A 72,089-nucleotide genomic window follows, 5' to 3' on the forward strand; every position below is an offset into this window, starting at 1 on the left:
TGCCCAATTCAATCAGCTTAATAATCAATGGCTGAATAAGTAGTAGTGCTCCTACATTTTTAAAAAATTAATTTAAAAAAATTGACCTGAAGTAGGGATAAACAATCTAACTAAAAAAGTCCCATTTTAGGTACACAAGCAAATCTATTATATTTATTTCTTAAGGTAACAATATTTTATTTGTATATATGTCTATAAATATTATATATTATATGATTACTATAGTGCTACTATATGGTATATACATATATTGGCTATTATATGTTTATATAAATCTCACTGATACTGGCATTATTTGGAAATGCAGTGTTTATAGTCTTAATAATTTTGCTTATAAATATTAAGGCATGCACATCATCATCCGAAAGAAAAAAAACTGAAAAAAACTAATAAAAACTAGACATGGATGAGAATACAATGACTCAAAAGAAAAGCAACTCTCAAAAACTCAAAACTTTGCAGGTAAGTTGAATATATAGAAAAAAAAACACTTTTTTGTGTGTTTGTTCTCAGAGACTCTCAATGGTGCGCAGAGCTTATTCCTGGCTTAATCAGGGATCACTCCTGGTGGGGTTCATGGGAATATATGTGGTACTAGGTATCAAACCCAGGTCAGCTATGTGCAAGGCAAGCATTCGAACTGCTGTGCTATCTCTCTGCCCCAGAAAAAAAACACATATTAAATAGTAGAAGACTAATATCCATGGTCAGGGCAAACAAGGCTTAGGAAGACTGGTCAATGGTTGGAACTAGCCAAAGTGTGTGTGGGGCTGAGGGTAGGTAAGAGAAAGAAGAGACCACTATGACAATAATATCTGGGAATGATCATCCTGGACAAGATCTGAGGTTTAACCTTAATAGTAATATTAGTAGTACTAATACCCCTCAGAAGGTAAGGCATATTCTTGATAACCTTTCAATGTTGCAAACCACAATGCCAAAAAGGAGAGAGGGAGGGAGAGAGAGAGGGAAAGAAAGAGAGAAGAGAGAGAGAGAAGGAGAGAGAGAGAGAGGGGGGAAAAGTACCTACCATAGAGGCAGGCAGGGTTTGGGGGGTGTGGCCCGGACAGAGGGACACTGGTGCTGGGAAATGTACACTGGTGGAGGGATCGGTGTTGGAATACTACATGACTGAAATCCAATCCTGAACAGCTTTGTAATGCTCTTTCTCACAGTGATTCAATTAATTATTTTTTAAAAAAACAACACATTTTAAAATTTAAATTTTACTCAGTCAAGGAACTAACATAAATATGTGTTAAAAATATCTGAAGATAGTCATGTATTAAATTGATTAAACAGAATGTATATGTTTAGTAGAGTTACAAATAATGGTAAATAGAAAAGGAATGAAGAGAATATCTTTAGAAGCCAGTAATTCATAAAATAAATGTTGTATGGACTTTTTACAATGTTAAATGGTAGAAATTTAAAGTGAAAAGAAAATGAATATTCATTATATGCAGCTCTTATAACAGTTAGAAGAAATGTTAAGATTGTAAAGAAATAATAATCCAAAAATATTTTGTGAGTTTCACAGATAGAAACAATAATTTTTATTTACAAGACTGAGGTAGAGCAGTCATAGAGTATATTATAAAAGAAATGTCTATATAGAAAATTATAGGGATGGAGAAATAGTACAGAAGGAAGGGTGTTTGCCTAAATAATTAAATCAGTAAAATGAAGGACAAAAGACCATTTGATAATAAGAATAGAGCCAGAGAAGCATTTGACAAGACTCAGTACCAATTTGTTTAAATTTTTTAGTTTTAATTTTTTAATTTCATTTAAACACCGTGGTTGGCAAAATTGTGCTAATATTATACGACTGTCATGGACATTCAGTGTTCAACCGTCAATCCTACCAAAAGAGGGACCTTCGCACCACCATTGTTCTCATTTTCCCAACCACCCCAAGCCTGCACCTTAGCACAAAATAACTCTTATGTTGCTTGTTAAAGCCAAATGGCTAATTGTATTATCAAAAACCCTTATGGTAAAAGAAAATTTGTGAAAATTGTTATATCGAACCATGTCATTAAGCTCTTGTCTGAGGGTTTATTAAGCTGTAGTTGCAAACTGAGCCTTCTTGTTCCTGCCTGTCAGTTCATTGAGTTTTGCTGGGTCCTGTGCCGCTTCACCCTGGATGTGGCGTGCTTCTACTGGGATGTCAGGACCGTGAAGTTTGGAGGTGTCGGGCACATGCTCCAGAAACTCCAGGATCTGTAGAACTGGACCAATGAGTCTATGGTGGCAGCCGTGGGCGTGACTGCTGGAACTTCCGCTATGGGCAAGGAGGCAGCTTGCCTTCCCCCGCTCCAAGAGGACTCAGTGTTCACAGCTTGAAAACAGGTGCATCTGGAATTTCCCTCAGTTCGGTGCTGCAGAGATTAGCTGTGAAGCACTTAAGTTGGGACATTGGCATGGTGGCAGCTGTGGGGTGTAGATGTCACCTCTGGGGCTTGGCAAGGCAGGGACTACCCCTGCCGCACGATGCCCAAGACCCTTGGACGCATGAATTTTCGCTGCTTGCCTCGTGACTCTTCTGGATTAATACAAGCAGGCTGGAAGGTACCGTTCAAGTCTTGATTCAATCTCCGAAATGTGTCATCAGTTCAATTTCCAAAACTGATGAAGTAGAAAGCAATACATGTGGGAAAACTGCAGGATACATGTTAATCACGATCATTTTTTAAAAACCACCCATCACTTTGAATCATGTCATAAAAGCAACTCATTCTTAACATAGGTTGATAAAAACATGAAACCCATTATATTGCCTGAAACTAGTAAGTTAGAATTTGAGTCTCACCAACTATCTTTATTGAGGAGGAGAGTGGATAGAAATTAAACCAATATCTAGTGAATAATGAATTAATCCGTCATGCGTATAGACTGCAATCAACATAAAATTTCAAAAGATAGGGTTCAGGGAGCTTCTATGCTCCTTCCTAGTATGTTTCTATTTCCAAATTGTCACATTGTTACATGTTCACCAACAAATAAGCTATCTCAGTGCCATTACTTTTTTATTCTGGAGATTTCATTACATGCATATTACTGCTAACTTCATTTTACATTGTGTATTGATTCAATAACCATACCAAGTTCTCTCTACAGCCTTAATTGGTGGGTCTGAATGTTCAAACTCATCCAATGTTCATCTTAAATGCTTTCTGAAGTCTTCTCACTAAAACAACAACAGTGAAAGACATTTTTACCACTTTCAATGTTTAGGAAGTTCCAAGAGTGTTTGAAACCAGGAACTGTGAGGAAAGAGTATACATATATGAGCTTATAAATCACTATGTCATTCTCTAGAACTCATATTTCTCATATCTAAAATGAGACTTTAGATAAGTCCTTACCTATTGTGCATTTATTCAAATTTTATTGATGTCTATTGATAGAAAAATGATCACTCTGCACATGAATATACACATACATAGTCATATTACATCTATAACATGTATAATACCATATAACCAAAATAAATACTTTATAATATTTCAAATATATTTGCTCACATGAAGCTATGTCCTTTTAAAGTTCTAAGTTATTTCCTTATAAAATTAATTTTTTGTCCACACCATTGTGTTCTCAGAACTTATCCTTGGCTCAATGCTAAAGAATCACTCCTGGTGGTGTTTGGGGAACCATATAGCATTCCCGGGAATAAATTATATGTGCTGTGTGAGAGAAAAATATCTTAGCCACTGTACTATCTCTCTGGCCCTTATGAAAGTATGCTTTATGATCAATATAGTTTTCCTTTTCTTCTCATGAATTATTAGCCAGGATTTAACAATCTTAGTTGATGTTATCTGTATCTCTATGAATAGTTTCTTAGTATTATCTGCAATTCTACAATGTGGCTGGAGAGATAATAAAGTAAATAAGTGCGTACGTTGCATGTGACAAACACTAATTCAATCCCCAATTTCACATATGGGTCCCCTAGCCCTGCCAGGAATGATCACTGAGCACAGAGCGAGGAGTAAATCTTCAGCACTGCTGGGTAAGAACCTTCAATGTGCTAGTTATAGGACTGGAGAAAGAACTCAAAGTAACTAGTTTATATTTTGTATATAGGGATACCCCACGCCCCATAAGCATGGCCAGGAGTGACCCCTGACACAGAACTGAGGGGTAGCCCCTGAACACTGCCAGGCATGGCTCAAAACCCTCACCATCCCCCCGAAAGCATTTGTTTTTCTACTCCATATTTATAAACACTTAAGATAGTACGTATAATTTATGTATTTTCATTAAAAACAGGGGTTTTCTAAAGAATTAAAATAGCAGTAAATAAATTAGGCCTATTGCTGGAGATTGTAATACATCAAAGACATGTAGAAAGGAACTGCAAATATAAGAAAAATATGCCTGGATTGGGGAGAAAATGGGGTAAATAGAACTCCTATAAGCAAACACTGATGCACATTTTAAGGAGAGTAGAGATAATTAATTCATTGATGACACAATGAACTCATGAAGATACTCAAAAGTGCATTTAGACACAAAAGGTAAACAAAATATAATACAAATTGAATTTACAGTTAGTTTGCAAAACCATGAAACTTTAGAATAACTGAAATATAGCCTTTAGAGAAATGAAAATGGTCACACAAATATGGCACCAATAAGTGAAATCAAATCAGGGAAAACATAGAGAAAATTATCAACTGCTAAGAACACCAATGTAGAAATTCATAGCCATTTGAAAGTTTATTTTAAATATCCTATAACTTCTTTTTATTATCAAGTCTGTTCCTAAGTAGAGGGAAGAAAGAAATGTCTTACAAATACATTGGTACCAAAACCTATGATAATAGCAATAAAGGAAAATTAGTAGTCACTGCTCATTAAAAGTTTTATTTAAAAATAAAAATCTAAGATCAGCCAAAGTGCAAAGCAGTTAGGAACATTTTAATAGAGATACTTTTCAGGAACATGAAACTGACAAAAGGGAATTCCTAAACATAATATATGTGTCAACAGTGTAACCAAAAAATGTTTGAATCCTAAAGCACCACCCAGAGACAAGTTTCACATATAAGCATGTATCACATTGTTGTAGAGTCAGATTTTTAAAATAAATATTACAAAAAATAATAATTTGCACATTGTATGATTATGCTTTGCATTTCCTATCTGCCCCCCCAGGATTATGTCTCTCTTAAAGTCCCAATTGCAGAGACAGTCAGCTGTTTTTATTCAAGAAAACATATTATCATGTAAATGATAGAAAGATTTTCATCATGTCGATGTACCTGAATCTTCTCTAAGAAACTTGCTATTTTAAAAGTTTTACTGGAAACAAATTACTTATAGCGAAGAGAAATATCAAGAGTTGGAGCTATAGTACAAGGGGAAGAGTGCTTATCTTGCACAGGGCTGAGCTGGGTTGACTACCTGGCACCCCATATGGTCCCCTGAGTGCCAGTAATGGTCCCTGAGTGCAGAGCCAGGAATAAGCCCTGATTATTTCTGGCTACAATAATAATAATAATAATAATAATAATAAACTTTTTATAAAGAAAAATGTCAAAATGTTTTTCACAGCTTAGAGGTTAGAGTTACTTAATTTTTTCTTCTAAATTCAGCCAGATCTGTTATGTGGTTTGTTTTCTCATTTCCAAATATGTTGAAGACATAATATTCTGTTAGAGTTTTAGGTCAGTAGGTCAAGACAAAGTCTTCCTAGCACATATTCACCTTCCAAGTCTTCCTTAATTAACTTAATTAACTTCCTTAATCAAGCTTCATGTGGGGCATTTTCCTTGCTCCTCCTAGCATGAAGTTTGTTAGGTATTATAGATTCTTTTGTAACTTCTTTGCTTTGCAGGTAATCTTCATTTAACTGGAGTGAAATATCCTCCTTTTGTTGCTCTTGTGCTTAAAAGTAATTATTCAACTTAGTTGGAAATATCATTTCCCCAATGTACCGCAAATTTCTTTAATGATTTTAGCTTCCCTGCAATGTGCTTTATTCAGATTTCTGCAATAACACCTGTTATACTGTGCTTAAATTATTAAAACATAGCACAGCAAATTTAATTGCAATGTATCTGTTTCTTTTCTTGTGAAAGAAAATATCAACTTAACAATCTGAGTATGAATCAATTCAATTCTACAATTTAGTTCTTACCACATTTCCATGTTAGACATATGCCTAAAAACTTACTCAAGACATAACATAAACTAAACTTGATATTCCAGTATTTTCTATATTTTTCAATATTCTTGTCTACAATAACAATGAACTTGTGATGAGTGTCCAAGTCCCCCAAAATTGTTGACATCAGATTTGCTACTGGGGACCAGGGGTATAGGACTAATTGGCTCTGTGCCGAGGAGTGAGCTGTGGCTTAGCTCAGGAGATGATTTTTGGGGCCAACGATGGGACAAGATTGGAGCAAAGTTGCCCCATGCACAGTAAATGCCTTATCTCCCTATGATCTCTCTGGCCCCAATTTTACTACTTTTAAAATTAGATACAGCAGTTAAGAAAGAAAGCAAGTCTATTTAGTATGTACTAAATTTAAAAAACACTTGTCAAAATATGTTACTTTTAAATGACTTGTAATAGAAAATATCTTCAAAGATGACTAACTTAACAGAGGTTTTTCTCAAACCACTCAGATTTATATTCCTGTCAGATAGGCTTTTCATAGGATTAAAAGGTTTACTGAAAACACAGTTGTTCATTGCCCACCAGTCTTGAGCCTCAGGATTCACCACCTGGAATTTGTCCTATGTTATACAACTTGACACTAACCTCAAGATATATTCAAGTGACTGTCAGAGGCTTACCACTGTGAGTAAATGCACTATTAGGGTGCAAAGGTGACGACAGTGATTTATTGGTAGTGAACCACCATGGGAAATACTCCATTTCCTATTACCTAGTTCTCATACTTGAGTTTACGTAGTAGCACTAGCAACATATTTCTTTTAAACAAATAGAAGCAATATGCAATATTTTAAAATTATGCATCTTGACATAAATTCTAAATATTTTCCTATATTTATTCACAATGCAGAAAATTCATAATTAAGGCATTAGCTTACATTTATCCTATAATTCCCAACATCAGTAGATTATATATATATATGTATATATATATATACGTATATATAGAGAGAGGACACTGGTTTTCATGAGTTCTAACTTAATTTGAAATACTCATGAAATACTGAATAAATGTAATAGTGACTTATCTGATACTAGAGAATCAATAAACATATTGAAGTTAAATGTATAATCAGGTTACAAATTGAAACAGAAATCTGGGTATATGCTCTATTTGTTGTGTAAAAGTGATAGTACGGAGGTTAGGATGTTTTCCTTGCAGGTGGATAAACCTGGGTTGATTCTTTGCACCCCAGTTAGTTCCCTAAGCCGAAAAGGAGTGGTTTCTGAGTGCATAAGACAGGAGTAACTCCTGATCACCACTGGGTGTGGTCCAAAAAACCTCATCAAAAATGTGTATATATAATGTGTGTTTATATGTGAATATACATCTCAGGGCTGAGAGGAATAGAGACTTTACTGGTGCCCACTCGAGTAAATCGACAAACAATGGGATAACAGTGATACAGTGATGTGTATATGTGTATACACATACATATATGTACAGGTGAAAAATATAGTTATATACTGTATCTACATAAGAAACTATATCTACATAAGAAAATATGTATGGCAATTTATTTCCTCCTATAGTACTTATTACATTCATCTTACACTATTTTCTTATGCTATTTAATGTACCCTCAACTAGAATATAAACAATGATAAAGCATATTTTAATATTTATTAATACGTTCTCATCATTTAAAATGGTTGGATGACATGGCATGGCAGATGTGTGCTCAGAGTAGATAGAGGACCAAACATGATGGCCTCTCAGTATCTGTATTGCAAACCATAATATCCAAAAGTAGAGAGAGAGTAAGAAAGAACTTGTCTGCCATAGAGGAAGCAGGCTTGGAGGGTGAGGGTTGCAGGATGAATACTGAGGACATTGGTGGTGGAGAATGTGCACTGGTAGAGGGATTGGCATCCAATCAATGCATGACTGAAAATCAATCATGAAGACTTTGTAGCTGTATCGTATGATGATTCAATAAAAAATTTAAATGTTAAATTAATGAATGAAAAATTACCTACACTATTTTATTTTTAAAGGGAGTAGCTTTCTACATTTTCATTAGCCTGAAAGCAGCCAGGAGCAGAGGTCAGGGGAGGTATTTGGGAGGGAACCTGGGAACACTGGTTCCCAGTCTGACATCCCAATTGACATTGGTGATGAAGTCAGTGCTGCAACATTGTGTATCTAAGACTAAACCATGAATAACCTTGCAAATCACTCTGCTTTAATTAAAAAATTTAATAAAAGAATTGTTTTCTCCAGAAACACTCCAAACAGTTTCTATGAGGCACATAGCACCCTAATACTAAAAGCAGACAGAGACACCATAAAAGAAGAAAATTGTAGGCCAATATGTCTGATCAACATGGCTACAGTAATTCTCAACAAAATATTTATTGTATCGCCATATCACTGTCATCCTGTTGTTCATCAATTTACTCAAGCAGGCACCAGTAACATCTCTATTTCTCTGAGCCCTGAGATTTTAGCAGCTTCTCCTTATTCATCTTTTCCAACAATTATAGGCTTTTTCAGGATCAGAAGAATGAGACCTATCGTAATTGTTTTTGGTATATCGAATATGCCATGGGTAGCTTGCCAGGCTCTGTCCATGCGGGCGGGATACTCTTGGTAGCTTGCCGGGCTCTCCGAGAGTTATACACACAAAAACACAATTATTGTGATATATATATATATACATATATAGTAGAAGACTAATATCCATGGTCAGGGAAAAGAGAGGTTAGGAGGATTGATCAATGGTTGGAACTAACCACAAGTGTGTGGGGAGCTTAGGGTAGGTGAGAAAGAGGAGAACAGTGTATGAAAAAATAACTGAGAATGATCTCTTTGGACAAAGTCTGAGGGTTAAAAGTAGGTAAAGGGATATTCTTGATAACCTTTCAGTATTAATATTGCAAATCATAATGCCCAAAGGGGGGGGGGGAGAGAGAGAGAGAGAGAGAGAGAGAGAGAGAGAGAAGAAATGTGCCTGCCATGAAGGCAGGCAGGGGGTGGGTGGTGGGATGATGGGAGGGAACCTGGGGACACTGGTGCTGGGAAACATGCACTGGTAGAGCAATGGATGTTGGAATACAGTATGACTGAAAGCCAATTGTAAACAGCTTTGAATGGGTCTATCTCACAGTGATTTAATAAAAAAAAACTTTTAAAATAATTGTTTTCTAAAATGACATTAATAAGCATTGCTAAAGATATGCTAATATATATTAATAGAATAATGATTCGACTAATTACAAATGACCAAAGACCAATTAAAGCAGCCGTTTTACTAGAATTGATGATTCTGTTAGACTTTGGTGCTACATCATACTATGGAGAGAAAACAACTACAGATTAAATTACTTGTTATAACCTTACAAGCTCAGCATGTAAGCTGTTGGTTTCCTATGAATAAGTTGTGGCTTTCAACGAATGAAATTTGGACTGAGGTAATGATTCAATTCTCTAAATCCATGTTATTTAGAAAGTTTCATTGGCAACAGTTGATATAGATTTTCAAGTTTAGGTATCACATATACAAGCTAGGCTATTTGAGAAGAAAGGTTCCATTGGTCATTAGAGATTTTTGAAACCATTTAACTTTCAACCACAGAATAAATAATATATATCTATGTTGGGAAAACTAAGGAGAAAAATACAGCCTTAACACAATCTCATAAATCAGTTATATAACTGTGCTGTACTCAATACTGTATAACCTGAGGACATTGGTCTTACTCACATGATATTTTCCCTGACATTTTATCCTATGGGAAAAAATATAGTAGCTAGAAAGATAATAGTACAGAAATTGACGTTTTTGTGAACATCTTCAGTTTTATCCCCAACACCACATATGGTCTCCTGAGCACCTCCAGGAATCATTTCTTTGCACAGAGCCAAGAGTAAGCCTTGAGTTTTGCCAGATATGGATCCAAACCCAAGAATAAGAAAATAAATAAATAAACACAGGTTGCAGCATAACTCCAAGTATGAGTATCTTAAAACAGTAGATTCACTACAATAAATTTTTGAAACATATATGTGTGTTTCTTTTGTCCCTCTCAGAGATCCCGGAAAACTACTGATAGTATTCCGCCCACACGGCAAAGCCTGGCAAGCTACCCATGGTGTATTCGATATGCCAAAAACAGTAACAACAAAAGTTTCACAATGGAGATGTTACTGGTACCCGCTCGAGCAAAGCGATGAGCTACGGGATGACAGTGATACAGTGATATGTGTGTTTGATAAGATGTTAGAATGAAATATATTTATATTATAACTATATTGATATAGCATTATGTCTTAGAATTATGATATAAATATGAAAATAATAATTATTTTGTCATAACCTTTAGATTTATAATAACTATAATCACAGATAAAATAGTTAAAATTTTATTCTTGAATAATGGGAATTTAAATCACATGGTTTCATTTCTCATAAGTATTTAATATTTCAATTATGTTAATTATGTGAGTAAACTTGAAAGAAAGCAGTTTGTAAAAGTTTGTAAAAGGATAGATGTCATCATGTGTCTTGTAGTATTGATCTTGCTGTGTCTAGACTAGAAATTTTAAAGGAAGACTTATTACATGGAATAGACCTTACATATGCTCTAAATAAACTTTCAGTTCAACATCTAAGAGGATCTGAATATAGAGACCATATAAAAAGACATTCACTTCCTGTAGAGAGACTAATTTCATTTTAAAAATATCTGAGTAAAAACTACAATCATGTTATCTCCATAATTTAATATAGTCTGAATATCACCACAGCAGATATAAACTCAATTTTATTCTTTGACCAAGTAGCCCTACCAACTATGACTCTTACTAAATAAATAATGCATTTTTAAAATGAATTTAGTACCTAAAATAGGAAGTATATTATATTTTGTTCCTGTAATACCTAGAATATCTCTAGAGAAAAGAAATTGCCTTCTTAATGGTAGCTCTGATGGTCTCAGTTTTTAATGATGTATTAAATAAATAATTGTAGTAAAGAGTACTCATTCAACATTCCAAAATCAAATAATTAGTATTCAAAAGAAATAGCATAAATATAAGGATTTATGCAAGCATTTTGAAGGAAGTTTTCCATAAAAATAACTCCCAGTTATTATATTATTTAAATTTAGTATTTATAGTTAATTATCTAGATAATTTATAGACACTCTAACGTGATTGCATAGATTTATTATTAGAATAAGATTTTATTTGGGACAACTCAAAGCAATTCAAAATCTAACTGAAATATTCTGTCCATATTGTAATATCAATAAAATAAAACTTGATTGTGTCAGGGAAGTTTCAATAGGAAATACAGTCAGTCACATGTGAATATAAATTCACACCTGTTCAAAACTTCACTTCCAGAGAAACTATTCCTCAAAGTTAGACAACTGAGCATGATGTTTTTGAGAATGGTGGTACTCTGAATTTTGTGCAACAAATGATAATTTCCTAAACAGAAATCTTGCAATGTTGGATAGAGCAGAAAAGGAGAGAGGTGGGGGAGGGAGAGGGAGCTAGAGAGAAGGAAGCAGTGATGGAGGGGAGGAGGGAGAGAGAGAGATATATAGGGGGAGAGAGAGAGAGGGAGAGAGAGAGGAGAGAGAGAAGAAGAGTGCCTACAATAGAGGCAGGCTGTGAGGAGGGTGGCGGGAGGGAAATTGGGGTCAATGGTGGTGGGAAATGTACACTGGTAGAGGGATGGGTGATGAAACATTGTATGACTGAAACAGGACCATGAACAACAGCTTTCTAACTATGTATCTCACAGTGATTCTATATGTATATACACATATATATATATATATATGTGTGTGTGTGCGTGTGTGTATATTAGACATATATATGTTCTTAAAAAGAAGTATGAGCTAATTGCTAAAGCTGTTTTAATAACTGTAGATATACATTTTTTTTTTTTCTTTTTGGGTCACACCCGGCAATGCACAGGGGTCATTCCTGGCTCATGCACTCAGGAATTAGCCCTGGCAGTGCTCAGGGGACCATATGGGATGCTGGGATTTGAACCCGGGTCGGCCGCGTGCAAGGCAAACGCCCTACCCGCTGTACTATCACTCCAGCCCCTGTAGATATACATTTAAAGTGAGCAGTGCTTCTTATTAAGACATTTCACTAAACAGTAATTGCGTTATTAATTTTTTTCCTCCGTATGGCAGTACATCCTGAATATGGAAATAGTTTCACTGTGAGGAAATGAATCATTATTGGTAAGCAAGTCCTGTCAGAGGGAGAAAAAAATAAATCAATATATTTAAAGTAGAACCTAAATTGTTTAAATAATGAGATATACAAATGGGGATATTTTAAATAGATAGTATTATGAATAATTTCTGTGTACTATTTTCAAGTACTTTATAAGTAAATTTTTTCCAGAAAATTTTAACCATCAATGTTATTGTTTTGGTTCATAAAAAAAAACTGAAGTGAGTGCCTTTTCAGAAGGATGCATATTATTGACTTTTTGGGGCCCAAATTTTGCCAAATAATTTTTCCACATATTTCAATTAAATTGCATTACTTCTGAGACACTAGTTTACCTTGTTGGAGGTAATTGACCATAAAGTATACAAGGAATTTATCTGATTATTTTGCCCACTTTATTTTATCATTTTTAATTTTTTTATTTATTTTTTTAATAGTGAATCACCATGAGATACAAAAAAACAAAACTTTTGTGTTTGTGTTTCCGTCATACAATGAGTACCCAGCCCTCCACTAGTGCCCATTCTCCACCACCAATCATCCCAGTATCCATCCCACTCCCATCCCATCCCCTCCCCTCCCCCCTCCCTTTTGTTATCTCTCTCCTTTTGGGTGTTGTGGTTTGCAATAGAGACATTGAGTTGCCATTGTGTTGGATCTATAGTCTACATTTGGCACGCATCTCCCAACCCGAGTGGTCCTCCAAACACCCTTTACTTGGTGTTCCCTTCTCTATCTGAGCTGTCTTTTCCCCCAGCATGTGAGGCTGGCTTCCAAGTCATGGGACAAACTTCCTGGTCCTTATTTCTACTATTGTTGGGTGTTAGTCTCCTATTCTGTTACTTTCTATTCCACAGATGAGTGCAACCTTTCTATGTCTATAACTCTCTTTCGGACTCATTTCATTTAACAGATACTTTCTATGTTGATCCACTTATATTTCATCTTTTCTAACAGCTGCATAGTATTCCATTGTGGTACTGGAGTGCCTAAAAACAGATGACTGGTTAAAGAAACTTTGGTACTTCTACACAATTGCACGATTGCCCATTTTATTTTAGTTGATGAAAAAAAATATATAGTAGCATCCAGGTGTCCCAAGTCTTTTCATATCAGCTTCTTGTGAAGATTGATGAAGTTGGATGATTCCAAAACTTCATTCAGGACTTTCTAACTTGACTCTTCTCTACTTCTTACAGTCTCCTTATACCATAGAAATTACCAGGCAACAGCCGACTAGCAATAGCTACCAGCAGTGTTGTGTTGAGAAAGTATCTGAGTAGATGACACAGGACTTCATGTGCCTGGCACTCTCACTAATCATGGCTTCCCACTTTTGACATGCCATCCTGGTCCCACCTCCAATGTCCTCTGCACTTATCATCACCTAAAGTTATCTATGTGTGCGTCTGTATTTGCCTTTTTCTAACAGAATATAAAAGCCAAGAGGTATAGATTTTATTTCCTCATTGCTGCAATTATAGGATATAGGATGAATAGAGACGTTACTGGTGCCTGCTCGAGAAAATCATTGATCAATGGGATGACAGTGATACAGTGATTAAAATATTGATATACTGGAAGCACTCAATACATATTTGTATAACAAAATATACTATATTTTATACATCCCACAAATGTTTTTCAGCTCTTCCACGGCTCAGTTTTTTTGCTAACTGAATATATTTTAAAATTCAGTTAGTAGTTCAGTTTTTTAAAAAGTTTTTTAAACTATTTTATTATACAAAAATTTTAGGAATCACAGCTCAACTTTTTATCTGACTCATATAATTTAGTTAGGTTTTTGAAAAGCAGGGTCTATCTAAATACAACATATTAACTTTGATGATCTTTTCCATTATTTTTACTGATTCATGTACCATTTGTGAGAGTATGATTGCTACTCATGTAATGTAGAAAGGCAGTTTCCAGGAATATATTTTAGTCCTCTTCACTCATTTCTCCATAGCAATATAGTCTTAAGGTCCTACTGTGATATTTTAAGGAAAAGTCTACCATTAACATTGGTGCTTTCTATTGAATTACATGAAAAAGTTATCAAAGGTCAAATATCATCACTGTTTACTCAGAAGAAAACTCATATTTTAAAGTAACCAGCAAATTCAGTTTAGTAGTTGATTCTATTTTTTATTTATTTGAAATTATTTTGCATGTAATCATTATCCTTTATTCAATATTCCTTAAGTTAGAAATATTGGTTGCATTAAAGTTCTAGAGACATGGCAAAATAGAAAATATATCCTGAGTGCTCCTTTCAAGAAATTACAGCTAATCAATAAAAGGTACTTTCTATATTAGATCATCGAAAAGGAGAAACTTGGTTCTGGTTTTCCAATGATAAATATATATTGACTTGGTGCTGGAGTGATAGTACAGCAGGCAGGGCGTTTGCCTTGCACGCGGCCTACCAGGGTTCAATTCCCAGAATCCCATATTGTCCCCTAAGCACCGCCAGAAGTAATTCCTGAGTGCAAAGCCAGAAGTAACATTTCTGCATCGCTGGGTGCATCACATATGAGGTCATATATATGTATATGACTTTTGGCTTTTATTTTATTTTTAATGTAGGAAAAATACTGCTTTATAAACACAAAATTCTTTAAAAGGTAGGATAGCTGTGAAGGCAAAATTTGTTTAATAACATTGGCTTTCTTTATAAATAATGTTATAATTTATACTTTCACACAATACCTTAGTGTGTAAATTCTGATGATTGATGTTTCTCTTTCCACCATGGACCTTTCTTGAAACCACTATTCATGGTAACATGTTCTCAGTCATCCCAGAATGGAAAGGGGCCTAGTATCATCTTTTCCAAACATTTCTGACACTCCTCTAATGCTTACCTCAAAAATCCATTTCCATAAAATCAACAAGCTTTATTTGACACAACATAGACCTCTGAAACTAACTTTGTGCCTATGTTTGATTTATTTCTGCAAGTCAGTCAATTCTTTAAAAAATTCATAGCCATTACACTTGTTTAATATATATTTTTTCTTCATTCAAAACTCCTTTCTTGTGATAGAGGAAAGAATTTCATTTTAATATGTTTTTCCCCCTAATAAAACTCTAAAGATTTACTATTTTCACCTAATTGCCCATTAGGTTAATAGTGTGTTTCTTACCCATTTATAATATTCTGATATTTAAAGTCAGTACTGTGAATCGGGTTCAGAGAATGTCACAAAGATTGATTGGATACATTTTAATTGAATCCAATTTCTTCCCATCAAAATTTCACGGAAACCTCTTCCCATTTTTGTCAGGAAGGGAAGAAATAGACCACAAAATCATAAACTCATTTTAAAATAAACACCCCACATTCTTTGACCATAAAATCTCGCAGGGTTTTGTCTTTTCTGCTCCTATAACCTCCCCTCTTTTCTAGACACAGAGGAAATGTCCCTGATCATCATACCTCTTTTTTTGTTGTTGTTTATTTTGGACCATACCCAGGAGTGCTCAAGTGATCATATGGCACTGGAGGGATCAAACGGGGGGAGTGGGGGCACACTGTATGCAAAGCAAGCGTCTTATTGGGGTGCCATTGCTGCAGCCCCTGTTGATATTTTTTGGTTCATGCGAACTAAACTGTCTGTGTCCCTCACCTTCACCTTCATTTCTCCACAAAGATCATAGCCCTGTAGTTAGACTCTAGCTAAACAGCAATCACCTAGCACATATTATTTCTATAATTCTACAAAATTATTTAAGTTGTACTTAGGTCAAAATCTCCTTGTTTTATTACTATAAAATCAACATTATGCTTAAGCTCATCTCTCTGCTTCTCTTTAACATAAACTTTATGAATGAAATATTTGTTTCTCTGAATTTTTTTGTACCTTCTTTCTTTGCTCAAAATCTCCCCAATCAGATCCATTCAACAAACCATCATTTCACAAACTGCCCGTCAAGATTGATAAGTGATTAGTAAATAGATGAATACAAGGATAAATAACAGGTAGGAAATGGTAGTAAGTTTAGATATGCACACCATAGATAAGATAGAAATAGATAGAAAATTCTTTATATTTTTTCTAATTTCTTATTTTGCTTCTCAGTAGCATGTGACACTACTAATGCATTTTCTAGAAACCTTCTCTCTTGGCTTCTGGAAACTCTCACATTTTAGTTATCATTATTTTATTTTACTTCCTTAAATTTCATTTATTACCTGAACTTTAAGAAGTGAAGAGTTTTTGAATTATGCCCTGTAGTCATTTTGAAATGTTACCTCTACAAATAAACGATTCATATGTTTTTTAATCTAGAAATTCTCCATAATTCTAAGCTGAATCATACAGTCGTTAACTATATATTCCTCTCCTATTCATTTTGAAACATTTGTGAAGGTGAAATTTAATCACCTCCCACCCACCCCCAACAGGAAGCCTTTTCTGTCACACTGATGTCGTTACATATTCTAGTCAGTTAATCAAGTCAGCATTCTAGGTATCATTTTCATTCATTCTTTAGCTCACTTTTTTGTATCTATTATTATTATATTTTGAGATAGCAAGAAGAGCATGAAAGAGCTGCTGAAAGTAAGTTATAAGCAAAATTAACATCTTTCCAGAAGAATATATTTCCCAAAAGAACAGTGAAACTACTTGCTATTTTCTTAAACCTGAAGCCACATATGAGAATTAATCGTGCTCAAAATTTGTTGAATAAATGATTGCTGGGTACATCTTCCAAATAGTCTTGCTGGATAAATAAAAAGTATTTTTTTATATATTTCAGGAGATGGATAAACTATCTGTTTTTTTTTCTTTGTCAGCCTTCTTCTTGTCTTCTATCTTCTTTCCTCATTTTGTCTCATTCTATTTACATCACCATCTCCTTCTGTCTACCCTCTTTGTTTTCTTTTTCTCTCGTGGTTAGTGTTCGCACAGCTTTAATTAAGTTTTCACTCCATATACTGTTTCATAGAAGAAGCTTCATCTGTAATGTTCATCAGTGACAAGCATCCCAAGGAGAATAGTAAAGAATTCTGTTGAATGGTTTTTGAAAAACAGGACATTTCCTGGAGAATAAGCACATATGCTGGTGTTCTAGCTATTGTCTGCTTTAACAATAAATTGATTTGAATAACTATATAATACTAGTCATTCCTGTGACCAGTCATCAAAAATATAATAGTCAGACTTGAAACCTAGTTATTGAGGTATTTAGTACTATCTCTGTTTGAAATATTCAAATGTTTTATTCTCATAGTTAAAATTTCATATTTTTACAGGTCCATCACATCCTTTTTCTTTGTTTTTGGGTTACACCTGGTGGTGCTCAGTGGACAATATGGGATTCTGGCGATCAAATCCAGGTTGGCCAAATTCAAGGCAAGCATTCTACCTGCTATACTATTGCTGCATCCCCTGGGTTCTTATATGTTTTGATTTGTATGAACTAAATTTCCTTTTCTACATGTAATGCCATAATATAATATAATATATGTAAACTTCTTAATAGAATTTACTACATGTATGAGATAGAAAAAGTGACCTGTTAAGTCTTATTCATTTAATTCATTATGAACAAAATCATCAATAAATGACTTTTAGAGGTACTTTCCTTATTCTCCTTATAGAAACAGCAAACTCTGCTACTACTCTCTGTATTTATTCATTTAATTTACAAGTCTCTTCATTGAAAGTCTGTCACCACACATTTAATACACACATTGGCAAGTTAATGAAAATAGGTCCTCTAAATTTTTTAAACATATAAGAAATAATATTTTAATGTAAAATATAAGAAATTATATTTTTCATGTAAATTATCACCAGATCCTGATAAAGAAAAATATGTTACTATGAAACAAATAGAATTAGGCAGCCTTTAGAGCTGTAGATCCTTACATATGAATGAAAAAATTGGGTTCTGAAGATAAATTAATCCCTTCACTTTCTTACCCCCAAATTAAATTGTCATAAATGATATAGGACCCTATAAAGATATATATTGAAAAGTATCACTAGAATTATCTCTATTAAAATGCCTTAAAATAAAACTTTCCCTCGTTTGAAATTGAGTTTCATTTCATCTACAAAACTCACTTAGTCACATAATAACAGCAATATTTAGTTTATGTTTCTATTCATAATTAAGAAAAAAAATAATCATGATGATGATAACATAAAAAATCATACATTAACATATACTTATAGAAAAGTATGTTTCTATAGCAAAGTATGTTCATTAATGCTCACCTTTACAATTAACCTTCTTACATGCTTCTCCTTAAGACAAAGAATCTGAAAATGAAACTTAATTAAAGACAGTATACAGCAAATAATTTACTCTTGAAAGAGAATTCCCTAGTTAAAACAAATATGAAGTAACTGGAATTAATATTGGTGAGGAAAGATAAACACAATATATGAGTACAGGTAAAATATTAGTAAAAAGAAAGTATGGGATAGAAAAATAGTTCAGTGGGCTGGAACATTTGCTCTGCCAGCCTGAGCCCCTGGTTTGGTCTCTGACACTGCGGCTCTTAAATCATCTAGGACCCTCTTTTGAGCACCAAGCGGGAAGTGGTCTCTGGACACCCCTGGATGTCTCCCCTGCATATTTCCTCCCAAAGTATCTCTGAATACAGATGGAATAATAAATAAAAAGAGAGTTTCTAGAAAATAATTTTTATTATTAAAGTTCAAATAAAGCTTAAATATAGATTGTTTTCTTCATTTTTTGAAAATCTGTGCATTTTCCACCCTCTGACTTCAAACCAAGAGCATTTAATTTTTCACATTTTTTAATTTCCCTATGTCATTTCAAAGATTTGATTAGCACTGTGTGCTAGCAATTATAAAGTCTTTATGGGCCATAGAGTAAAAAATCATAAGAATATCCAGGGTAATCTGTGAATATTTTTCCACAAGCAAAACAAACACACGTGTCCAATATAAGTCACCTTTCCTCCATACAATTATTTGGACATATTCCAAATTTCCCATGATCCCTGCATATATCCAACACTTTGTATTCTCATTCTTTCTTCCAGAGGAAATTGTGTTCTTTTTGTTTAATTCCTAATTTTACTCAGTGTTTAAGTTAGAAGCATTGTTTTCTGGAAGACTTTTCCTAGCTAAGACAATGCGCTGATTCTTTTCCAGTGCTTTCAATCATAACACACATTATCTGAGATCAAACATATATATTTATTTAAATAGCATGTTGTATATATTTTAGACAGTGTAATACAGTGAACAGTCAATAAATAAATCTATGTATTCAACTATTTTGAACATTGGCATGTAACAGAAATTATTTATTTAATCTTGGTTGAAGTGCTTCATGAGAAATTTCTTATAAGGCCCTTTATTTGCTTTATTAATCATTTATTAAATGTTTATTAATTGATAACTTTATCAGTTTATTAATTCATTATTCATTTGACCAATGAGATGTCCAGGTAAATATGAACATAATCCGAGATAAAAGAAAGCTTGTAATTCTCTGCTGTACTGTCACTACACATGGGGGCTGGAGCAATAGCACAGCGGGTAGAGTGTTTGCCTTGCACATAGCCTACCTGGGTTCAATTCCCAGCATCCCATATGGTCCACCGAGCACCACCAGAAGTAATTCCTTAGTGCATGAGCCAGGAGTAACCCCTGTGCACCGCCGGGTGTGACCCAAAAAGAAAAAAAAAGGCGTATTGTCACTATACAATCTTCACTAGTCTTTTTTTCAAAGTGCTGGAGAAATGATTACTTTTTTCACAGTAACAATTCATTTCTTTGTTCAAATTTAAAGTTTCCAAAATATCCACAGTGAAGAATATAATACCTCATTTATACCAGGAACTGGGCAAAATATGCCCTGGAGGGTTGGTGGGTTCAGACCACCAGATGGATTAAGACCTTAATAAAATTAATCAGAATCAGGTGTTTAGGGGCTCGTGAGATATTACAGTGGGCCCAGTTGACCAGGGAACAATCCCTGGCAACCTATATAATTCCCAGAGCAATGCCAGGAGTAAGCCTGAGCCCTTCCAGGTGTGGCCCCCAAACTAAAATAAATAAATCAATCACTGTATCACTGTCATCCCATTGCCCTTTGATTTGCTGGAGCAGGCACCATTAACACGTATTTTGAGACTTGTTACTGTTTTTGGCATATTGAATATGCCACAAATAGCATGCCAGGCTTTGCCGTGCGGGCAAGATATTCTCGGTAGCTTGCTGGGCTCTCCGAGAGGGGCTAAGGAATCGAACCCGGGTCAGTCTTGTGCAAGGCAAACGTCCTACCACTGTGCTATCGCTCCAGCCCAAATAAATATCATTTTAAAAATTGCCGAATCACTGCAAATAGGGCTTGTATACAACAGGAGAACTAGTCTAATTATTTCCATGAACATTTTTATGAGCATGATTTATCTGATCCCCAAGTGTCTGCCATAACTGTCTTCCTCATTGTGTTAGCCTCTGTTTCCATTGCATGTGAAGCCGAGTTATGCCCACTGAGCTGTCTTTGTTTCTGCCTGTCTCGCTGTAGACCTGGATTACTTTCTGTCCCTTCTTCCACTCCTCCCTCTTCTGACTTCTCATTTTGACATGTTTTGATAGAATGAGAGCAAAGAGCTCTGTTCTCCATTATTGGTATCAAATCACATCTATGGAAATTAACAATTGTCCCTTTATTCTGAAACCTGAAGTTCCTCACTTTTTCAAGCTCCCTAATAAAGACTTTTGTTGTTGCTCGTATCATCTAGCCCAGCTATTTGTTTGCATCTAATCATTTATGTCTGTTCCTTAATTTTCAATTTCACTTGAATTACTCTTTAACTGCTGGGATAATTTGGCTACATTCAGGAAAGTGCTCCAGAAAAAAAATCTCTTTTGTTTTGTTTTGGTTTTGAGTCATACCCTCCTATGCTCAGGGCATTCTTCTGGGTCTGTGTTCTGGGATTACCCCTAACTCAGGGCTGTATGCAGTGCCAGAGACAAAACGTGGGTCTGCCACATACACGGCGAGTGCTTTATCTCTTCAGCCCCATAACTTTATTAATAAACTAAATAACAAATTCTCCACATTACTCATTGCAACACTAGATGCTAGTTCTTTCAGTATAGTAAAAATTAACCAAAACTAATCAGCATTTGGTTATTTTATTCCATGTATTCATGCTTCAACAACAAATTATCCATGGTTAATTTTTAAATGCTGAATGAATAATATATTATTACATGGCAGCTCATTTTCAGCTATGGTTTAATGCATGATATTTTACATCCAAGATGGCATAGTTCATGGGAGAGGTATTTCAGATAAGAAGTTCAAGATACTCCTTCGAGTATAGAATAAAATTATAGAGATGTTATACAACACCTAATTTACAAGTTTCTGTATATATTCTAGAAAGCCTAAATAGAAACACACATTTAAGTTTTGGGGTAATTCTTTTCCCATAGCACGTTCTGCTTTCAGTCCATAGTTTAACAAAGCCATCAGAAATAATTACGAAATGATAAAGATTGCCAACAGAGATTTTGAAATTTATGTGTAGTATTGTAGCACTTAAAACTACCTCCTCTTAGTGCAGTTACTATTGTGTTAGATACATATTCTTTAAGGGCATGGCCTCATTTCTTTTTTGTTTTTTTTTTTAATTTTTTATTGAGTCACCATGTGGAAAGTTACAAAGTTTTCAGGTTTAAATCTCAGTTATACAATGCTCGAATACCCATCCCTTCACCAGTGCTCATATTCCACCACCAAGAATCCCAGTATAGCTCCACCCCACCCCCTCACACCCCTAAGCCCCCCACGCCCCTAGCCCCCCCCACCCTAAGCCCCCCCCGCCTGTGTAACTAATAAATTTCACTTTATTTTCACTTTGATTGCATACAATATTTCAACAAAACTCACTATTATTGTTTGGAGAGTCTCTCCCCTAAAGTCAGACCTGCTGAAAAGGAAGCATTAGATAATTTGTTTTCCATTGCTGAGGATAAAGAGATATGAGGTCGAGTGACCACACTTAGCGGCCTCTCGGTTTTGGGTTTCTGTAATTTAGTATTTTAGTAACTAAGTCCAGAGAGATATCTGCCAGAAGTTGCATCGTTGCCAACTTGTACTTCTCAGTTACATTATATTCCACATATGAGTGCAATCTTTCTATGTCTGTCTCTTTCTTTCTGACTCATTTCACTCAACATGATACTTTCCATGTTGATCCATTTATATGCAAATTTCATGACTTCATGTTTTCTGATGGCTACATAGTATTCCATTGTGTAGATGTACCAGAGTTTCTTTAACCAGTCATCTGTTTTGGGGCACTCTGGTGTTTTCCAGATTCTGGCTATTGTAAACAGTGCTGCAATGAACATAGAAATACATATGCCATCTCTACTATACCTTTTTGCCTCTCCGGGATATATTCCCAGGAGTGGTATTGCTGGGTCAAATGGAAGCTCAATTTCTAATTTTTTGAGAATCGTCCATATCGTTTTCCAAAAGGGCTGAACCAGTCGGCATTCCCACCAGCAGTGAAGAAGAGTCCCTTTCTCCCTGCATCCACGCCAACACCGGTTCTTGGGAAAAAGAAAATGGGAGGAATCAACCTCCCCAACTTCCAACTCTACTACAAAGCGGTAGTCATTAAAACAGCTTGGTACTGGAACAAAGGCAGAGCCGCAGACCAATGGAACAGGGTTGAATACTCTGACACATCCCCCCAAATATATGACCATCTAGTCTTTGATAAGGGAGCAAAAAAGGCGAAGTGGAGCAAGGAAAGCATGTTTAACAAATTGTGCTAGCAAAACTGGACAGCTACATGCAAAAAGATGGGCTTAGACCTCCACTTATCACCATGTACAAAAGTCAGATCAAAATGGATTAAGGACCTCAACATCAAACCAGAATCCCTAAGGTACATTGAAGACAAGGTCGGCAAAACCCTCCACGACATTGAAGCCAAAGGTATCTTCAAAGCTGACACGCCACTGGCCAAGCAAGTGAAAACAGAGATAAATGAATGGGACTGTCTCAAACTAAGAAGCTTCTGCACCTCAAGAGAAACAGTGACCAAAGTACAAAGACAATCTACAGAATGGGAAAGGATATTTATGCAGTACCCATCCGATAAAGGGTTGATAACAAGGATATACAATGCACTGGTTGAACTCCACAAGAAGAAAACTGCCAACCCGATCAAAAAATGGGGTGATGAAATGAACAGAAGCTTTCCTAAAGAAGAAATCTGAATGGCTCAGAGGCACATGAGAAAATGTTCCACATCACTAATCATCAGGGAAATGCAGATCAAAACAACCATGGCCTCATTTCAACTTGAGTATTCTAGACATAAAATTGACTAGCTTTATGATTTAAGAAATCACTTTGGTAAGTAGCACAAACAATGTAATAACATATTTCTCCAAGGTTATTATTTTGTCTAGGAAAATATTTTATCTCCTCTTTATTTTGCTCATAAACCAAGTATTCAGAAAGCTCAAATATCTGAACCACAAGCTATAAGAATTTCAGCTCTTTCCATATATTCCCCAGAAATGTGTAGAGGAAGAAGCAGGCTACTGCGTCAAAGTCAGTCTTTGAAGACAGGAATAGTATAATCTGATAGAGTTCTGGACTCCACTTAAGCTTATCCAGGTTCAGCATCTGGCAGATGTGGTTTTATTGAAAGTTATGAGGTCAAACGGAATATTTTGTTATCATATCTAAAAATTCTGGGTACTACTGTATATAAGATTCCTATGAAGTTTAGAAAACTAATAAATAACTATGAGCTTACTTTATTTCCAAAAGAACATTTAATTTCTAAGAAAAATATTTAAGGGAGCTAGTTCTGACACCTATACAAATTAAAGATGGAAAATAAGCAATATATGGGGTAATTTAATTTATTACTTTATAAGCTACTGTTGATACATTTCAACGAAGGGAAATCTCTTAAGGTAGAAATGTAATGTCAGCTGGTTCATATCTGATTTGGGTAAAAAGCAGAGAGAAGCCATGTGGAAAATGTAGGGTAGAAATTTATCAGGATAAGGATTAGAACTGTAAATGAATTAAGTCAGTGTGTTGGGGACACTATTCTGGAACCCCACATCCCAGCCAGCAGTGACACTTAATTCCTCTTAACTTTATAGAATTCTGTCTCTCTGTGCTTCCTTCTCTCTTTCTTGCCCTCTCACTCTCACACACCTCCCTCTCCCTACTCTCTCTCACAGTTCCTAAACAAAGTTGTTTACTTCACTCAAAAGTAAATAAGGTAATAGACTGGATTTGAGATAGGTTCATTTGTCCTTAATTGTCAATGAATATTAATGAAAATAAGTCATGGTATTCTAAAGAATTAAAATTCTAGAAGTCAGTGACTTAGAATGTAGGACTTTTTTTTTAACTTAGCAGACACCATAAATTATTGCCTTAATCTTTATTAACTTCTGATTCAGTATGTATTTTTTTTTGCTTTTTGGGTCACACCTGGAGATGCACAGGGGTTACTACTGGCTCTGCACTCAGGAATCACCCCTGGTGGTGCTCAGGGGACCATATGGGATGCTGGGAATCGAACCCAGGTCCTCCTTGTGCACAGCAAACGCCCTACCCACTGTGCTATTGCTCAAGCCCCTCGGTATGTATTTTTTGTCTGTGTCTTTTTTTTTACCTTTTCGCTCGCTCTCTTTGTGTTTTTTGTTTTGTTTTGGGGTTACACCCCATTGGTGCTCATGGTTTGCTCCTGGGTCTGTGCTCAGGGATCACTCCTGGCCATCTAGATATGTGGTGCCCAAGGTGAAACTGAGGTTGACTGCATGTAAGCCCAGTACCTCTGGCCCTGGCTTCTACCTAAACTTTTGGCACCTCTCTGTGTTTTCAGTTGAAATTACTTGAATTTTATTGTTTCTGAGGAGAGCTCTTTTTTGTTTGCTTGTTTGTTTAGTTTCTTTTGAATTAACTATTTCCCTTTAAAAAATAATAAAGGGGTTTTAATAAATCCATTAAATCCATTTGAGATAAAACTATTTTATTTTCTTTTTTTTGCTTTTTGGGTCACACCTGGCGATGCACAGGGGTTACTCCTGGCTCTGCACTCAGGAATTACCCCTGGCCGTGCTCAGGGGACCATATGGGACGCTGGGATTTGAACCCGGGTCGGCCACGTGCAAGGCAAACACCCTACCCGCTGTGCTATCTCTCCAGCCCCAGAGATAAAACTATTTTAAATACAGAAGGTTTTCTTTATTGGTTTGAGTGACTGAACAATGCAGTGTGAGCTCATGAACTCTAAGGTCTGAAAAAACCTAATATCTTCATTAAATAATTATATTCATCTCTGTCTTCTTATTCTAAGAAAGTTTTGTATGTATCCATTAGGTTAATTTATCAAATTTGAGTTGGGCATATGTACCTAAAGTGCAGAGTGAAATATAATATTACATCCAAATACGTATAACTGTTTAGAATAAATTTCCTTGGAGACAGAATGCATGTGTTTTTTATATTCTGCACTGTAGCACTGTAGTCCCGTTGTTCATTAATTTGTTTGAGCGGTCACCAGTAACATCTCCATTGTGAGACTTGTTACCGCTTTTGGCATAGCGAATACGCCACGGGTAGCTTGACAGGCTCTGCCATGCGGGCAGGACACTCTCAGTAGCTTGTTGGGCTTTCTTAGAGGGATGGAGGAATTGATCCTGGGTTGGCTGCATTCAAGGCAAACACCCTACCTGCTGTACTATTGCTCAAATGTTTAATTTTTAGATCAATAATACAAGTAATACAGTTTCAGGAGTTGATGCCACTATGATTACTTAAGTTAGTGAATAAATAAAATTATGAAAAATCAGAACCACAGTATATGTAACTTGCCACACATATTCATAGTTGGCACATTTTTAGCCTAGCCTTGGGTTTGCTTTGATACTTCTAAAATTTCTTGTAATTAATTGTTAGCATTTACTGTTTTACAATGATAAAATCTGAGACTAAGTTACTAGAAGTGATATCTCTGTGGATCAACAACCAAGAAATGATAAAATAAAATGCAACATTAAAGTTGGGAGTAAAAGAAATTCCAGGAGCTGGAGTGACAGTACAGCAGGTAAGGCACACACTGACCACACCCCCATAAGGTCTGCAAAGTCTGCCAGGAGCAATCCTGAGCACTGAGCCATGAGTAAGCCATGAGTACACAGCCACATGGGTCCCATTCCCCCAATAAAATGCAATTAAGTTTATATTTTATCAAAATGCAATAAATTTCCTCACAATATAGACTTTCCAGAATTTCATACTACCGTGAAATACTATAAGCTCATGCTAAATTTCTATAAATACACATTTATCTTTTAGCTATCTAAGTATACATACCCACATAAACTTGCATAGATGTGGTAGGCAAAAATGCAATTTTATAGTTATCTAGCAGAGCAGGTAGGGTGTTTGCCTTGCATGCGGTCAACCCAGGTTGATTCCTCTGTCCCTCTCAGAGAGCCTGGCAAGCTACCCAGTGTATCTCACCTGCAGGGCAGAGCCTGGCAAGTTACCCGTGGCATAATCAATATGGCAAAAATAGTAAAAACAAGTCTCACAATGGAGACATTACTGGTGCCCCCTCAAGCAAATCAATGAATAATGGGACGACAGTTCTAAGTGCTACATACTTTTGTCATACTGTAGGTAAGAGTCAAATGTGCCAAGCATGTAAATGTCCCTGATTATAAATATTCTACAAAAAATATTATTATCATTACCTCTGAACTACAAACTTTATGTGTGTATACCTGTCCACCTGGAAATATATTTTACTCTTGAATAACTTGAACAACAAGTTGAACTGTCTTTTATGAAAACACCAGATTTCAAGTAATATCTGTTTTAAATAAAGTTTTTTGGAAAGTTGAAACTAGCTGTACTTGTTCCTAATCAAGTTTTTGTGTTTTCTTTGTTTTGTTTATGGGAGGTGGCTCGAAAGCATTGCTTCAGGTACCCAGAGACCATTCCCAGTCATCCATGCCTAATAGGACAGGGCAGATCTGTAAAGGGCCCAAGGATACAGAGCTTTCTGAAATGTAGATGTTGAGTGCCACCAATACCAATCAGGTGGTGTTTAAGAGCCATGGGGCTATATCACAGAGTGCCCAGGGGCCTCACAGAAACAAATGGCTGTGTAAGGGGAAAATTGGGATCCAAATCACTGCTCTTGTTCCAAGCCCACTTATTTCTAAAACAATTAATAATTTATTTTATTATTTACTACTTATCTATTTTATTAAAAAATTATTTACAGGGTCTTGTAAGATAGAAAATTCTTATAGATCTTTGCCTCAACCAGTTTATCTAGCTTGGCTTTACATATAATAAATGCTCATAATAGCTGTTCCTCAGAAGTTTTAAAACACTAAAAAATACAGTTATTGGTATTGTCTATTACAAGCAAAAAGTGCCTACTCGGTTGTACGCCTTCTTTCTCATTTTTCTTATGTTTGCAGCAAGGACTAAAGAAGCTGGAAATGCCAGAGAGCTCAGTGTTCATTAAAGTAGTGCTGTAAATCTGAAATACTATTGTGCATTTTTATGCCCAGTAAAAATCTCTATTCTTTAGGAAGTTCTCAAGTAGATATAGTATACACTTTAGACATATATTGGAGCTTTCTGCTGTTTCATAACTACTTCACAGATGTTTCCTGAGCACCTAATTGTAGCCACTGTTGAACCACATGGTGTCGCAGACAGCCAGAGTCATGGGTTCAGACCCAAAATTACAGGACATGAAACAACAATTCTGAAACCTGCTCCCTAAAAAACATGGCACCAGTAACTTGCTAAAACCTGGAACTTTTAATAATTATGGATACAGTATAAATTAGACAAATACTTTCCTAGAATATTCATTCTCTCTGTTCATTTTAGTAAGTCAAGTTATCTTTTTAAAGTTATGACTAATTCTTTATTTTACATAAAAATTGACCCAGACGTGTCTGCTTGCAAAATACCCTGTTTCATTATTAGCTCAAATAATATTAAAATCCTGAAAGATGCTATTATACAACTAAAGACAATAGAGTGTTGCTTTCTGGAAAGAAGTGGCAAGGGTGCTATGTCTTGTTTAATACTTCTATAGCCAATTTAAATTCTACTATGCCAAAGGAATGAGTTCTAGCCTGAAGAAAAACTATATCCCACAGATATTCAGTAGCTCTGTTTTAGTTACTATGGAAAATGCTTCATATAACTACACTGCAGATCTCTCAAATTAGAGATGCCACCGACCATTATATTAATGCCAACACACTTTAACTTAATGAAATGCATTCCATGCTGATATCTCAAAATGCATTTGAGAGGAGCAATATGGTATTAATACAAATTGTGCAGCAAGCACAAATGCCTGATTTATTGATTTAAAGAATAATAATGCTCATATATGAATAAACATGTGAATAAGTAACAAATTCAATTTAGCCCCGAAATCCATAAAGCTTTTATTCCTGTATTCTTTTTCCCTGCATTATCCTTTAAGTGTCTAATGTAATGACTTTGCAGATAAGTTCTATTCTGGATACAAATGAATTTTATTTGTGAAGCTTTGGGAAAGACATTAATTAATAGATTATTCAGAAAATCCAGATGATGAACAATAGGATCAGGACTAATGTAATATAATATAGCTCAAAATGATTAAGTAACTTGTGTTCCTAAACTAGTTTCACGTGTGTTTTTTTGTATTTATATGTATTAAGAATGCAATAGTGATAATTATACAATTTTTATATTTAAAAATTTTATCTCAAGTAATCTTGAAGTTGTCAGAATATTGGACAACTAGAACCAAGTACCATCAAGTACTATTAAATTAAGAAGATGTTCCATGCATATTGTATTTGTGGTTGCACCTGAAATCATTTAGGAATACATTACCAAGTGTATGGCAGCATCAATGTGTTTGAGAAGATGATGGTAAGTAGAATCTTTAAAAGCTGAGTTTTCATTTGTCATAACATCTAACAAAGCCTGAGTTCAATTGTGCTTGTGCTCCCAAATTATTAAATGCTGGCAAGAATATGAGATGACTTCCATTCTTTCCTTGGCTTACTATTTGGATATGAGAACATTGGCTGGATTCTTATAGAAAACTGAGAAAATTAGAATCGCTTCAAGGTGTTTTTCCCATGAAGGATGCTTCGGGATAATAAATTAAAACCTCTATTTCACTGAATGATCTGGAAGAGAGGTGATCTTTTAGTATTTGCTTATTGCTCTACCAGATTTTTCCACCTGAAAAATGTGGGGAACCTCTCAGTTTATCTAAATAAGAAGTCTTGAAAAGGATTTTTATAATGTAGTTTAAAATAAATGGTATGTAAACAAACTAAATGCTAGTCATAGTCCCCAAAATTTCCAAATTTAGTTGGCCATTAACAGAACTGGCTACACAGATAGATTTTGCTGACACACACTAACATGGTCAGTCTCCTTGTATCATAATCCACAGCCTACATATCGGGGATGAACTTAATCTGAACTAAATCTGAATCTTGAAGCATCTTTTAAGTAAATCTGGACTTGTATTTAAGAATTGCACAATTTTCCAAACTCATCTTTCTAGGATTTGATAAAAGATGTGGAGTTCACTGACAGTTCCTAATTCCTAGTCGATAAGCACATCATTTGACAGACTGCTGGCAAGACTGTACTATTTCATGACAATCTTAAAATGTGTACTGCCAATACAGACTTTTTCAGTGATTAGAGTTCTTCTGTAGTAGACTAATGGATGTCTTCAATCCCTTTTAAGCTGGCTGTAAACTTATAACACTTTGCTGACTCAGTAAAGCAATCTATAATATAGTTTTATGCGTTTTCTTATGTGTGTGTTTCCAGGATCTATTCATCAACATGATGACTGTTTTTTAAGAACTATATTGGAATTCGGAGCCAATTATGATGGCCGTATTTGAGAGAAGAAGGAAGTATTCATGGTAAGTGCATCTTTATCTTAGGAAATGGTGTATATATTTTGATACTCATTTGTATCAGCTAGGAAAGTATTATGTTAGGCTGATTTGGTGTTTACTGATTCCTCACAGTGGCCTGTCATAACCCAATCTCAAACTGTTCTGGTATTTTTTGTTGATACGTCTTTATAGTTGAATCCAAAAGCAAGGTAATGCTTCAAAAAAATTTAAAAAATTCAATTAGCACCATGTTGTAGTTATTTTATTTCTAAGGAACCTTACCCAAGCTTGCAGTGACTTCATTTGTTTATACTCTATGCTTTACTCTTGAGAGAAAATCAGTCTGACAAATCAAAACTAACATGAGAGATAGTTCAGTTATTAACCTTCAAGTAGTGACTTTATGAAAGTGAGTAAGACAGAACAATCACTGTATCACTATATCACTGTCATCCCGTTGTTCATTGATTTACTCGAGCAGGTGCCAGTAATGTCTCCATTTGTCCCAGCCCTGAGATTTTAGCAGCCTCTCCTTACTCATATTTCCTAATGATTGGAGGCTCTTTCAAGGTCAGGGGAATGAGACTTTTATTGTTACTGTTTTTGGCATACCGTAGGCCACAAGGAGCTTGCCAGGCTCATCCGTATGGGCAGGATACTCTCGGTCGCTTGCCAGGCTCTCCAAGAGGCATACATACTTATTTCCCTCTTTGATGATGTGTCACGTGGCCGAATGTGTGAGGCTCAGCCTGAGCATGTGGAAAGTAGCCTGGAGCGTGATAGCGGTTGGGTGGTGGAGGTTGGCTAACAGGATGGGTCCCTTGGGGTGGAGAGGGTTCTCAACCTCAGCCTCTCTCCCCTACCAGGGGCACCCTGAGTGAAAACAGCCTGGCGCGGAGTCTGGTGGCATGGTTATGGGGGCCTCAAATTGGCTATTTACAACACAAATATATTAGAATAATTTTTCAAAAGGTAAAAGTCAATTTCCAAATGTAGAATATAAATAACTAAAACAAAACTTGCAAAAATTATGGGGCTGGAGCTATAGCACAGTGGGTAGGGCATTTGCCTTGCATGCGGCCAACCCGGGTTGATTCCCAGTATCCCATATGGTCCCCTGAGCACCACCAGGCATGATTTCTGAGTGCATGAGCCAGAAATAACCTTTGTGCATCGCCGGGTGTCACCCAAAAAGAAAAAAAAAACACTTACAAATATTAAATCAAACTCCTAGATTCGGGAAACCACGGCCATTACTGAGTGAAAAGCGAGATAGCTTAAAGATGGGTAAAGGTGCTTTCTGGTGATGGAACAAGGCTGGATCTTTGATGGTAGATGCAATGGGTCCTATTGCATTCAGAGGTGTGAATGTATGACTGTAAATGTTATAAGTGAAAGCTAAACCAATAATAAAAAAAATAAAAGCAAACAGGAAATCAAGAGCGATGAATAAAATGAAAGGCCCAAAAACATATATCATGGAAAAAACTTGCATTATGAAAGCAGGATACATAAAAAAAGCAGCATTAACTCGGATGGAATCCAGGATAAAATGAGACTAACAGGCACAACAAATAAACAAAATAATCGTTGTCAAGTACAAGAAACATATATACAGACCATATTTATGTTACTGTAAGTATGTATTAAATAGATAATACAATTTCCTTTGAAGGACATTTGTACTGGACAGCTACATGCAAAACATGGGCTTAGATCTCCACCTATCACCATGTACAAAAGTCACATCAAAATGGATTAAAGACCTCAACATCAGACCAAAATCCCTAAGGTACATTGAAGACAAGGCCGGCAAAACCCTCCATGACATTGAAGCCAATGGTATCGTCAAAGATGACACGCCACTGGCCAAACCATGTGAAAACAGAGATAAATAAATGGGACTATCTCAAACTAAGAAGCTTCAGCACCTCAAAAGAAACAGTGATTGAAATACAAAGACAATCTACAGAATGGGAAAGTATATTTACGCAGTACCCATCCGATAAAGGGTTGATATCAAGGATATACAATACACTGGTTGAACTCCACAAGAAGAAAACTGCTGACCCGATCAAAAAATGGGGTGATGAAATGAACAGAAACTTTCCCAAAGAAGAAATCCAAATGGCTGAGAGGCACATGAGAAAATGCTCGACATCACTAATCATCAGGGAGATGCAGATCAAAACAACAATGAGATATCAATCTCACACCACAGAGACTGGCCCACATCCCAAAAAACAAAAGCAACCGATGTTGGCACGGATGCGGGGAGAAAGGGACTCTTCTTCACTGCTGGTGGGAATGCCGACTGGTTCAGCCCTTTTGGAAAACAATATGGATTCTCAAAAAATTAGAAATTGAGCTTCCAGTTGACCCAGTAATACCACTCCTGGGAATATATCCCGGAGAGGCAAAAAGGTATAGTAGAAATGACATCTACATTTCTATGTTCATTGCAGCACTGTTTGCAATAGCCACAATCTGGAAAAAAACAGAGAGCTCAAAAACAGATGACCGGTTAAAGAAACGCTGGTACATCTACGTAATGGAATACTATGCAGCTATCAGAAAACATGAAGTCATGAAATTTGCATATAAGTGGATCAATATGGAAAGTGTTATGTTGAGTGAAATGAGTCAGAAAGAAAGAGACAGACATAGAAAGATTGCACTCATATGAGGAGTATAAAGTAGCTGAGGGGTACAAGCTTGCAATGATGCAATCTCTGGCAGATATTTCTCTGGACTTAGTTACTAAAATACTAAATTACAGAAATCCAAAACCATGCGGCCTCTAGTGCTGCCACACGACCTCACATCTCTTCATTCTCTGCAATGGAAAACAAATTATCAAATGCTTCCTTTTCAGCAGGTCCAACTTTGGGGGGAGAAACTCCAAACAATAATAGTGAGTTTTTTGTTGAAGTATTGAATGTAATCAAAGTAAAGTGAAAGTAAAGTGAAATGTATCAGTTACACAGGTGGGGTGGGGGGCTGGGGAAGTGGGGAGTGGGGGTAGGTATACTGTGATTCTTGGTGGTGGAATATGTGCACTGGTGAAGGGATGGGTGTTCAAACTTTGTATAACTGAGACTTAAACCTGAAAGCTTTGTAACTTTCCACATGGTAATTCAATAAATGAATAAATTTTAAAAATTAAGAAAAAAATAAAAAACAACAAAAAAATAGAAAAACAAAACAAAAAAAGAATATATAGGCAAAGTAAGTAACTGAAAGCAAATTTCTAGAGCATCCCAATTGTTTCTTTAATAAAGGCAAAGAATAAAATAAATTATAGTAATAAAAATATATTTTATTTTTCTTACAAAAAAAATAAAGGACATTTGTGAGAAAACTGGCATCAAGAATTAAAGTTCTAAGTCAGTGTTAATTTTCTGGTTTCAAAATCTCATTTTTGTATTGGGAGACTATAGGATAACATAGCCTCAGGTAGTGTAGGTTTATTGGGTTACTCCCATCACAGTGCTCCCATCCTTTTGTTTAGCTGTAATCACTTCTCTATGTTCTCTTCCCCAAAACAGTTAATCAGCTTTCCCCTAATCTGACTCTGCTAATTTGTAAGGTCAGACCTTTGTAGGACACTGAATATTGTAATATTGCCTTTCTCCTCTCCTTATGCTTTTTGAATAATTTACTTTAAAGCAATGTCCTTTTTATATAGACACAAGAAGACAATATTATGCTTTTGTAACTGGGACTTAATTGGCTTTGAATATTATTCATTCCTGGGCATCTGCTTTCTCCACTTAAGCCTCAATTGCCCTCAGTTCCTACCACCCCAAACGCAGGGTCCCGACGAGGGGCGAGACGAATCCAGGGCAAGCAGTGTGTTATGTGCTACCCTGGCATCGAGATGGGCCTGGCCAAAGTGCCTAATTCTTAACTATAAGTTAAGAGCTTGATCATAGACAAATGCTGTCATGATCCAAAAGTAATGACGAGACTAGGACCCTGCTAGGGATAGGAAAGACTGATCTGGCCTGAGCACTGTAGTCTGAGATTGAGATGGCCCCTGGAGAGCAATTCTATAAGCTTTAATGCATTTCTTATCGTGTCCATACAAAATGATTAATATTATGAATTCTTATATGTTTGCTGGATGAGGAGAAGAGAAACACATTCATGGGACTCCGCCCTTGGGTGGATCCTCCTTCTGAAAGGGAGTCAGTCCGAGGAGAAGCATCCCCTGAGGGAAAGGAACCTTACCCTTATTGATGGTGACCACACCTATGTGTACACCCCAACCCCCTCATGCTGGGGGGATTTAAATAGGCTGTAAGAGTGGGTTGGGGGGCGAGATCCAGAGAGAGATCCAGAAATGGGAGAGAAGCAGAGAGAGAGAATAAAATAAACTGATTGAGCAACCAGTTTGACTTTCTTCCTTCCATCGCCTGCCCTTGACCAACAGCCACACACAGCGGCTCCAGGGCACCGAACACAGGTGGTGAGACAGAGCCGCCCAGAGAGCCCAGGAGTGCACACACCCGTCGGCGAGCCTTAGTTTTTTACAGGAGACAATATACTACTCTCTTCAGTAATTAAACAGTGATTTAGAAGTGATGAGTCACATGCATATAGTTATGCACAAATGGTTCTAAATTAAAAAAAGAACTGTTGGAGGCCCAAGATACAGTACAATAGGTGGGGTTCTTGCCTTGCACATGGCCAACCCAGGGTCCATGTCTTGCATTCCATAGGGTCCCCTGCACACCATCACAAGTAATTTCTGTGTTCAGATCCAGGAATAAGTCCTGGGCACTGCTGGCCCAAAAACCAAAGGGGGAGGGAGGAAACAGAACAGAACAAAACATGGTAAGAAAGAGCAAAATAGAAAAATAACTGATAAATCTGGGTAAAAGCATATGGAAATCATTTATACTCTTCTACATAACTTTTCTATAAATTTAAAATGAACATAAAAGAAAAACACAGAAAAACAACAGACCATTAATAGTGATTTTTTAAATCTGTATGGAAAAATAAAACCGGAGCTCTACTATCAGCATACATCAGAACAATACTAAGTAGATTAAATGTTTAAATGTGATGAATCAAAAATAAACTGATGCCTATGAAAATATGACAAGGAAAATACGTCTTTGAAATAATGAAGTTGATATGTGAGATTAACACACACATTTTCCTAAAAAGCGTTGGGGAAGAGATAGCTCAGAGGGCTAAGCACACTGTAAGTCAGATTAGATCACTGGACAATAACAATGAATGCCTCAAGTTGAAATAACATGATATTGAAATCAGTACTTCAAAATATGTTTCTAAATAATAGATGTGCACTTTTAAAGAAGCAGTTCCTCCATTTTAAATATACCCAGGTTCATGGAGATGTTCACTAACTATCTGAAGGGCATAAAAATAGATTTCAGAGAAACACTGAATTTTACCTGTTTCTGATATGAATTTTTGGGCACTCGGGGTGTTTCTAGATTTTGGCTATTGTGAACAGTGCTGCAATGAACAGAGAAGAGCAGGTGGCATTTCTTCTGTGTGTTTTGGCGCCCCTGGGATATATTCCAAGAAGTGGTATAGTTGGGTCATATGGAATCTCAATTTCTAGGTTTTTGAGGAATGCCAATATGTTTTACAAAAAAGCTGTACTGTCAGCATTCCCATCAACAGTAAATAAATATCCATTTCTCCACAAATCAGTGCAAGCACTAGTTTTTCTTATTATTTTTGATAGAGCTAACATTCTTAGTCACATGAGAAGATATTTTATCAGAGATTCTTTTTCTCAGATTTAACTAAAATATTAATAGTTGCAGCTGGAGCCATAGCACAGCGGCTAGGGCTTTTGCCTTGCACGTAGTTAGTTGACCTTGGTTCAATTCCTCCGTCCCTCTCGGAGAGCCTGGCAAGCTGCCGAGAGTATCTCCCCCACATGGCAGAGCCTGGCATGCTCCCCGTGGTGTATTCGATATGCCAAAAACAGCAACAACAAGTCTCATAATGGAGACGTTAGTGGTGCCTGCTCGAGCAAATCAATGAACAACAGGACAACAGGGCTACAGTGCTGATAGGAATGTTCTCATGTACTAACGGTTCAAATGAATTATCAGATATTAATAAATAAAATCATTCTATTCTAGTATCCTTCTTAAGGATACTACTGAAGGATAACTAGACAAGGTCAGACCCAAACACCTGAAGAATCTGCCGCCAGTACTAGTCAATACATGGTTCGGCTCTTCACATGCTGCCTGTATGAACAAAAGGTTCTGTCCTAATGGAAAACCAGCAGAACCATCCTGTTGTAAACAAGAGAGACATCCACAACATCAGCAACTATCGCACAATCTGCCTGTTGTCTGTCATCTACAAGATTTTCCCTCCAGTCATCTTGAATAGAATATGCAGAACACTAGACAAAGGACAACCGTGCAAGCAAGCCAGGTTCTGAAAAGGATTCAGCATGATTGACCATATCCACACAGTGACCAATCTTATTGAAGTTTTGTGAGAGTTTAAGATGTCGCTCTGTCTAATGTTCATCAATTTAAAAAGGTCTTTGATTCTGTTGAGACAGAAGAGGCCATCGAAGCCCTAGCCAAACAGAGCGTTCAAACTCAATACATCACGATCCTCCGTGAGCTGTTTTACAGATTCACCACCAGGATCTCATCATTCTATAAGGAAGTGATCATTGACAAAAAGAGAGGGGTTTGGCAGGATGATATCATTTCACCAAAACACTTCAGTACCACCCTTGAGAAAGTCATGCAATGACTGGAATGGGAAGGAATGGGAGTGAGGAAAACCTGGTCAGCAACTACACCACCTCTGCTTTGCTGATGACATTGTTCTAATAACACCAAATATTAGCCAAGTGGCACAAATGCTGGCTAACTTCAACCATGAGTATGGAAACGTCAGACTGCAACTGAATCTCACCAAGACAATGTTCATGAAAAATGAATTAGTCCCTGACGTTCCATTTGCTCTCAACAGAATGAACATCTCTGAATGCAGCAGCTACGTGTTCCTGGGTCGAGAACTCAACATGAGGAAAAACATGGTGCCAGAACTGCGCAGGAGGAAGAGAGCAGCGTGGAATGACTTCAAGACCATCGAAGAAGTGGTTAAAGGATGAAGAACCTCTGGCTTCGGGCACATCTTTTAGACTCGCCATTCCTCCTGCACTAACATACGACCCAGAGCCCTGGGCCCTACGAAAACAGGACGAGTATGCTATTCAGGGATCCCAAAGAGGAATCAAAAGAACTATGCTTGAAATATCAAATTTCACTCAAGTGAGAAAAGAAATCCGGAGTTCTGACCCCGTCAAGAGTCAAGGACTTTGTCTCATTTGCCAAGGCATCAAAAATCAGAAGGGCTGGACACTTAATGAGATTTAGAAACGACCGCTGGACTAGAGCTGTTACCAACTGGATTCTATGGGACGTCAAAAGACCACGTGGCCGCCCACCTATGAGATAGTCAGACTTCTTCATCAAAACCCTGAAGAAACGGTTTGAGGCTCTTAGTGTTCTAGGAGCAAGCAGATACCATTGGGCTACACTAGCACGTGATAGGGATAAATGGAGACATTGCTGGCGCCCACTCGAGCAAATCGAAGATCAATGGGATGACAAGTGACAAGTGACATTTTAGTATAGTAAATATGATTCATTGCTCTTATTTAAAACTTCCCAAAATTAACGACATATGTTCATGTCTGAGTAGTTACTAATCAATCAGGTATGTATTTAAAAATATTTTTATAAAAGCCCTACCCTAGCTTTAGAATCACACAGATACACATAAAAACATATCCACATATGTGCTCATATGTACAAACACATGCATATGTAAATAAATGTAAATCACTCACATATTCAGAAAGATAGAAAATAAAAATAGCACAGCAAATAGGGCATTTGCCTTGCATGCCGCAAACCCAGGTTCGATTTCTCGCCCCTCTCAGAGAGAGCCCTGGCAAGCTACCAAGAGTATCTCACCTACACGGCAAAGCCTGGCAAGCTACCCATGGTGTATTTGATATGCCAAAAACAGTAACAACAAGACTCACAATGCAGACTTGTTACTGGTGCTGGCTCGAGCAAATCGATGAACAACGGGATGACAGTGATACAGTGAGACAGTGATGTCTTAATAAGCTTTGAATTATGCAACAATCTGAGCTTTTGTCAAGGAAATATGCATATTTTCCCAAAATTAAACAATACTTTTCTAGTTAAGTATACTACTAAAAATATTATAGAATTAGTGTTTTTATCTATTTCTAAGTAATAATTCAACTCTATTGTTTTAATAAAAATTGGTGTCAATAAATAGAACATTCTCCTCGAAAATTTTAACATTATCAGTAGCATATAAACAAAATTTCTCAAAAAGATACATGTGTGAGTACATATATGTCACATACATATACACACACATCATTTGTTTTCAAATTCATTGTGGTTTCTTTGAAATTTTTCATAGTCAATTTTCTCTTCTCAAAGAGATAATCCTTCTACTGGTAATATGTTGTTATGACAAGTATTGAAAAGTCAGCTCTCCCAAAGGAAAAAAAATAAAATTGTGGCTCAAAGAAAACAGAGAAAATTTAATAGAAAACATGAACAATGGAAAATCTAATAAAAAACATGGAAAAACATAGGCCCTAAACTTTTCTTCCTATTTTATGAATGTTGAATAGGCATTGCTAAGTAATTCTTTTAAATAGAATCTAAATAGGTTTGTATTTAGCATTCTTCCCCCATACTCATTTTTAGCACTTGGTGCTCTAGAGAGAAATGTACCTTCCTAGGTTTGTCAGAGCAGAGTTTGAAACACACTGATTCCTGTCAGCTATCCCCAGGGAGTATATTCTCCTTGTCAGGGGAATGTACATTGGGACACTAATTTTGGCAGCTTTCAAAAAGTCAAGAGAAATGTAAAATTCTGAAGACTTCCTGGGAGGGAAAAAAGAAACAAATCTGCATTTAAAGTTAAGCAGAAAATAGCTCCACCCACTTCCTTATTCTCTTTTAGCCAAGGTGATATGAGCAATGTAAAAACTCTCACAGTGTGTAGAATTGGCATCCTGAGATCACTTGCTTAATGTTTAGAAAGGCATTGATTTATTTAACAATCAACCTTGTAATTAAGCCCTAAGTGATAAAGTTGAAACATTCTAAATGAGTTCCTTCAGATAGAAGACAGTGAAAATATTTAACCTACCGTGTCCATGTAACATAATAGAAATTGGTATATCCACTATTAGCTACATTTAACAAGTTAAAAATGACATATGTTTATTTTTAAAAGTCAATAAACTCTTTTCAGTATGTAATGAACACCTGCATTGCAAAAACTAGTCCTCAATACAAATAATACAATTCAATTAATGTTTTGAATTTTTTAAAAAATTAACAAGTGATTTTCATATGATTCGTGTGTGACAAGTTTAATTCCAGGTAAATAGCATATTATTATCTTGATTCTTCCTTTGAATAGCATTATAAAATTTGGACACGAGGTATTTAGAGCAGCTAATTGATGGCTCTGCTCTAAAAATTAAATGGTATTAGACTGACTTGGAAGGAGTTAGAAATGAAGTCCTGACAAAGTGACAGCGACTTGCTATTTCTGTTACTCCCCATGGTGATCTCCAACCTGTTCTAAAGGTGATGAAAAGTAGAAAGTAGGTATTAATGCAAAAAGAGACAACTCTGGGTTTTCTTTTGTTCTGGTTTGAGGAGATAAAATGGAGGCTTCAACAAGAGCTGTGGCCACAGTGTGTGTCTGTGATCACCTTAAGCTGCAGAGTGAAAGTCTTCTTGCATCAGGGTAGATGAGGGCTACAAGGGAATGTGTCCACATTTTACACTCTGCCACTGTGTCTCTGTCTCTCCCTCTCTCTTTCTCTTTCTCTCTCCCCCATTCTCACTCCTTGACTCTTTCCCTTCAGTCATGGTCATAGAGATGTTAGTAGTTTTCTTTAACTGAGAGGGTTACATAAAACTCTAATTTCTCACCAGAGAAATAAAGAATCCTGGTCAGGATGAAAGTGCGGGATGGAGCATAAGTGATCCTCCTGGGAGACACAGGTTTTATCCTCAGCTCTTCATGGCTCCCAGGGAGTTGCAGAGTCCCAGAACCTTCAAAGTATGGTTAAGTGTAACCCTGCTGGCCATCGGCATTGGCAGCACAGCATTCTTGGACTCTAGCATGGAATCATCTAGCCTGGTTTCCCAAGTGCCCCTGGAAGTGGACCCTGGTACCACTAAGGATTGCATGAGACCAGCAGCCCACAACACCACAGCCATCCCCCCTCCCACCCCAAAAGAAGAGAAAACTAAAAGAAGATTCCAGTGAGAATTTAGATGCAATCAAATGCCATCACAGAACTTGAGAAAACTGGCCTTTATTGGTATGAATTCCTTATGAATTCATACGCATCTGAATTCATAAGTTCTACATAGGCATCTGTTTTTGAATGCCCAAATCTGATATTAGACAGTATATTCCTAGAAAAGCATACAGAGATAATCATTCAAATCCTGGACTGCCACCTAATGATGTAAGTAAGTGAACAATCCAATAGTATATACAAGGGAAATTGAGAAGTAAACTGACATTAGAACACAATTCATAGAAGTTAGGTAGAATAGTGATACAAATCTAAACCTCTCAATTACTGCTGGAGTAAGAACTTGCGTATTTGAATAAGATCTAGAGGCTTAGAACATGATAGTAAAAATATCTAGGTATAAATAAAAATGAATAGGCATATGAAGAATCAGAAAAACACTCATTCAACATGGAGAGACAAATCTACTTATACTCACTACACTGATGAACAATTTCAATGTATATATAGATAGATAGATTTTATATATATGTGCAGTATATTACTAGACAAGTAAGATGCCTACATGATGACAAGTTTCTCATTTTATCACCATATGTGATACAATATTTATTTGAAATGTATTGTTAAAAAATAAATATGTAGGTTTATTATACAACCTTACAAAGACAAAACAAAAGAGTTCAAAGAAATGGTCAAAGTAAAAGTGTATAAGTAAACAAATAGAAAGTAAGAATGGTAAAAGAGGCTCATAAATAAATGACAACAACCAATAATTCTGGAGTATATTTAAGTGGAACTATTATAAGACCTGATTTTAAGATTTAATATAAAATTTAAAGTGGTGAAGACAACATTGTGTTAATGACATACAGTTAATGAAACTGATTTTCAGCAGGGCAAAGAAAGTACTGCATAATGGCTGGGGTGATAGCACAGCGGGTAGGGCATTTGCCTTGCATGTAGCCAATCTTCGTTTGATTCCCATCATCGCATATGGTTCCCCAAGCACCGCCAGGAGTAATTCCTGAGTGCAGAGCCAGGAGTGGCCCAAAAAGGGGAAAAAGAAAAAGAACTACAGAAAATTGACACCATACATTTTTGGTGATGAATCAAAGAAAACTTCCTTCAACTAATGAGTCATGAAAATCTGGGTGTGGGGCTGAGGTGTAAGTACAAAGGGTCGGGTGTTTGCAATTGAGTATCTAGTATCTTCACTAAAACCTATAGCCACAAAATAAAATTCTCATATAACAATAACTCTTACAGATTTCTCAGTAGTATGACAGAAATGGGCTCATATAAAACTGAGTTTTGGAGTCAGAGTTTGGTATGGGTCTGGAAATCATATTTTAGGCAATAAAAACCTGAGTACTCCTGAAACTTTTGCATAGAAACTAATTTCTTCTCACTGATTTGTGAGCAGTCAAAATTTTCTTACAGTTCATTCGTAAAATTCAAATTATGATTTAATCTTTCATAAAAATGAGAATGTCTGCTGCTGGAAAGCGATAGATTACATCTACTTTAATCTCCACACAGATATAATTATACAAAGTGAACCACATTGTGCCAAAGTGCTCCTCATCATATTTGATGAGGAGCAAAAGATTAGTAGGTCAGTTCCAAAGCAATTCAAACTAGGGATCTTAACATGAAAATCTTTCTTGAAAATAGTAAAATCTATAGTCAGCGAAAATGCATATAAAAGATCTAAACTGTCATTTTTTTCTTATACTTTAGAAGACTTAGTTACTAGAGATTTATATATTGACAAGGCACACTCCTTCCCTGTGGTCAGCTCCCATTTAACCCCTGGCACCACATGGTCCCCTGAATAATTTAGGCGCCAGATCACCTCCAGGTAGCACAGGTAATCTGGGGCACCACAATGAATTCCAAGTCAATGGGGAAGAGGGACCCCCCTTAGCACTGCTTAGGAGAAGCATTCCCAAAAAACCATAAGAGAGAGGGAAGTTGGTGAGAGGGAATATCTGAGTTTGCTTTTGTTTATTCATTCCAAATGAACAGAATAATGGCCCTCTCAGCGACAAAGGTGACCATATACTTCAATACAAAGGACATCAGACACCTCTCAAAGATAAGACGTGAGGTACAGTTCCTCTCATTAGCGCACTCTCGATTTTTCATTATTATTATAAATCAAATATGTCCACTACCTCCACAAAGATCTAAAATTTAATATTCCTCCTGTGTATTATAGACTAGTAGTTAATTCAAAATAATATCAAACAATTTGGATCAGCATTATAGCAACTGCTTTGATGTAAGTGCTTTAGGAATTAAAAACAAAGTAAGTCAACAGCATTACAATTATGTTATTAAATATTGTCTGAGGGGTTTGTTTGCTTGTTTTTTGGTAGGGTAGGGTGTTACACCTGTCTATGGATAAGGGTTACTGTCTCTGTACTCAGAAATAACTTCCCGCAGTGCTCAGAGGACCATATAGGATTCCAGGGATTGAACCCAGGCTGGCTGCCTACAAGGTAGATGCCTTGCCTGCTGTACCCTGTCTCCAGACCTGTGTCTGCATATTTGACAATGTATTTTGTATCTATACCAAGTATAACAAATATATTTATATGGTAAATTATTTAAAATATCAATGACATTCCTTTTTTATTGCTGTTGTTCAAAAAGTGATACTTAAAGCAGAATTTTTAATAAAGTTAAATGAACATTGATTTGAAATAATAATTGAAATTGTTTCCATTATTGTATTTAAGTTTTATAATTTTTACATTCTTGATAAAAATGAAGATATAGTTCTGCTATATTTTCTTAGGAGAAAATGTAGAATGAGCACACATATATTAAAATGAATATATGTAAGCATTGGTAACTAACTAGACAATAAAAATTTTTAAGAAGATATTACTTTAGTCTCTTTTATTAAAGCACCGCTTACATGTCACTTGTCACATGTCATCCCGTTGATCTTCAATTTGCTCAAGTGGGCGCAAGTAACATCTCCATTGATCTCCATCTCGTGCTAGTGTAGCCCAATGTATCTGATCGCTCCAGGAACATGAAGAGCCTCAAATCGTTCATTCAGGGCTTTGACGAAGAAGTTTGACCATCTCATAGGTGGGCAGCCACAAGGTCTTTTGATGTCCTGTGGAATCCAGTTGGTAACAGCTCTAGTTGAGTGGTTGTCTCTAAATCACATTATGTGTTCGGCTCATCTTATTTTCAGCGCCTTGCCAAACGAGACAGCGTCCCTGATTCTTGATCATTGATGGGGTCAGAACTCTAGATTCCATCTCTCACTTGAATGAAATCTGATACTCCAAGCATAACTTTCGATTCCCCTTTGGGATACCTGAATAGTTTTCTTGTATTGTTTTCCTAGGGCCCAGGTATCTGAGGCATATGTTAGTGCAGGAAAAACAGTGGAATCGAAAAGATGTGCCTAGAGCCAGAGGTTCTTAGTCCCCTTAACAACTTCTTCGACACTCTTGAAGGCATTCCATGCAACTCTTTTTTTCTGATCCATAAATTAAACAGTTTTTGTACTAATTAGATAACTATTCACACGAGTAGTTTGACTTGTTTAGTCACTGAAGACCTGCATCTAAATTAAGTCTCTTCCTTTGAAAATTGATTTTTCAGGCAAGTTTTATAATATTTTAAACTATTTTAAAAAATAACATTTTTATTTTCTTTTGTTAAAAATGCTGCTTGTTATTTCAATATTATTTATCAAAGACTATTCAATATTATTTATCAAAGACTATTTTATTTATTAGAATATAACGAACAATTTTGATATAATTACCTTATAATTTTAATAGAACTATTTAAAGAATGCCAAGAAACCAAGAAAGACATGATAAAATTTGTTATGATTTCTAGAATGGTCAATACAAAATTGGTTCTTTTTTTTTTTTCTTTTTGGATCACACTTGGCAATGCATAGGGTTTACTCCTGGCTTTATGCTCAGGAATTACTCCAGGCAGTGCTCAGGGGACCATATGGGATGCTGGGAATCGAACCTGGGTCGGCCACGTGCAAGGCAAATGTCCGACCTGCTGCGCTATTGCTCCAGCCCACAAAATTGGTTATTATTTTATTTTACTTAATTTATTCTTCTTAGTATATCTTTTATAAATTGCATTACCTATCTAAAAAGAACCTCGTGAAACTTGGCCATCAATTATTCAGTTTTCTAGATATTTCATTTACATGCCATTGGTCCAAATTTTCATGAGCAAAAAAAGTAGAAGGCATAAATAATAAACTTCTGAATCATGAAACTTGCAATTGGTGGAATTTAATATATACAAAATACAGACTGAAAAATTTAAAACGTTGAATAAAAATAAGGGCAATACATATTGCACTGGTAATTAGATTTTTGAAAGGCAGTATATTTAATGGAAGTCTAGAACAAAAGTTGATGTGCAGAAGAAAGCATCAACTATAACAAATTCTTTTTGGGGAGCTATTTTCTAGTAGGTTTATTTATAAAGTCTTCTTTGAACTCTTAGCTATTGTTGTAGGTACTTAAAAGAAAACTTGTACCTGAAGTACTAGACAATGGCTTTTCACAGTTACTGTTCCTCTTTTATGAGATACAAAGCTGAGGTTGGTGGACTTAAAGTTTATCTAACATGCCACATATCAGAGATGCAGAGCATAGTGAAAGTGATTATTTATAGTTCATTACCCCTTATTTATCCGGGAAATCTAAAAACAAAATCTAGAAGTACATGATAAAATATACATTAGCATAGTTTGAGGTTGAGTTTACTACATACTTGTAAGTAAATGGTTTCATCAACAAAATTCCTTGAAAAACATGAGATCTAACATCAGGGACATACCAGGGGCAGAGCATTTAGAGAGCTTTGATTGTTTCATATTAGGATTTCTTTCGTTTTATTATAATTTTACACAAATATTGGCCTTTCAAATATTTTGATGCTCTGATTTCTAAATCTGGGAAAGTCTGCAGATATAAACTCTAGGTGATAATTAAATTATTAAGTATATGAACTTCTTGAAATTCATGATTCAACTGTACTTGCTGCATCCATAGCACCATAGCACTGTCATCCTGTTGTTTGTTGATTTGCTCAAGCGGGAACCAGTAATGTCTCCATTGTGAGACATGTTGTTAATGTTTTTGGCATATCGAATACACCATAGATAGCTTGCCAGGCTCTGCCGTGCAGACTCCATATTCTTGGTAGCTTGCTGGGCTCTCTGAGAGGGATGGAGGAATAGAACCCAAGTTGTCCGCATGCAAGGCAAACGCCCTACCCGCTGTGCTTTCACTTCAGTCCTTGCTGCTTCCATACTCTAAGAAATTGTTTCTGTCATGTAATTAAAAGTAACTTTCTTAATTAAAAACTGCTTCCTTCAGATCTGTCTCTCCCCGGCCACCCAGGTGTGTAAGTGCACTGCGTGCCCCTATGCGTGGCCTCTATTGTGGCTGGACCCGCCCGCCAATCAACCGACCTGGGCACCCACCATCCCTGCCTGCTACCCAAGACCCGCCTCTCCCCAGCAGGTGTGAAGGACCCCACACCACATCACAAAAGGTTACTGGGGGCTGGGCCTGTATCAGGGGGCGTGTCTTAGAGGGGGCGTGGCTTCCTTCCAGAGCCAACGGAGTTATTTCAACCTGCACAAACGCTTCCTAAAGAGAGCATAGCCTTAAGCCTTCATAAGAGGCCCCACATAAACTAGGAGGAGCCCCTGAGAGTAAGGAAGTATCCTAGGGTAGGAAGAAGGCTATCATCATTAACTTAGCTCATCCAGAATCCCTTCTACAGCAAAAGAAAATGGGGTAGACAACTACAAGGTGTAAACCCTATACTTCCATAACAATATGAAGAAACAGCGAAAATCCCTTCCACAAAGAGAGGATGAAGAAAAGATTCCAGAAGCCTTAACAGGGGTTATCCCCATATACAACCTCTCAGACAAAGAATTCAGAGAGGAAGACTTGAAGAGGTTCAACGTACTCAAAGCAACCATGGAACAGACATCCAATAAATTAAGGGAGGATATGAATGAAGTATTGTAACGGTCCACCAAAAAATGAAGGAAGAAATGAGAACAGAAATTTAAAATCTATGAACAGAAATCACACAAATAAAGGAATTGATAGATGAATTAAAAATCTCAGTAGGTGCACTCAATAGTAGAATGGCTACAGCTGAAGACAGAATCAGTGAACTTGAAGATGAGCTGCAGAAAGCTTACAAACAACAACAAATAATGGCAAAAGACCTCAAAATGGCTATAGAGTGAATCAGAATCCTTAGGGATGACTTCAAGAGAAACAACATAAGAATCATTGGAGTTCCAGAAGCACAGGGAAATAACCCCAATGAAAAAACACAGTTAAAGACAGCATTGCTAAGAAATTTCCAGAACTGGAGAACACAGGCATCCAGATCCAAGGAGCCCAAAGAGTAGCAGCAAAAAGAGACCCGAATAAAAAGACTCCAAGACATATCATAGTCATAATGATGGATGATGTAGATAGAGACACAATTCTGCAAGCAGCAAGGTCAAAGAAGGAAACCACATACAAAGGAGCACCCCTTAGATTTACAGCAGACCTATCAGAGGAAACCTTCTGAGCCCGAAGACAATAGTGACATAGTGAAAAAACTCAATGAAACGAAGGCTTCACCATGAATACTTTATCCGGCTAAACTCTCACTCAAACTCGAAGGAACCATACACTACTTAGTGAATAAACAACAGCTCAGGAACTTCATAGACTCAAAACCAAATTTAAAATAAGGACTAAAGGGGCTTTTGTAAGACAAGGAAAAACCCTACAAGAACAACAAACCCCACAGAAAGATAACACAAAACCCCATGACAATAATCTCTCTCAATTCAATGGCCTAAATGCACCAATTAAAAGACACAGAGTAGCAAAATGGATTCAGAAACAAAACCCAACATTCTGCTGCCTACAAGAAACACACATGAACAATCAGAGCAAACACAGACTTAAAGTCAAAGGATAGAAAACAATCCTGCAAGCAAACAACTCCCTCAAAAAAGCTGGGGTAGCCATACTAGTATCTGACAACACAGATTTCAGGTTGAAAAAGATTAGAAGGGACAGTGAAGGTCACTTTCTATTTATCAAGGGCTATGTATAACAGGAAGAAATCACACTCTTAAACGTATACGCACCTAATAAGCAACCGGCTACGTATTTAATACAACTCCTAACAGACCTTAAGGAGGACATTGCTAGCAGCACAATAGTAGTTGGAGACTTCAACACCGCCTTATCACCTCTGGATAGATCGACAAGAATAAAACTCACCAAGGAAATACTGACACTGAAGGAAGAAATAGAAGAGAGAGGCCAAATAGACCTACACAGGGTTTTACACCCCCAAAAGAAAGAATACATTTTTTCCCAGTGTACATGGAACATTTTCCAAAATAGACCATGTACTGGGCCACAATACATAACTCAATAGAATTGGAAAAATAGAAATTGTATCAACTATCTTCTCAGACCACGATGCACTGACGATAGAAGCTAATCACACACAGAAGCAGAGAATCAAAGAAAACACCTGGAAATTAAACAGCTCGGTGTTGAACATGGAGTGGGTCAGGAAGGAAATCAAGGAAGAAATCAAGAGATAACTTGAAACAAATTAGAATGAAGACACGAGCTACCAAAACATATGGGATGCAACTAAAGCTGTGTTAAGGGGAAAATTTATAGCTCTGCAAGCATTTCTTAGGAAGGAAGAAAGGGCCCACACATATAGCGTGACTTCACAGATCAAGACCTTAGGAAAGGACCATAAAAAGGAACACAAACCAGACAGAAGGAAAGAAATAATAAAAATTAGAGCAGAAATTAATGACATGGAAACCCAGAAAACAATCCAAAAGGTCAATGAAACCAAGAGCTGGTTCTTTGAGAAAATAAACAAGATTGATAAACCACTAGCAAGACTGACAAAGAAAGAGAGAGAGAGAGAACCCTAATAAATTTAATCAGGAATGAAAAGGGGGACACAACAACAGAAACCAATGAAATTCAAATGATCATCAGAGACTACTTCGAAAGTCTGTATGCCATGAAACAAGAGAACCTAAAAGAAATGGATGAATTCCTTGACTCCTACAATCTCCCAAGACTGAACCAAGAAGACTTTGAATACCTGAATGGACCCATTAATATCAAGGAAATTGAATCTGTAATCAAAAGTCTCCCCAAAAACAAAAGCTCAAGTCCAAATGGACTCACCAGCGAATTCTTCCAAACATTTACAGAGATGTTGCCAGTTCTCCTCAAGCTTTTCCAGGAAATTCAAAAAACAGGAACTCTCCCAAATAGGTTTTATGAAGCACATAACTCCCTAATACCAAAAGCAAACAAAGACACCACTAAGAAAGAAAATTATAGACCAATATAATTTGGTGAACACTGATGCGAAGATTCTCAACAAAATATTAGCAAATAGGATCCAATAACTCATCAAAAAGATCATACACCATGATCAAGTGGGATTCATCCCGGGGATGCAAGGATGGTTTAACATTCGGAAATCAATCAACATAATCCATCATATCAACAAAAGTAAAGATAAAAATCATATGATCATATCAATAGATGCAGAGAAAGCATTTGATGAGATCCAACATCTGTTCATGATGAGAACCCTCACCAAAATGGGTTTTGGAGGAACTTTCCTCAAGATCAAAGCCATCTACCACAAGTCTATGGCAAGCATTATTCTCAATGGGGAAAAACTAAGGGTCGTTCCTCTAAGATTGGGGACAAGACAAGGATACCCACTCTCACCGCTTCTGTTCAATATAGTACTGGAAGTACTTGCAATAGCTGTTAGGTAAAAAAAGATATCAGGACATCCATATAGGAGAGGAAGAAATCAAACTCTCACTATTTGCAGATGATAAGATGCTATATCTAGAGAAGCCTAAAGCCTCTACTAAGAAACTCTTAGAAACAATAGACTTGTACATTAAAGTTTCAGGCTATAAAATCAATACCCAAAAATCCATGGCATTCCTATATGCAAACAATGAGACAGAGTAAAGGGACATGAAAACAGCAATCCCATTCACAATTGTGCCCCAGAAAATCAAGTACCTCAGAATCAGCTTAACCAAGGAAGTAAAGGACCTATACAAAGAAAACTATAAAACGCTACTCCATGAAATAAAAGAGGATATGAGAAAATGGAAACATATCCCCGGCTCATGGTTAGGGAGAATCAATATTGTCAAAATACGCTTCTCAAATCCCTATAAGGATACCCATGACATTCTTCAAAGAAATGGATAAAGCAATCCTGAAATTCATATTGAACAACAAATGCCCACGGATTGCTAAAACAATTTTGGGAAAAAGACAATGGGAGCCATCACCTTCCCCAACCTTAAAATTTACTACAAAGTGTGAACAATCAAAACAGCATGGTACTGGAAGAAAAGCAGAGCCTCAGACCAATGGAACAGGGTGGAATATCCCTACACACAACCCCAAATGTATGCTTATCTAATCTCTGATAAGGGAGCAAGAAATGTGAAGTGCAGCAAGGAAAGCCTCTTTAACAAATGGTGCTGGCACAACTGGACAACCACATGCAAAAGAATGGGCTTAGAACTCAACCTGACACCATACACAAAAGTCAGATCAAAATGGATTAAAGACTTCAACATCAGACCACAAACCATAAGGTATATTGAGGACAAGGTCGGCAAAACCCTCCACGATATTAAAGCTAAAGGTATCTTCAAAGATGACACGCAACTGACCAACCAAGTGCAAACAGAGATAAACAAATGGGACTACATTAAACTAAGAATATTCTGCACTGAAAAAGATACAGTGACCAGAATACAAAGACAATCTACAAAATGGGAAAGGATATTCACCCAATACCATAAGGGGTTGATATCAAGGGTATATAAAGCACTGGTTGAACTATACCAGAAGAAAACATCCAACCCCATCAGAAAACGGGGCAAAGAAATGAACAGAAACTATCCCAAGGAAGAGATACAATTGGCCAAAGGGCACATGGAAAAGTGCTCTACATCACTAATCATCAGGGAGATGCAGATCAAAACAACCATGAGATACCACCTCACACCACAGAGACTGGCACACATCCTAAAGAACAATAGCAAATGCTGTTGGAGAGGGTGTGGGGGAAAAGGGACACTTCTACACTGCTGGTGGGAATGCTGACTGGTTCAGCCCTTTTAGAAAACAATATGGACGCTTCTCAAAAAATTAGAAATTGAGCTCCCATTTGACCCAGCAATACCAATGCGGGGAATATTCCCTGGAGAAGCAAAAAAGTATAGTCGAAATGACATCTGCACTATAATGTTCATTGCAGCACTGTTTACAATAGCCAGAATCTGGATAAAACCCGAGTGCCCGCAGATGACTGGTTAAAGAAACTCTGGTACATCTATACAATGGGATTCTATGCAGCAGTTAGAAAAAAATGAAGTCATGAACTTTGCATATAAGTGGATCAACATGGAAAGTATCATGCTAAGTGAAATGAGTTAGAAAGAGACAGACAGACATAGAAAGATTGCACTCATCTCTGGAATATAAAATAACAGAGTAGTGTAGGATTACATAGCTTCAGGTAATTTAGGTTTATTAGGTTACTCCCATCACAGTGCTCCCATTCCTCTGTTTATTTGTAGCTTCTTTCTTAGTGTTCTGTTGACTTGTAAATAATGTCTTTCTCTTCTCTTTGAGTCCTTTGCATAGTTTATTCAGAGCAAGTCCTTTTTGTATGGACAAAGAAAGACATTTAATTGGCTTTGAATATTATTAATTCCCAGGCATCTGCTTTCTTGACTGTAGCCTTGGTTTCCCTCAGTTCCTAGCCCTCTAAAAGGCAGGGTCCCAACGGGGGAAGAGACGGACCCAGGGCAAGCGGTAAGTTATGTGCTACCCTGGCATCAAGATGGGCCTGACCAAAGTGCCTCATTCTTAACTATAATTTAAGAGTCTGATCATGGAAAAGTGCTGTCATGATCTTAAAGTAATGATGAGACTATGACCCTGCTAGGGATAGGAAAGACTAATCTGGCCTGAGCACTGTAGTCTGAGATTGAGATGACCCCAGGAGAGCAATTCTAAAAGTTTAATGCGTCTCTTGCTATGCCCATACAAAACTCATATGTTTGTTGGACAAGGAGAGGAGAAACACAACCATGGGATTTCATCATTGATGGGTCCTGCTGAAAGAGAGAATAGGTGTTCTGCTATTGTTATTGAACCTTTTAAGCTTGAATTGTTACATTGTAGATTCCAGGCTCTGGCCCAGCCTAGTCTTTGGGATGTAGATTTCAGGTGCTGCCTAGTTTGTAATTGACAATGTAGCTTTCATGTGGCAGCCCAGCCCAGTCTTTGGTATGTAAATCCAAGTGCTTTTCAGCCCAAGGAAGGCTTCATTTTGGTTTTATATCTTCTTTCTGGAGGCCTAGATTACTGGCCTGCAGGTACAAGAGAATAATGTTGCCTCAATGTTCTTCCTGTAAGATCTTTTGGTGCCTTTGGTAACTGTCAATGTATTGCACCATGAGCAAAAAGGGGTTCAGAGAGAGAGACATGGGGAAGGAGAAACTAGAGACAGATGCAGAGTAGATCCCGAGAAAGGCCAGAGTTGAGAGTGTGGGAGATGGAAGGTTAAAGATTGAATAAATAGTAACAAATCAACAACCAGCTGGGTCCTCCTGCGCCTTTGAGCCTTTAGTTTTTTACTGAGTAGGAGACTAATTTCCAAGAATAGTAGAAATAAGTATCAGGAGACTAATATCCAAGAAAAGTAGAAATAAGTACCAGGAGGTTGGCTCCATTGGCTTGGAAGCTGATCTCACATGCTGGAAAAAAAGGCAGCTCAGATGGAGAAGGGAACACCAAGTAAAATGTGGTTGGAGATCCCGGGTAGGAAGGGAGATGTGTGCTGAAAGTAGACTAGAGACTATTGCAAACCACAACACCCAATTGGAGAGAGAGATCAAAAGGGAATACCCTGTCACAGAGGCAGGGTGGGATGCTGGGAGATGGGATTGGGGGTAAGAGGGATACTGGGTTTATTGTTGGTGGAGAATAGGCACTGGTGGAGGGATGTGTTTTTGAACATTGTATGAGGGAAAAACAAGCTCAAAAATGTGTAAATCTGTATCTGTACCCTCATGGTGACTCTCTAATTAAATGATAAATAAAAAAACCCCTTCATTCATAAGGAAAAGTTTTGAATTAGAATATGTTTCTTATATTTATCTATGCCATTGTTTCATGGTTCATATATATAGCAATAGTCATTACAAGAAAATATTCAGCTGGTCAATATTTGATTTATTCAATAGCTCTGGAGGAAACAAAATTGCTTGTGACCAAATTTGAGTTGCAAAAGTTATTTAAGTTTGTAATGTGAAAGTGATCCAATTTCAAATGTCTCTTTACTCATATTACGTGACTATCTGAACAGCAAAAGAATTCCATCACACTATATCTTTATTTTATAATTTACTTTGGACCTTTACACAAAGGCATAATAGCACTGAAATAACTATGATCTATGGACAATTTAGTTTATTTTAATATAAGAGCAAAGCTAAAAATATTTTACATTAATAGTAATAATGAAAATCATGAGAACCTTTGATTTAATTAATTTTTATTAAATTTAAATTAATTAACTTTGTAGACATATTATTGTAAAAGATTTTGTTGTTGTTTTGGGGCTACACATGGAATTGCTCAGGGGTTATTCCTGGACTCAGTAACTACTCCTGGCTCTGCTTGGGGACTATATGGGGTGCCTGGGATTGAACCCAGGTGGGCCGTGTGCAAGCCCTACGCACTGTACTCTCTTCAGCTCCTATTTTAAAAGAATTTTTAAACTGGATGGAAAATATGCAAACAAGAGTTAATGACCAAATTGTGCACAATTTTAGATATTCTGTCTTTGAGTAAATAAAAATAATGTAATATATTTTTGTTGTGTTACAAATTGTGGATAACTTTATTGAAAGTTAAAATATGGTATAAATTATACTTTAAAAACTAAAATATTTTACTTTGGGTGGTAAAAATTAGTGGGGATAAAGAGTAATGACCAGCAGTGGTCAGAGTGTAATCTGGCTCTGTCAGTGTCCAGGCATCACTACCAGCAGTGCTTCTGGGACCACTGGTGGTACTGGGAATGAGTCCCAGATCATCCAAATGTGAGGCAAATGTCCTACTCTGCTCTGACTCTCCAGTCCTTAAATAAAATTGAACTGTAACTTCTAAACAAAACATCCTACATGAAAATTTTTTGGTTAAACAAAAACTGGTTATCGATGAGACTGTAGTATTAAGAGGGGCAGATAAAGTGTAACAAATCTGTTAATTGAATTTTTAATGTTAAATCTAGTAGGGCAAACCTTAAATAGCACTGTAGCACTGTCATCCTGTTGTTCATCAGTTTGCTCGAGCGGGCACCGGGCACCAGTAATGTTTCCATTGTGAGACTTGCTACTGTTTTTGGCATATCGAATACGTCACAGGTAGCTTTCCAGGCTCTGCCGTGTGGGCAGGATACTCTCGGTAGCTTGCTGGGCTCTCTGAGAGAAACGGAGGAATCGAATACAGTTTGGCCATATGCAAGGCAAATGCCCTATCCAGAATAGAAACATAAACGTTATGAATTCAGAATTGAGTTATTCAGATTTTAGATATATCTAATAATCTTAATAATGAGTGTAAAGTGCTGTAGCTCTTGCTCTAACTCTGTCTCTCTGTCTACTATTCACTGTATCACTGTCATCCTATTGATCATTCATTTGCTCAAGTGGACACCAATAACGTCTCCATTTTTCCTAGCCCTGAGATTTTAGCCTCTCTTTACTCGTCTTCACAGTGGTGCCGCATTGGGGGCTCTTTCAGGGTCAGGGGAATGAGACCCATCTGTTACTATTATCTCTATTTATTAGGAGTTCTGCAGAGTAGAGTTATCAATATAAGCTTTCATGACGTCTCAAATTTCTGAGGGTTCTGTTATAATTTCATTCTTTATTTCTGTTCCTATATATTTAAATGCTTTCTCTTTTTCCCTCATAAGTCTAGCCAAAAAGTTTGTCTATCTTATTTATTCTTTTAAATTAGCAGATTCTGGTTTCATTGAATTTTTTATTGCTTTCTTACTTTTTAAAGCATTGATTTCCCCCCTGGTGTTTATAATTTCTTTCCTCTGCTTGTCTTTGGATTCATTTGTTGTTGGTTCTCCAGATGTGTGCGTTTTGGTTGTTGATATTTTATCTTTTTCTTATTTCCTACTGTTGGCCTATATTGTTATTAGTCTTCCTCTAAGTTTGATGTTTTCTGTGCCCCATAGATTTTGATGACTTGTTTGTTTATTATCATTAGTCTTAAGAAATTTTTTAATCACTTCATTGAATTCCTCTTTAATCCAGCTGTTTTTTAGTAGGTTGCTGTTCAGTCTCCAGGTGTTAGAGTTTCTCCTCATCTTCTTTTTATGATGAATTTTTGTCCCTGTGGCATTGTCATATGATAGGATACTAGGTATGGTTTTTATGTTTTGAAATTATGTAGATTTGTCTGATGCCCCAATATGTGATCTATCCTGGAAAATGCTCTGTGTGTACTAAAGAAGAATGTGTATTTGGCCTGCTGAGAATGCAAGACCGTGACATTTCCACTAGTCCCAACTCTTCTACTTCCTCATTTAGTGCTCTTATTCTTTGCCTGACATTCGTTAAGTTGATCTGTCTAGTGATGGCAGTAGAGTGTTGAAGTCCCCCACTACTACTATATTTCCATTCAAATGTTTCTTGTTGATTTTCGTGAGCAAAATCCTTGTACGTTGAGATGATCCTATGTTTAGTGCATACATGTTAATTAGATTAGTGCTTCTTGACCTATTGATCCCTTAACCAATTAGTAGTGTCTATCCCTACCTCTAATTAGTTTATATTGAATGCTCTTTGGTATAAGTATCTCAGCATTTTTCTGTTTACTGTTGGTGTGTAAGGCTGAATTTGACATTGTAGTGAATTCAGTGATGGATCATTGAATGTCTAAAACCCATTTATGAATAACTTTGTAAATGATAGTGCTTTTATAAAATACAATTTGGAGCACAAAAAGGAGTATTGCAGTTGAGTAAGGGATGAATGAATTCCCATCATGGTTCTAATTCCTGGTAATCAAATGGGTGTTTACAAGTGACCAACAACTCCAAGTTTCTGGCTCAAACATAAACAACCAGGACTCAAGAAGCCACAAATTATAGTCTTTGTTCATATATTGTACTATTTACATAATATTTTTATTATTTAACAAATGTGTGATACAATAGAAAGGGACACAATCAAATACAGCCTAAGTTACTAATAGTAGAGAAAAGCACCAGGAGATGTAGCACCTGAACTACTAGGGTTTGGGAAAAATTGCTTTTAATGATTTTCCTTTCCCCTAAATAATATTAATATTCTTGAAATGAGAACACCTACATTTAGGAGAAGTCTTCCAATTCAGATATTAAGTAAAAGCTTCTGTAACGTCATATCTGATCTTTGAACAGAATTTCAAAATTATTGATTTCATTAGGTAGAAGAAAAAACCTAATAAAATTCCATATTTCAAAGTATTAACACAAGCACCATTATAAAAATTATAGCGATGGCTATCTGGGCTGGAGGGATAGCATATCGGTAGGGCGTTTGCTTTGCTCGCACCCAGCTGACCTAGGTTCGGTTCCTCCACCCCTCTCAGAGAGCCCTGCAAGCTACCGATAGTATCTTGCCCACACGGCAGAGCCTGGCAAGCTACCCGTTGGCGTATCCGATGCCAAACACAGTAATCTCACAATGGGGATGTTACTAGTGCCTGCTCGAACAAATCGATGCGCAATGAGATGACAGTGACAGTGATATGTATGCATAACATGTGAATATACACATAATCCAACATTTCTGTTGATTGTTAGTGGATTTAATATAATTTTGTCTAGACTGAAACATTAACACTATTTGTTTAAAGTAAATTTGACTTCAAAAAATAAAAAAAGCTTTAATTTTATTATGCCAACATTTTAATTTTTAGGACCCATAGCACAGTGGGTAGGGCATTTGCCTTGCGTGTGGCTGACCCGGGTTCGATTCCTCTGTCCCTCGCAGAGAGCTCGGTAAGTTACAGAGAGTATATCACCCACAAGACATAGTCTGGTAAGCTAATTGTGGCGTATTTGATATGCCAAAAACAGCAACAGCAAGTCTCATAACGGAGACATTACTGGTGCCCACTCGAGCAAATTGATGAGCAATGGGATGACAGTGACAGTGTCAGTGACATCTCTTTTCCTCTTTTCACAGAAGGAAAGAACAGTCATGGTATTGGAGTTTCAAGTTCATAAGATAATCTTTTTCATTTTTCTTTTACTTGAATTCTATTTATTTCTGAATCCAAGGGATTAAAAATATTTTATTTCTATATTCTTGGGTTTTTTAAATAAAGAAAAAAATAAAGAATATTTTTGCTTATGTTAAACTTGAAGTATTTTAGTCTAGACTTAGGGTTCGTTAGTAAACTTTATAATTCTACAGATGAAGATATAGTACGGGAGTTAGGTTCCTGCCTTATCAGCCAACCCTACTTCTATCCCCAGAACCATCTTTGGGTGACTGAGCACCTCTGGGTGTGATCCCTGAGTCCAATCCAGAAAAAATCCCTGAGCACTGCCAGATGGGCCCAAAACAAGCAAACAAACAAAGAAAAAATATTATATCTACTAAAGGACTAGAATTTATGGACCAGAGTAACAATACAACCTGTAGGGTGCTTGGTTTGCATGTGACAGACCCTGGTTTGATCTCTAGTACCAAATATGATCTCCGGAGCACCATCAGGAGTCATATCTGAGCACAGTGCCCAAAATGATACCTGAGCACAGGGCCAGGAATAAGCCTTGAGCACTGCTATACATGACCTTAAAAGGGAGGTGGGGGGAAGAAAAGCTTCATATTTGTCTTTTCTAAGCACAGATATATGTGGGATGTGCATTTTTCCAGCATGGTTTCAACTTTCTTCTCTCTGAAAGTCTATATTTAGATACATTAAATAGTACATGATCAATGATTCATGATAAATATGATTATCAAAGTTTTGTCGTTGTTGTTTGGTTTTTGGGCCACAGTTGACAGTCCCCAAGGCTTACTTTTGGCTCTGTGTTCAGGGATTTCTCCTGGAAGTTCTCAGACAACCATACAGATGCTAGGATTGAACCTAGGTTGAGCATCTGCAAGGCAAGTGCCTTACCCTCTGTACCACTGCTCCAGCCCAATGTCTATAAGGGAGTAGAGTTAAACTTGAGATGTAAATGTAACAGAAATTAAAGAATTGTTTTTGTAGTGGTGATTATAAAGGTTCAATGTGAAGACTTAAATATTTTGGAAGAAAACTGGCAAATATATGTCAAGAAAGACAATCCAACAAGCATCTTATATCAAGGCAACGCATGACCTTATTCAGTGAATAATATAAATTTACTTTTATCTCTAATAAGTTTTTAAAATATTTCAAAACTAATGTAGAAAGATAATATAAGGTTACACCAGAAATTTTTAAATTATGAAACATTTAAATAATTTGAAATTTTCCTAGTGTTTGTTATAATCCTAGGTATTTAGGAAACACTTAGTTTAGAGAAATAATAGGTTTGTTTTTAATAGAATAGAGCAGCAATATATTTATTTTGATAGAGAAAAAATCACCCAAAATAGTTGACTAACAACATTTGCACAAAATCACTGATTCACATTTCCTCCATATTCATAATGTACTTACACTTTTTTAAGAGTGCCAAGAAACTTATTTCATTACTGCATCATCTTATAGTCCAAAATCAAATTATTGAAATGCATCTCAGTGTAGAGAAGTTCCCTTCGCTATATATTTTCTTTAGTAAAACTCCAGTAGTAAAACTGCCTTTTAAAATAAAGGGTTAAGTTCTCTGCTTTTCCTTTATCCAATATATAATGGGAGGATTATCACTACAGACATTCTCTTGAAAAAAGAAAGACAAGGTACAGAGAAATAACAGTTCTAAAATTCAGTTAGGAATTTTCTTGTTAAGAATTCAAGTGCTGAGAAAAAAAACTCTTCCTTACTCTAATCTGCATCTACTCTTTGGTTCTTCACTTCATTTTTGAGTCATTCTCCCTTTTGATGTAAAATATAGCATATGTATGCAGTTAAATAATTTTTTAAGCTGTGTACTTGCTATTAAAACTATGAAGACAAAGGTGATTTCTTTTACTTTTAATCTGCCTCTTTTTATTCTCTCTCTCATTTTAAAAGTACTGTGTCTTCAATAAATATTATTGGGTTTTAATCCACTAGAAACAAGCCATAACTACAGAATACCCTGAGATAAATGTCTCTCTAGCCCTTGTTTCTATTTTCTTTATTTTTTTCTATTTTTTAATGTTTCTGTTTTCTTGTCTCTAAAATGGCTGTGGTACAGTGTACAACAAATGGCTGAAACCATCTTAATGGAAGATCATATCTATAAAATTGAATGTTCATAAGGGAAGTGTCTTGGAATACTGGTTGTGGGGAAAAAAGCTCTCTAGTGCTGGGCATGTTTTAGAAGGATACATGCATGAAAATACAATCAATAGTATTTTAAAGCTTTCTATCTATATTTTGTTGTTGTTGCTGTTGTTTAAGAACAAAAATAGGACCAGAGAGGTAGTACAGCAGGTATAGTGCTTGTCTTCCAAGATTCAGACCTGGGTTCAATCCCTAGTACCATATATGGACCCCCTGTCTCCCTCAAGTGGCTATTCTTGAGCAGAGTTATGACGAATTTCTGAGCACAGCCAGGCGTGGCTCCCAAAAAAATACCCCTACCCCCAAAAAAATGAGACATCAGAGGCATGTAAAAATTCAAACCGGAAATTGAATGCATTAACTCAATTAATGGTACAAATGCAATTTTTCTTTTATTTCCACATGAGTTTCAATAATGCTTCCATAATTGATTCTAGTCTTGGCTACAACAAATTTGATAAAATTGTGCAAGGAAGCTAAAGAACTTGAGTCCTTGAAAGGTATACATTTTCTCATTTTTCTTTGAGCCTACATGTGATTATGGAAAATGAAAGTTGAATTCTGTACTGAAAGTCAATTTACCAAAAACAGAATAAAGTATTTTTAACTGATACACTTTAGAGCATGCCAATATGATTCCACTCGAAACAAAACCAACATAAAATGAAATTCAGAATGAAATAATTTTGTGTTGGATGATCTACATTAGCACATTTAGAAAAATCACATGCATCCTTGTTGAATTTTCCTATCTTAAACTACCTTCCTAGAAAACATTAAGATGTTTTATAGTAGAGTTTGGTCACTTCTAAGAGTCTACAGAAGTTTGCTCATGTGTCTGGCTGGAATAAAATGGGGAATAACATTCATTTTCAGTCTTGTGTTTCTTATTAACTGATATGTCTTTGAAGTACAATAATGCTCAGGGCTTATACTTTTGGGCTGGTTCCCATAAAGTAATACAATTTCCACTATAATTCTAATAGGAAATCTTTTATTTTAAATTTAATTTGCAAATTTTTCCAACATCTGGAAAAATATTCCTCAACTGCAGCATCACAAATTGTAGGTTGTAGGAAAATACAAATTTTACTAAGTTTCCACATATGTTTGTACTATTTTAATCTTGATATATTCCCATAAAGCATGTGGTGATACATTACTTATTATTGCTGTCTATTTGAACTTCAGATCCTCTATAGCAACATTTCTCAACTGGGAGTAATATGATTCTTGTGGCCCCAGGATATTCACAAGGAGCAGGTGAAATCGCATAATTGTGATATTCTGGCAAAAAACAAAACAAAACAAAACAACAGAGAGACAGTCAAAAAGGGCCATAGTCAGAAAGAGGTTGAGAAAGTATACTTCTCTAGGGTGTTAAAGTATTGTCATTGTTCTAAGTCACCATTCTGCAGTATTCTGGGGGTCCTCTGGTGCATTGGGGGTTCATCACTGTCAAATCACCAATAGACGGACGAAAGAATGGGGGCCACAGACTGGTTAGTAATCAGTGTTCATTTATTCAAGTCTCATAACTTCAATTAGTTTTTCCTAACCCCACTGTGTCCTTATTCAGTTACTCCTTTCCCTCCTTCCCTCCCTCATCATCCTCCCTCCCTCCCTCCCTCCCTCCTTCCTTCCTTCCTTCCTTCCTTCCTTCCTTCCTTCCTTCCTTCCTTCCTTCCTTCCTTCCTTCCTTCCTTCCTTCCTTCCTTCCTTCCTTCCTTCCTTCCTTCCTTCCTTCCCCAATAGAGACGTCACATTATATCATTCTAGAGCCCATCATGAGTTCCTTAGATTCCCATAGTAGCACTTCCTCTTTGGTAGTTTAAGCTCCAGCTTTAAAACACTTTTATAAATCTTTTTTGTTTGCTTTAATAATCACTTTCCCTTGTTTTCTCCACACTAAAATTGATAGCTGCTTCTTATAGTCATTATCTCTGTCTCACCATTTGCAATATTAAATACTCTGTTAAAATTAATGTGTGCCTTCTGCATACCTGACTGAATTCTATGTGAGACTGTTACTGTTATTCTCTTTAACCTGAAAGTACTGTCATAAATTATATAAGTGGGACCACAGTGAACTAAAAATCTCTGCACATTAAAGAAATTATCAACAAAATGCAAAGGTAATGTAGACAATGTGAGAAAATATTTGCAAACCACATATAAGAAGTTAATATTCAAAGTATATAAAGAACCCATAAAACTCCATTTAAAGACTTTCAAAAGTTGACAACTTGAATACACATACTCAACAGTTTCTTGTTCTTTAAATTGTCTGCTCATCTTTGTAATAGCATATATTGATACATTGAAGTATTTCATGTCTATGAAGTTCAAAGTTGATGTTTTCCATGGTTGCTTGTGCTTTATTAACATGAATAAATTTTTATCTACTAATCCATAAGTAGTTTTCTTATAATTTTATACTTCTTTTTGCTGCCAGGGATTGAAATGGGTACAGTGTTTTCAAGACAAGTGCTTTATTTGCTGTACTATTGCTTCAGCCCTTATTTATATTTTTCTCATCAATTTGAATTATACTTTTTCATGGTAGAATATATTCAGTTTTATTATTATGCATCTTACTATCAATTTTTACAAATATTAGTTTTCTCAATGTATTATCCTCATTGAACTGTTGCAGAAAATTCACTGTCACTGTATCACTGTCATCCCATTGTTCATAGATTTGCTCAAGTGGGCCCCAGTAATGTCTCCACTGTGAGACTTGTAATTACTGGTTTTGGCATATCAAATACACTATGGATAGCTTCCCAGGCTCTGCTGTGCGGGAAATATACTCCCAGTAGCTTGCTGGGCTCTCCAAGAGGGGCAGAGGAATCGAACCTGGGTCAGCCTCATGCAAGGCAAATGCCCTACCTGCTGTACTATTGCTCCAGCCCCAAAATTAGCTTATGATATTAGAACCCTTTGGCCTTCTGGAACTGCGAGTTGCCATGGATGGTCTTGGTCAACATGATGAACTCAGACAGTCTCTCACCCTGTTTGTTCCAATCTAGGCTATGGGTCCCAATGTGGAGTTCTTTGGGTGACCTTCTCAGTCCTATCTTGGCATTAAAATCACCAACAATGTCCTGGTAAAAGGTATGCTCTTCTTTATAGAACTTCTCTAGCTCCATGCAAAAATTCTCAATTTCTTGTCTATCATAGTTAGAGGTTGATATGTAGACAATGAAGATAGAAACTACCGGCAATGAGCCACATCTAATCAAACGTCAGTGTCTTATTGGTTGGTAGGCATTCAAGCAAATCAATGCTCATGACCAAGTTCATGTTGATGAGGACATTGACACCACTGACACCTCTATGTCACATGTTCCAAGGAACAAGGTTCTTATCCAGTGTTGAAAATGGTGTGATGTGATCGATGCCTTCTTGTCTTGGTCAGTCCAATGAGGTCGTACTTGATCTTCTGCACTTGCACCATCAGGTGCTCAATGGATGCTTCCAATGGCAGTGTACATGCATTGAAAGTAGACACTTTAGTCCTTCTTCATTTTGGCAGCCTAGATCGACCCTGAGATTTTATCAGCTTCTCCTTACTTTTTCTTCCCAAGGTTGGCATAGTGGGGACTCTTTCAGGGTCAGGGGAATGATGTCCATTGTTGTTACTGTTTTGGCATATTGAATATGCCACAGGGAGCTTGCCAGGTTCTGCCGTGCAGGAGGGATATCCTCTGTAGCTTGCCAGGCTCTCTGAGAGGGACAGAGACTTTTAGGGTGGCCTCTAATTACCCTTACCGGTGCTCCCAGACTACTGTATGCAAGATTTTGGTCAACTGGCATGTTGTAACGATCTGCACGCTGACAAACATTCACCTGCCAACATCTCTGGGTAGCACCTGTTGATTCACTCTTTACCGGTTAGCACCATTGCTACACCCCCCACCACTATGAGGCGGTGAACCATTGATGGGTTCATAAGGCCTAATCTAAACATTGGGCATGGGAGTCTCCTGGTAGAAAGTTCCACAGTGAAATTGATCACATCATATTCAATCGATAGTTTTGCCTGACTGATGGCACTGTTGTCCTAAAATCCCAAACAGGATTAGACCACCTTCACCTTAGAGCAAAATTCTGCTTCACAGAACAGGGAGAGAGGGCTGCAAAGTTTAAGAAGAGAACTCCCAGAACGACCACCAACTGGGAGCAATTTGGAACTATTGCAGCAATATGGGAAGATGACGTCATTGACAACATCAGTGAGGAATATGATCGGCTGGTTCAGCATCTCCATGGCTGTGCGAGGAATGCCGAGAGTGAGAAAGCCACAAAAGACACTTGTCTTCGGAAACTCTCAAGTCATATGCCAACTTAGTTTGGCATGAGCCTCAGACAATCACAAGCTAACGTCCCAGCACACAAAGCTGTGCAGAGAAGCGATAAAGGAAGACCTCAAAGAGAAGAGTAGTAGTGTTGGCTGATGTGCAGAATCAGGGAAAAATATTCCTACCTCCTGCCTGTCCTTCACCAATTACAAGACCAAGATGAATGCCATCTGACTTTCTGATGGATCGATTACATCTTCCAGAAGGGCAATGGAGAAGGTTATTCATGACTTCTACTCAAATCTCTTCAATAGCCATGTCCTCTTGCCCACATACCAAATTCCACAGGATGGATATGGTGTTCCCAGTGTTCTCCCTTCCGAAATGCAACACACCATTTTGTCAGTAAAAAAGCATACAGCACCTGGTCCAGATAAGGTCAGACCTGAACACCTGAAGAATCTGCCACCAATATTCGTCAATATACTGGCTCAACTCTTCACACGCTACCTGTCCGAATGCAAGGTTCCGACCCAATGGAAAACCAGCAGGCCTGTTTTGTTGTACTAGAAGGGAGACATCTACAACATAGGAAACTATCTTCCATTCTGCCTATTGTTAGTCATCCACAAATTGTTCACTCGAGTCATCCTGAATAGGAAGGGCGGAACACTAGATGAAGGACAACCATGTGAGCAAGCCAGGTCCCAAAAAGGATTCAGCCTATAGACCATATCCATACTGTGACCAAGCTCACTGAGGTTTCACAAGAGTTCAAGATGCCACTCTGCTTAATGTTCATTGATTTTAAGAAGGCCTTTGATTCTGTTGAAAATGAAGCGGTCATCGTAGACTTAACCAGACAGGGCATTCAAACTCATTACATCAGGATCCTCTGTGAGCTGAATTATGGATTCACCACCAGGATCTCACCATTATTACTGTCACTGTCACTGTCATCCCGTTGCTCATTGATTTGTTCGAACGGGCACCAGTAACGTCTCTCATTGAGAGACTTATTGTTACTGTTTTTGGCATATCCAATACACATGGGTAGCTTGCCAGGCTCTGACACATGGGCTCGATACTCTCGGTTGCTTGCCGGGCTCTCCGAGAGGGGCGAAGGAATCAAACTCAGGTCAGCCGCATGAAAGGCGAACGCCCAACCGCTGTGCTGTCACTCCAGCCCATCTCACCATTAAACAAGAAAGTTATCATCGATGTAAAGAGAGGGTTTTGGCAGGGCAACACCATTTCACAGAAATTTTCAGTCACCCTTGAGAACATCATGTGATGACCAGAATGGGAAGGAATTGGAGTGATGATAGCTGGTCCGCAACTGCACCACCTCTGCTTTGCTGATGACATCATTCTAATTACACCAAACATTAGCCAAGCGGCATGAATGTTGGCTGACTTCAACCTCGAGTGTGGAAATGTTGGACTGCAGATAAATCTCACAAAGACAATATTCATGAGAAATGGACTAGCTCCTGATGTTCCATTTGCTCTCAACCGAATGATCATCTCTGAATGAAGTAATTATGCAGCAGTACCTGGGTTGAGAAGTCAACATGACGAATGACCTGGCAACTGAGCTGCACAGAAGGAAGAGAGTAGCGTGGAACGCCTTCAAGACCGTCGAAGAAGTGGTTAAGAGGATGAAGAACCACTGGCTCCAGGCACATCTTTGTGACTCCACCATTCTTCCTGCACTAACATATGCCTCAGAGGCTTGGGGCCCTATGAAAACAGGATGAGAAAGCTATTCAGTTCTCTTGAAGAGGAATCAAAAGAGCTATGCTGGGGCTATCATGCTTCATTCAAGAGAGAGAAGGAATCTGTAGTTCTGACCTCCATCGATGATCGAGGATCAGGGACATTTGCCAAGGTGTCAAAGATCAGATGGGCCAGACACATAATGCGATTTAGAAATGACCACTGAACTAGAGCTGTTACCGACTGGATTCCATGGACATCAAAAGAAGGCCTGGCCACCCACCGACGAGATAGTAAGACTTCTAAGTCAAGGTCCTAAATGAATGGTTTGATGCTCTTCGTATTCCTAGAGTGAGCAGATGTCACTGGGCTACAGTAGCACGCCAACAGGAATGAATGGAGACATTACTGTCACCTGCTTGAACAAACAGATGAGCAACAGGATGACAAGTGATACGAGTGATATTAGAACTCTTAACTGATATGTCTATATCATATCACTAGACTTAAAGTGGAAGCCTCAGTTTCCCCTTTCCAGCTCCATTTTATCTCTCTCCACTCTACACTTAAAACATTTTTGCACAAACCTGAGCTCTATCTGAGGAAGAGATATTAGCAGTTTTCGAACACCATAAACTCTGTTCCAGAACTTAGGCTCACTGAAGACTAAGAGACTAAGAGATTTGACCAAGGGCAAATGGTCAATTGGAGAAAACGAAATACCTAATCTATCTAGAACATACTACATGATCCTCGCATCCTCTGTAACATCTTGTCACTTGACAGGTTAACAAAAAACTAGTTTTCTTATCTATGAAAAACCCAGAAAAATGAGTCATACTTAATTTAGTCTTATACTGTTTTTCCCTATATGGGTTTTCATTTTTTTTTCTTTTTTACTTTCCAGTAAACTTTTCTATTTACTGAGTCTGAGCACCTTTATAACTCAGTATTTTCATTATCGAAACTCAGAATAAACTGGGAATAAAAATACTCAGCATTTTCATTATCGAAGCTCAGAATAAACTGGGAACCCTGGATGAACATTGAGACCAGCCATCATGCCTGATCATCAATACTCTTTTAGAGGTAACTGAGATTTGTAATTTAGTAAACTTGAATGCATTGTTTTTTTTATATTTCTAAATAATTTTAGTTATAAATTCACACAGAAATGGTGAAGGTTTGTATAAGGGTTACTCTGAAAATATAGACCATACTGAGATAAATTGGAATCTCAACATTGAGTTTTTTATTCTATGAACATGAATATCTTTTCATTTATTGTACCTTTGTCTTTCCAAAAAGTATTGCAGAATATAGTACCTAAACTCTTCAGTATTCTATTATTTTTGAAGTTACTATGACTATGTTATTTCCAGTATTTTTTCTAATTATTCATTGTAAGTATTCATAAATATAACTATTTTTGTCTAAAACTTGCCATATGTATTAAATGTTCTATTTTCTTACAGTGAATTCCTTGAGATTTCTCTATATAAAATAGTGTTACGTGTAAATAGATTTTGATTTATGTTATCATTATATAGTTGTGTCTTTCATTTATCTATATTTTTTTAGCTAAAATATTGCCTTGGTTTGAGTCTCAGTATAATTTGATTAGAAATTTCATAGAAGACATTTTTCTTTTGTTACTGATCTTACAGAGAAAGTATTCAGAGTTCTTCAAGTCTGATTTTTACCTATGAATTTTTTATGATAACTAAACCAACTTGAAAAAGTTTATTTCTATTGCCTGAATTTTCTGTTATTAAAAGGTGCAGTGTGGTTTAAAACTACATTTTTGTTCCTGCTGAGATTATTTATATTTTTCTTGTATCAATTAATATGATGTGCCACATTGAACAATTTTCTAATTTGAAAAAAATTTGCATATCTGTTAAACTCACATGGTTTTAGTGTATCATGCTTTTTACGTGATGCTAAATCTCTTTTCATTTATTTTTTGGGAATTTATGTCTATATTTACAAAATTTTTATCTATAATTTCTTTGATATATAGTATTTTTAATCTAACTTTAGTTTCAGGGTAATAATTCATATAACAACTTAGGATAACTTAAAATTTTATACATGTTCTTAAAGCATTATTAAACCTTTTAAAATTTGTGGTCAAATTCAATGAGACCATCTTAATATTAAATTTTATTTATTGGAAGCATTTACAACTAATTTGTTATATCTTAACAGATATTTTGAATATTTCCGTATTCCTGATTTTATTTTAGCAGGTTTTATCCTTTCAGGAATTACTTAATTTCATCTAGAATTGTTAGACATAGTTTCCCATTGTCTCCCATTTTAGGTTATTCCATGTAGAAGGTTGATAACCTTATTAGTTTTTTCAGAAAACAAATTAGTTTTCCATTGATTTTTGTCTATTTTTATATTATCTGTTTCATTTATTCTGCTGTAATTTTAAGCATTTTGACAGTATTTTATTATTACATCGAAGTACGTATTTTAAATGATCCTCACTCAGGCATCAAATTGACACTGTCCCAAAGACCTGCACCTTATGACATGAAAAAATTACAGCCACTTGCCTGTTACCAGTTCAGACATACCTGTGGTCACTTTGACACCTGTCATCCATGTATCAGTCAACTCATTCCTTTTGAGAGGTAGGTATCACATTTATAAATTCCTATGTACCTATTCCTCAGAGAGTATACTGACAAAATATCTTCTTGATGATGGAGAGCTAAATTTTAGTCAAGACCAGTACATTATTTGATCCCGAAAAAAAATACATTAGAAAAGTTTTCCTTTTGCCCACTATCATGTGTGGCAGAATGGAAATCTCTATCTTTTAAGTTAGATTCTGCCTTCTTCTTAAATGTTCATGAAATTGTTAAATACACATATACACACATGTATGAATCAGTAAATGGTTTATTGTTTGAGTTCCTATAAAGATTTTTTAATATGGAATTAATATTTCTACGCACTTTAACATAAATTATATTACTTATTATTTGTTTATAGCAGATTGTTTGATAGAATGAGCATGAACAATTAAAATGGCTATGTTTAAAACAGAGCTGATTACTCTGTATAATATTTCACCCATTTCGAGATTCTGATAGTGAATAGTAGTTTAAATGTACTCAAAACACTTAAAATGATTGCATATTCCAATTATAGTTTCAGAAAAATAAACACAAATTAGTGCCTGAGCATGTTTGCTTTGTTCTATTCACAATATTTAGACTGTAAAAAGAATTCAGTTGGGTTATCTCCTCCTCGAATTTCTCATTCTCAAGCATTCTGTGTGCAGGATTATTATGAGGGTCACATCATTAAAGACCAACAGAGAATCAATTAACTTAGAATCTGAACTAACACCAGGGATTGGCATTCCTCATGGAAAGCACAGTGCTTAAATGTATCTCCAATGTTATTTTCTAGCTCACAAGTTATAGTATTTTTCTCTATAGTGGATCTTCTTGAATCAAGGGCTCCTGTGTTCTGCATATGATTTGGGCTGTTCTCAAAAACATGTTTGCGGTCTTAATGAGTTCTCAAGAGACAGTAAGAAAGTAGGGCTTCTCATTTACAGGGCTCACAGCGATTTAAAGCATTCGTTATAAGGCTACCTCATGAATTCATCTTTCATATAATGCTACTTAAGTCTAAAATTGTACACAGTATTCAAAGAATATTGCAGAGTTTTTTTTTTAATTGTAAAGTAACCTAATTGAATTGAGAATACATACAGGAAGAGAATTACATTCGCTTAGCATATCAGTAGCGTATCTTAGCATATAGTAGCATATCTGGTTCAATTAGATTGTTTGTGATACATTAATGCTGGTGAGATGATTGTGACATGAACATTTTGCCAACTTGTTGGTATAAATGTTTTATTTGTTGAGACAAAATTGCTGGCACAAAGTGAACTCAAAGGCTAAATCTTAATATAAACAGAATAGTTTAAAAGTGAATGTGAATGTATATAATCTTTCCTACAAGCATGATTATCAAACAAAATTAGCATCCCCCCCTGCCCCATGATGTATGTTGATTGGTAAAATAAGTTACCAGAGGCATAAGTTAAAGGCTACAGTTTGGCTCAAATACATTGGTAAGTGTGGGCAAGTTCTGAAGAAGGATTTCATTTGGTATGCATCAGGGGGCTTTTGGTGTTTTTTTTTTTTTTTTTGTCTTTCTGGTGGGGGTCTGAGGTGTGGACACGGCCATAGACAACTTCTCCAATTGTCTTGGTCTGGAGTTCTCTGCAGACAAAAAAAATGTTAATTGGGGTGTTATCACTGGGTGAGCCTCACACTCCTAAAGAAACTTTTGTATTCTGATCATGACCTTGAGAGACTTCTGTAGGTTGCTCTCTCCTGAAGGGCTCACCCTAACCTAGGTAGTGCCTCAGTTTTTCCATCTGCAAAGATCTCAAATATTGGATCTCAAAAAGATGTGGTCTTCATGCCTTTAAAGTATTTTTGGATTGACCGATTTCTCCTTAAATTTTACTGTTTCTCAAACTCTTTATCATTCACTATCTGTCTGCAACATATCCTCAAAACTAACTTAATCAGTGCAATGCCAGATATTGTTTTAAGATCTTGAAAGATCTGAAGTAATTATTAAATAGTGTTTTATATTCAAGTTTAACTATATTATCAGAACAGGCTTAATACACTTTCAAATTTATCTTTATTAATTACCTTTAATATTCGTAGTATCTGTAATATTAATATTCATAAACTGCATCAATGTAATGACCATCTTTATGAAAATATAGAAATATATTTGTATTGGGAAGTACCATAATGGCTAAAGGGTTAAAGATACTTAGTAAAGATTAACAGATTTTTTAAATTATATTTTAATTTATTCTTTTATTGAATCACCATGTGAAAGTTACAAAGCTTTCAAGTTTAAGTCTCAGTTATACAATGCTCAAACACCCATCCCTTCCTCAGTGCACATATTCCGCCACCAAGAATCACAGTAAACCTCCCTCCACCCCACCACCTCCCCACCCCACCCGTTTAGCTGATAAATTTCGCTTTACTTTCACTTTACTTTGATTACATTCAATATTTCAACAAAAAACTCACTATTATTGTTTGGAGTTTCTCCTCCCAAAGTTGGTCCTGCTGAAAAGGACGCATTGATAATTTGTTTTCCATTGCTGAAAATGAAGAGATATGAGGTTGAGTGGCCTCACTAGTGGCCGCAGGTTATGGATTTCTGTATTTTAGTATTTTAGTAACTAAGTCAAGAGAAATAACTGCCAGAAATTGCATCATTGCAAGCTTGTACCTCTCTGCTACTTTATATTCCACATATGAGTGCAATCTTTCTATGTCTGCCTCTTTCCTTCTGACTCATTTCACTCAACATGATACTTTCCATGTTGATCCACTTATATGCAAATTTCATGACTCATGTTTTCTGATAGCTGCATAGAATTCCATTATGTAGATGTACCAAAGTTTCTTTAGCCAGTCATCTGTTTTTGGGCACTCTATTTTTTTCCAGATTGTGGCTATTGTAAACAGTGCTGCAATGAACATAGAAATGCAGATGTCATCTCTACTTTACCTGTTTGCCTCTCTGGGATATATTCCCAGGAGTGGTATTGCTTGGTCAAATGGAAGCTTAATTTCTAACTTTTTGAGAATCGTCCATATTGTTTTCCAAAAGGGCTGAACCAGTCAGCATTCCCACCAGCAGTGAAGGAGAGTTTCTTTCTCCCCACATCCACACCAGCACCGGTTGCTTTTCTTTTTTGGGATGTGGGCCAATCTTTGTGGTGTGAGATGATATCTCATGGTTGTTTTGATCTGCATCTCCCTGATGATTAGTGATGTTGAACATTTTCTCATGTGCCTCTCAGCCATTTGGATTTCTTCTTTGGGAAAGTTTATATTCATTTCATCACCCCATTTATTTTGATCGGGTTGGCAGTTTTCTTCTTGTGGAGTTCAACCAGTGCATTGTATATCCTTGACATCAACTCTTTATCGGATGGCTACTGTGTAAATATCCTTTTCTATTCTGTAGATTGTCTTTGTATTTTGAGGTACAGAAGCGTCTTAGTTTGAGATAGTCCCATTTATTTATCTCTGTTTTCACTTGCTTGGCCAGTGGCGTGTCATCTTTGAAGATACCATTGGCTTCAATGTCTTGGAGGGTTTTTCTGGCCTTGTCTTCAATGTACTTTAGGGGTTCTGGTCTGATGTTGAGGTCTTTAATCCATTTTGATCTGACTTTTGTACATGGTGATAGGAGGAGATGTAAGCCCAAATTTTTTCATGTAGCTGTCCAGTTTTGCCAGAATAATTTGAAGATTAACAGATTTTAACAGCAAATTTCTTCTTGTAAAAGCTAGTAAAACCCAGGAAATATTCTAATAAATTGTATAAAATGTTGGATTACCTAGGGTTCCATGGATATCTCAGGGTTAAAATTTTACAGAAAAATATTGCTTACATTTCAAAGCTGAAAATAATTATCTGGGAAAGTAATTTACAATTCCAGGACACATCAAAAAATAGAATTACCTTGTTATATTTAATATTGTTTGACATTTGCTTTTAGTCTGACAGTCTTATAAACATTAATTTGCATATTTATTGAGAGTGGAAAAGTTCAAATTTCCACAAATTGGTGAATGAATAAACAAAATGTGGTATATATATGTAAATATATAA

Source organism: Sorex araneus, chromosome 2 (assembly GCF_027595985.1).
Source record: "Sorex araneus isolate mSorAra2 chromosome 2, mSorAra2.pri, whole genome shotgun sequence".
Taxonomy (NCBI): domain Eukaryota; kingdom Metazoa; phylum Chordata; class Mammalia; order Eulipotyphla; family Soricidae; genus Sorex; species Sorex araneus.